This window comes from Phocoena phocoena, chromosome 2 (genome assembly GCF_963924675.1).
Source record: "Phocoena phocoena chromosome 2, mPhoPho1.1, whole genome shotgun sequence".
Lineage (NCBI taxonomy): Eukaryota > Metazoa > Chordata > Mammalia > Artiodactyla > Phocoenidae > Phocoena > Phocoena phocoena.
Genome location: NC_089220.1, coordinates 63764241 through 63836329, shown reverse-complemented (window position 1 = coordinate 63836329; position 72089 = coordinate 63764241). Strand labels below are relative to the sequence as shown.

The following is a 72089-nucleotide window of genomic DNA, read 5'->3' as shown; positions in this document are numbered from 1 at the left end:
TGTAACTCAGTCTTTTTAAGGGTTTGGACCCGCCTTTGGGTCTTTGAGTCTATTGTTCTTTCTCACTGGAGCATCCTTCTTACACTGGTTTGCCTATGGAAATCCTCTGCATTCTTTGAGACTTATTTCCTATCACCAGCCCTGTGATGTTTCATCTGCCTCATCTCCCCGGAACAAATCTTTCTCCCTTTAAGTCACCAGATTGTCCCTTAAGTCGCTGAAGTCTGTAGGCCTTACCTATCATGCTAGTTGACACAACTTGCAACAGTCTGAATTTAGACACCATTGAGGTGTGTGCCAGTTACTAAGCTCTAGTCTCGCAGCTCCAAACCCATCTTTCTATGCTGTGCCTTGTGGTGCTGGAAGTAGGCGTCTGCAAACCACATTTCTGCCTGGCCAGCAGTCTCCCTGTCAGGTTCCACTCTGATCAAGGGAGACTGGGAGGTTGGAGAGAGAGAAGGGACTCCTGTCTGCTCACAAGTACTGTGAGCGTCACACCAGCAATGTCTGCCTCCACCCCCATGGAAGTATTTAAATCCAGTTTGCAGTTTTTCCAACACGTGTAACACTAGCCTCATCCCAGCTGCTGTCTCCTTCCTAGTGGTCCGGTTCTCAAGCCCACAGGGATCCTTCTCCAAGCTCAGAGATGCTGGTCCCAGTAGAGCTGTGGCTGCCCCTGAGACCTGAGCTCCACCCACAGGCCCCTCCTCCCAGTGTCTAAATTTTAGTAATGCTAGTCTTTGCTGCCCAAACCCTGTGAGTGGTAGCTGCTTCCTGCAGTTGCTGTCTCTGTGATGCGTTGGTGCTCTTTTCTTGCCTTTTCGCTTACTTAGTTAACAACTTTATATCTAGTTAACAGTGTATATATGAAATTCTCTTTGTCCAAACAATTGTTATGGTTTATGACTTGACAATGATGGTACAAGGTGCTTTTAATGTAAGCATAGAATTGGCTTGGATCCATATGTTTTATAGGATCAATGAGTCATTTCTGCCTGGAGGGGGGGGTCCCAGCCCCTAAGTATCTGGCCCTTAATGTGATTCTGTAACCCAACCCCTAAATGCCTGTCTACCTTGATATAGTAATTAGGCTGCCTAGGCTACCAGCACAAGTTCTTTCCAGAGTCTGAACCCCAGAGCAGGCCCCATTCAAGGAGAGCCCAGTGGAATAGCCTAAGGCAATGGGACATGCACCTGCCTCTTGCCTTCCTAGACTCTGTGGGGAAGAAAGGGGAGAGCCCCTAGGCAGAAGGCCAAGGGTGCATATAGGGTTAGGTTCCAACCATACCAACAGTAGAGAGGGGAGGGTGGTGACACCCTAGTGGACCATGGATACTAGACAAAGCCCGGTTATTTCTTATCCTGCCCTTCTGCCTAGGGACCCTCCCCACTGAGTCTAGGAAGGCAAGAAGCAGCAGAAAAGTTTACTTGTGTTTTACTTGTACCCTACGTAATTGTGTCTCATTAAATAGGTCCTTTCATTTGGAGGAAAAAAACTCATCTGTTTCCAGTTCCACCTCCAGAGCCAACCAATTAGTCCTGAACCAGCTGAACACAAATGGTGACCAGAATATAGTGCCTATCCCCAAGGAGCTTCAGTCCACTGGGAAAGGCGACAATAGGTTTGGGGGGGGGGGGCTTCTTTTTTTTTTTTGAGAAATCTTTTAGCATTTAAAAAAAAATATTTACTTACTTACTTACTTACTTATTTAGGCTGCGCCGGGTCTTAGTTGCAGCATGCAGACTTCTTAGTTGCAGCATGCAGACTCTTAGTTGCGGCATGCAGGATCTAATTCCCTGACCAGGGATCCAACCCAGGCCCCCAACATTGGGAGCACAGAGTCTTACCCAATGGACCACCAGGGAAGTCCCCAGACAATAGGTTTTTAATTAGAATACAGGTTTGGATGCATGAAGCAGAGACCCAAAATTGCAGTGAGTTAAATAAGATTTATCTCTCTCTCATGAAACAGCCCAGATAAAGGTGTAGGGCTGACAGATCTGCTCTATTCCATGGGGTTGTCCAGGGACCAAGGCTCTTTCTACCTTGTTGCACTACCATCCTTTGAGGGTTGCCATTGTCCACAAGCTCTAAGATGACCTGCTGTCATGTTTACATTCTACTCAGCACAGTAAAAGAAGAGAAAAAGAAAGGGCATGCCCTTCTTTCTGGAAGCTATACACATTACTTTCCCTCACATCCCAAATGACCAGAATAGAGTCATATGGCCACAACTAGCTGCAAAGGGTACAGGGAAATGTAGCCTTTATTCTCAGGGCAACCATGCACCCAGCTAAAAACTAGAAATTCTGTCTGTACTTGAACCGGCTTGCAAGGCAGAAATTGAGACACAGATGTAGAGAACAAACATATGGACGCCAAGGTGTGAAAGCGGAGGGGTGGGATGAATTGGGAGACTCTAATTGACATATATACACTAATATGTATAAAATAGATAACTAATTTTAAAAAAAGAAAAAAAGGAATTCTATCTGTACAGAAGAAAGAGAAAATGGATATTGAGGGGAACTAGTGGTCTGTGTCATAACAGACAATTATAATAATGTGGAAGGTGGGGTATACTGAATAAAGGGCCTGAGAAAGCTTGAAGGAGTCTTCATTTTCCTGTGCCCAAGAAATGCTTAACATACTTTTATTTAATAAATCTGAACAAACACAAAAGCAAATAGGAGTTCAGATGCAAGTTGAACTGAAATCAAATACTACCCAGCAAAAGCCAGTGGAAAAAATATATAAAATGTATCATTGTGGCAGGGCTGAACATCAGGATATAAGATCTTCTCTTCTTGCCCCAGCTACTTTCTTGTTTTACTGATAATAGTAAATCCAGTATTACCCATGATTCAATGTTTTAAAGAACATGCCAAGAGGCTTTCACTTCAGACAAGCCAGAAGCACAAAGAGCTTGACTCTGAGCGTTCCTCAAATTCGTATGTGATGACGTCTTTAAACAAGAGGGATCCAGATTATCACATCCTCATTTTTACTAATGACTAAGGTATCTTTCAATCCTGGGACATACAGAAAAATTAGTTTTGGTTTCTCCTAACACAGGGTTTTGCTACTGCCTAGGGTGTTGGTCAATGATGCCTGAAGGATGAGACAGTTTGAAGTATTCCAGAGGGTCACCAATAACAGATATTTCTTTTTCTCTCAAATTCATTAAAAGGGAAACCAAACGTCTTGGCTAAGGAAAGAGCTGACCTACTACTAAATTTATAGAAGAAAACACCTCTTGGCCAACCCAGAGCTCCTTGAATCAAAAGGGAAGTGCAAGGCCACTGCTTTTGTAGATAACAAATCGGTTCAGTCAAGGAAAGACTGTAGATCTGACAAGGGAAAAATGGCACGCTCAAGAGAAGATGAATTTTTACCATATTTCATTATAAAAAACCACAATGAAAGAAAAATGACTTCATCAGTCCCATTCTAGGAGCCCTGGCAATGCTAAGGATAAAAGGAGAAAGCCTCTGGAACTGGCTTCCTGTCATACAGGTTGCATCCATCAATTCAGGGCAGCTTCAGAGAGGCACATGCAATCACCGCTGACAGTGGATAAATCACAATTATCAAGACCTTATTAGCTATTGCCCTAGAGTTAAAGAGGGTCATTTGCCTCTATCAGGTAGCAATCGATTGCTTTGTATGGGCTACAACTTATAAAGCCAAGGTCAAGGTATGGTGATGGAAAATTAGGTTAGATATCATAAATCCTCCAGCGCCAATCCTTCTTATCTGAACGAGAGTGCTATAAACTATTAACTCTGAAGACAGGTTTGTGGGAAATGTAACAGAATCCAAAATCATAGCAAACTCTCTGATGGATGATACACTACACCAGAAAAACCTAGAAAGACTGACCTTTCTTCACTTGATAAGAAGAAAAGAAAATTGAATTCACCCTGCTTTGATGTGCATGGTTAATTCTTCAGACCAGTAAGTACTTATCAAAAAGAGGAGGGGGAGGGGAGGGAGACACCTTATAGAGAGAATATTCGCTTATTTCCCCTCTTCACCCCTTGCTATGATCCAAGAGAACCCATGCCCTAAATGAATGGCTCACAAGTAGCAGATACCACGAGGTAGGCACTGATGAAAGTGAGGGGATGATTCTATCACAGGGTCTTTTTGTCTCTGTACCTAATCACCAAGAAGCAAACTACCAAAAAAAAAAAACAGAAACAAGATATAATTCTCAACTACCCAAATAAAAGATGTAACTTTTTAGATTGTTAGAAAATATTAACAATATTTAACAATCAGTAAACTGAGGTAAAAGCTATTAATATATGCTGTCACTTACACCATTCTTCCAAGATTTCTGAATTACTGAAAATATTCCAATTTAAAAGTTGAAAAAATCTTGTCATAGTTGGTACTAAAGTAAAAGCAGCTGTGATTTAATTCTAAAAATAATTTTATGTGCTCCTTGTTTTTCTGTTTTTATATAGCTTTTTACTTTTGCCTTTCTTACATCTTTTTACTTTTATACCTAGAATTGTACCAAACAGAAATATTTATAAATAAGCATTTTCATACTGATCATAACAAATATTCAATAAGTGAACCTACCTGTGTCCCATGGCAAGTTTTTTGGGGGGTTATTTTTCGGCTGCATCGGGTCTTAGTTGCGGCATGCAGGGTCTTCGCTGAGGCATGTGGGATCTTTCGTTGCAGCATGCAGGCCCTCTCAGTGAGGTGCAAGAGCTTAGTTGACACACTGCATGCGGGATCTTAGTTCCCTGACCAGGGATTGAACCCACGTCCCCTGCGCTGGAAGGCAGATTCTTTACCACTGGACCACCAGGGAAGCTCCTTGTTTGGCAAGTTTAAAAAACACTGAAGAAGATAAGACACAAAGGCAAAAATTAACATCATCTCCGATGACTGTCTTTAACATAGTTGAATCAAGCAAGAAAAAAATGAATCAATTTTCTAAACTTTTACACAGCTGAAAAAGCATAAAGTTTTATTAAGCCCATGAGAAATGACAGATATAAAAGCATAAAGTAGGGCTTCCCTGGTGGCGCAGTGGTTGAGAGTCCGCCTGCCAATGCAGGGGACACGTGTTCGTGCCCCGGTCCGGGAAGATCCCACATGCCATGGAGCAGCTGGGCCCGTGAGCCATGGCCGCTGAGCCCGTGCGTCCGGAGCCTGTGCTCTGCAACGGGAGAGGCCACAACAGTGAGAGGTCCGTGTACAGCAAAATAAAAGCAAAAAGTTTCATTAAGTCTATGAGAAATGACAGGTATTTTTCAAATGAGTCTTGTTTAGAAATGTCAGAAGTTAGAGATTGTCCTTAAAAACGGTGAGCAGGTCTAGAGGTGGAATCAAGACGGTGGTGTGGGAAGACAACAAGTTAGCCTCTCCCTACAACTAGGGTGCCTGCTGGCCGCTGGTGGGGGACTCTGACCCCCAAGGAGATGGAAGGAACCCCACAATGAACTGGTAGGACGTAGGGGGACTGAGTGGGGAGGAGAAGTGGAGGCCAGACAGGATCTGTGCCCCTGAGGCTGGGGAGATCAGGAGTCTCAGGTGGGAGGGACTCTCTGGGAGGGACTCTCCAGGAAGAGTGGGAGACGAGCAGAGGGCAACTGCCTGGCCCACTCAGGCCAGGGAGCCTGCTGAGCTCCCAAGCTGGTACCCCTCTTCAGAGCCCCATCCAGGCTGCGTGGGTCCTGGGGGCATAGGAGGGTGGCCAGGGAGATCAGGAAAGGCAGGCGGGAGGGGCCCTCCAGGAGGAGCAGCAGAGGAGTGGAGGGCGATTGCCCCACCCACTCAGACACGGGAGCCTGCTGAGCTCCATGATGAGGTCCCCTGCCCTCTGAGACCAGGGGTGAGGGCACGCCTGGGCCCCTTCTGCTCCTTGAGCCTAAGCCTCACCCTCCACAGACCCAGGGCCTTTTCCAGCCCTGTGGGTCCTAAGCATTGGCCCAGCCCACTACCCAAACCTCACCCTTGCTTAGGCCCCGCCCCCCACAGCCAAGGCCCTTCCTCCCCCTTTTTGTTTTTTCTTTTAGCTCCTCCTCTTTTTTACTACCGTGGTACTGATGTACCTTCCGGTCATTGATTCATCTATATTTTTATTTTTATATTCATCCTAACATATCTGTTAGTTTCCTAGTCTAATTTTACTTTTTACTTCGTTATTGTTCTTTTTTTTCTTTTCTTTTCCTTGCCGCCCCACATGGCTTGCAGGATCTTGGTTCACGAGCCTGGGGTCATGCTGAAGCTTTTGTGGTGGGAGCTCCAAGTTGGAACCACTGGACTAACAGAGAACCTCAGACCCCAGGAAATATTCATCGGAGTGAGGTCTCACAGAGTTCCTCATCTCAGCACCAAGACCCAGCTCTACCGAACAGCCTACAAACTCCAGTGTTGGAAGCCTCAGGCCTAACAACCAGTAAGACAGGAACACAATCCCACTAATTAAAAAAATTTTTAAAAAGAGACAGCAAAAAAACATGTCACAGATGAAGGAGCAAGGTAAAAACCTACAAGACCAAATAAATGAACAGGAAATAGGCAATCTACCTGAAAAAGAATTCAAAGTTATGATAGTAAAGATGATCCAGAATCTCGGAAATAGAATGGAGGAACAGATTGAGACAATACAAGAAATGTTTAACAAAGATCTAGAAGAACTAAAGAACAAGCAAACAGATGAACAACACAATAACTGAAATGAAAAATACACTAGAATGAATCAATAACAGAAAAACAGAGGCAGAAGAACAAATAAGTGAGCTGGAAGACAAAATGGTGGAAATAACTGCAAAGAAACAGAATAAAGAAAAAGAATGAAAAGAATTGAAGACAATCTCAGAGACCTCTGGGACAACACTAAACACATCAACATTCGAACTATAGGGGTCCCAGAAGAAGAAGAGAAAAAGAAAGGGTCTGAGAAAATATTTGAAGAGATTATAGTTGAAAACTTCCCTAACATGGGAAAGGAAATAGTCACCCAAGTCCAGGAAGCACAGAGAGTCCCATACAGGATAAACCATAGGAAACACACACCAAGACACATAGTAATCAAATGAACAAAAAATAAATTCAAAGAAAAATACTAAAAGCAGCAAGGGAAAAACAAAAAATAATATACAAAGGAATCCCCATAAGCTTATCAGCTGATTTTTCTGCAGAAACTCTGCAGGCCAGAAGGGAGTGGCAGGATATACTTAAAGTGATGAAAGAGAAAAACCTACAACCGAGATTACTCTACCCAGCAAGGATCTCATTCAGATTTGGGGAGAAATCAAAAGCTTTTCAGATAAGCAAAAGCTAAGAAAATTGAGTGCCACCAAACCAGCTTTACAACAAACGCTAAAAAAACTTCTCTAGGCGGGAAACACAAGAGAAGAAAAAGACCCACAAAAACAAACCCAAAACAATTAAGAAAATGGTAATAGGAACATACATATCAATAATAACCTTAAGGTAAACGTATTAAATGCCCCAATCAAAAGACACAGACTGGCTGAATGGATAAAAACCCCAGACCCATATATATGCTGTCTACAAGAGACCCACTTCAGACCTAGGGACACATAGAGACTGAAAGTGAAGGAATGGAAAAAAGATATTCCATGCAAACGGAAATCAAAAGAAAGCTGGGGTAGCAATACTCGCATCAGATAAAATAGACTTTAAAATAAAGACTGTTACAAGATATAAGGAGGAACACTACATAATGATCAAAGGATCAATCCAAGAAGATATAACAATTATCAATGTTTAAGCACCCAACATAGGAGTACATCAATACATAAGGCAAATGCTAACAACCATGAAAGGAGAAATCGACAGTAACACAATAATAGTAGTGGACTTTAACACCCCACTTACACCAATGGACAGATCATCCAAAGAGAAAATAAATAAATAAACACAAGCTTTAAAGGATACAATAGACCAGATAGATCTAATTGATATTTATAGAGCATTCCACTCTAAAGTGGCAGGATACACTTTCTTCTCAAGTGCACATGGAACATTCTCCAGGATATATCACATCATGGGTCACAAATTAAGCCTTGGAAAATTTAAGAAAACTGAAATCGTATTAAGCATCTTTTCTGACCATAACGCTATGAGATTGGAAAGCAATTACAGGAAAAAAACTGTAAAAAACAAAAATACATGGAGGCTAAACAGTGTGCTACTAAATAATCAAAAGATCACTGAAGAAATCAAAGAATAAATTGTAAAATTACATAGAAAAGGGCTCCCCTGGTGGCGCAGTGGTTGAGAGTCCACCTGCCGTTGCAGGGGACACGGGTTCGTGCCCTGGTCCAGGAAGATCCCACATGCCACGGAGCGGCTAGGCCTGTGAGCCATGGGCACTGAGCCTGTGCATCCAGAGCCTGTGCTCCGCAATGGGGAAGGCCGCCACAGTGAGAGGCCCGCGTACCGCTAAAAAAAAAAAAAGAAAACAATGACAATGAAAACAAGATGACCCAAAACCTATGGGATGCAGCAAAAGCAGTTCTAAGAGGGAAGTCTATAGCAATTCAACCTCACCTCAAGAAACAAGAAAAATCTCAGATAAACAATCTAACCCTACACTTAAAACAACTAGAGAAAGAAGAACAAAGAAAACCCAAAGTCAGTAGAAGGAAAGAAATCATAAAGATCAGAGCAGAAATAAATGAAACAGAAACAAAGAAAACAATAGCAAAGATCAATAAAACTAAAAGCTGGTTCTTTGAGAAGATAAACAAAATTGATAAACCCTTAGCAAAACTGATCAAAAAAAAAAGGGAGAAGACACAAATCAATAAAATTAGAAATGAAAAAGGAAAACTCACAACTGACACTGCAGAAATACAAAGGACTATAAGAGACTAGTACAAACAACTATATGGCAATAAAATGGATAACCATGAAGAAATGAAAAAATTCTTGGAAAGATACAATTTTCCAAGACTGAACCAGGAAAAATTAGAAAATATAAACAAACCTATCATAAGTAATGAAACTGAAACTGTGATTTAAAATCTTCCAACAAACAAAAGTCCAGGACCAGATGGCTTCACAGGCAAATTCTATCAAACATTTACAAAAGAGCTAACACCAATCCTTCTCAAATTCTTCCAAAAAACTGCAGAGGGAGAAACACTCCCAAATGCATTCTACAAAGCCACCATCAACCTGATACCAAAACCAGAAAAAAAGATCACAAAAAAAGAAAATTATAGACCAATATCACTGATGAACATAGATGCAAAAATCCTGAACAAAATACTAGCAAACAGAATCCAACAGCACATTAAAAGGATCATACACCATGATCAAGTGGGATTTACCATGATCAAGTGGGATTTATCCCAGGGACGCAAGGATTCTTCAATATACAAAAATCAATCAATGGGGCTTCCCTGGTGGCGCAGTGGTTGTGAGTCTGCCTGCCAATGCAGAGGACATGGGTTCGAGCCCTGGTCTGGGAAGATCCCACATGCCGTGGAGCAACTAGGCCCGTGAGCCACAACTACTGAGCCTGCGCATCTAGAGCCTGTGCTCCGCAACAAGAGAGGCTGTGATAGTGAGAGGCCTGTGCACCGCGATGAAGAGTGGCCCCCACTTGGCTGCAGCTGGAGAAAGCCCACGCACAGAGGCGAAGACCCAACACAGCCAAAAATAAATAAATAAATAAATATAAAGGAATTCCAAAAAAAAAAAATCAATCAATGTGATACACCACATCAAAAAATTAAGGAATAGAAACCACATGATCATCTCATTAGATGCAGAAAAAGCTTCTGACAAAATTCAACACCCATTTATGATAAAACCTCTCCAGAGAATGGGCATAGAGGGAACCTACCTCAACAAAATAAAGGCCATATATGACAAACCCACAGCAAGCATCATACTCAATGGTGAAAAACTGAAAGCATTTCCACTAAGATCAGGACCAAGACAAGGATGTCCACTCTCACCACTATTATTCAACATAGTTTTGGAAGTCCTAGCCACAGCAATTAGAGAAGAAAATGTAATAAAAGGAATACAAATTGGAAAAGAAGAAGTAAAACTGTCACTGTTTGCTGATGACATGATACTAAACATAGAAAATCCGAAAGATAACACCAGAAAACTGCTAGAACTAAGCAATGAATTTGGTAAGGTTGCAGGATACAAAATTAATGCAGAGAAATCTCTGAAATTCCTATACACCAACAACAAAAAATCAGAAAGAGAAATTAAGGAAACACTCCCACTTACCATTGCAACAAAAAGAATAAAATACCTAGGAATAAGCCTGCCTAAGGAGGCAAAAGACCCGTACTCAGAAAACTATAAAATACTGATGAAAGAAATCAAAGATGACATAAACAGGTGGAGACGTATACCATGTTCTTGGATTGGAAGAATCAATAATGTGAAAATGACTATACTACGCAAAGCAATCTACAGATTCAATGCAATTCTTATCAAACTACCAATGGAATTCTTCACAGAATTAGAACAAAAAGTTTTACAATTCATACGGAAACACAAAAGACCCCGAATAGCCAAAGCAATCTTGAGAAAGCAAAACGGAGTTGGAGGAATCAGGCTTCCCGACTTCAAACTATACCACAAAGCTACAGTAACCAAGACAGTATGGTACTGGCACAAAAACAGAAATATAGATCAATGGTACAGGATAGAAAGCCCAGAGATAAACCCACGCACCTATGGTCAACTAATCTATGACAAAGTAGGCAAGGATATACAATGGAGAAAAGACAGCCTCTTCAATAAGTGTTGCTGGGAAAACTGGACAGCTACATGTAAAAGAATGAAATTAGAACACTACCTAACACCATACACAAAAATAAACTCCAAATGGATTAAAGACCTAAATGTAAGACCAGATACTATAAAACTCTTAGAGGAAAACGTAGGAAAAATATTCTTTGACATAAACCACAGCTAGATCTTTTTTGACCCACCTCCTAGAGTAATGGAAATAAAAACAAAAATAAACAAATGGGACTTAATTAAACTTAAAAGCTTTTGCACAGCAAAGGAAACCATAAACAAGACAAAAAGACAACCCTCAGAATGGGAGGAAATATTTGCAAATGAAACAACTGACAAAGGATTAATCTCCAAAATATACAAACAGCTCATGGAACTCAATATCAAAATAACAAACAATGCAGTTTAAAAATGGGCAGAATACCTAAATAGACATTTCACCAAGGAAGACATACAGATGGCCAAGAGGCACATGAAAAGATGCTCAACACCACTAATTATTAGAGAAATGCAAATCAAAACTACAACGAGGTATCACCTCACACCAGTCAGAATGACCATTATCAAAAAATCTAGAAACAATAAATGCTGGAAAGGGTGTGGTGAAAAGGGAACCCCCCTGCACCGTTGGTGGGAATGTAAATTAATACAACCACTATGGAAAACAGTATGGAGGTTCCTTAAAAAACTACAAATAGAACTACCATACGACCCAGCAATCCCACTACTGGGCATATACCCTGAGAAAACCATAATTCAGAAAGAATCATGTACCACAATGTTCACTGCAGCACTATTTAAAATAGCCAGGACACAGAAGCAACCTAAGTGTCCACTGACAGATGAAGGTATAAAGAAGATGTGGCCCGTATATACAATGGAATATTACTCAGCCATAAAAAGAAATGAAATTGAGTTATTTGTAGTGAGGTGGATGGACTTAGAGTCTGTCATACAGAGTGAAGTAAGTCAGAAAGAGAAAAACAAATACCATATGCTAACATGTATATATGGAATCTTAAAAAAATTAAAAGGCACTGACAAACCTAGCTGCTGGGCAGGAATAAAGAGGTAGACATAGAACATGGACTTTGTGACATGGAGTGGGAGGGAGAAGCTGGGGCGCAGTGAGAGTAGCATTGACATATATACACTACTGGATGTAAAATAGTTGGCTGGTGGGAAACAGGAGCTTAGCACAGGGAGATTGGCTAGGTGCTCTGCGATGACCTAGAGCGGTGGGGATATGGGGACATATGTATGCATATAGCTGATTCTCTTTGTTATGCAACAGAAACTAACACAGTATTGTGAAGCAATTATACTCCAATAAAGATCTATTTTTTAAAAATGAGTAAATAAAGAAATCTTCTAGCCAAACTAAAAAACAATGGGCAATGAGAATGAATCTGATAAATTCTACAGGCCCAGAAATGGAAACATGAAAAATGTACATTATTTCCAAATAATCCATTTGGAAAAATGTAAATGTCTCTGAATTTTCAGCTAGTTGAACAATCCTTGGCACTAAATCAAATTTAGCTTAAATCAAAACTGAATTTTTCTATAGATTTCCATAGAGGTAAAAGCAGGAAGCTTCAGAAACACATCGGTATGACAATTTAAACTTTTTTAAAAAATGTATTTTCTTCACATATAAGGTAGGCACACTAACCCTCTGACCCTTTGAAAATAACATTACTGTAAATAGAAGTAAAGGTACTGGCAAGGATTTGGTCACCATCCATTCAAAACAGTGGTGTTAACACACCACCAAACCCCTAAGTGATCTCTCCTTTTCAATTATGAATGATTCGTTCTTTCAGAGGTGAAGAAGGGTAATGTTGGAAGACATGAGATTTGTCTTGTATAATCAGGAGTGTCCCAATAGTTTTTTGTTTTTCTTTTTTCGATACGCAGGCCTCTCACTGTTGTGGCCTCTCCAGTTGCCGAGCACAGGCTCCGCACGCGCAGGCTCAGCGGCCATGGCTCACGGGCCTAGCCGCTCCGCGGCATGTGGGCCCCTGCATCGGCAGGCGGACTCTCAATCACTACGCCACCAGGGAAGCCCAATGTCCCAATAGTTTTAAATCAGTTTGATGTCTATTTTTAGATAGAAAAATCTTTGCCTTCCAAGGAACATTTCAAAATCACCAAAGAATGTGCATACTGCACTTTATACTTATCAGAAAAGAATACTTTAACCAATAACTTTTTGCAAGTAAAAGCTGCAACATCAAATCATACGTGAAGCAGATCTTAGGTGCAGAACTATCTCCACTGCTGCGAAAAGTGCAAAGAAAAAAAGAAAAATCAAGCTTTGCTAACCGTTCAGGCAAATGCCATGTCCGCAAAACCTCGGAGGCGGGGTCTTGGTCCCTGGTAGAGGGTCTCCAAAGATACCATCATTCAGTTCGATGTATGTACGAAAAGGAAGGTCAAGGCGCCCTTCCGCGACCTTTACGAAAATTTCCCAAGAACTCTGCCTTTGCCCCAGGGTGGAGCAGTCGTTGGGCATTCTCCTTGACATCCCCCAGGGAAGAGGAGGTGCCCACGACCGTCTCTCCTCAGAGCCAGTCCGGCGCTCCCAGGTCGCACCAGCCCAGCGCGAGCAAGTTCCCACGTGGCGTGCGCGGGCGGGCTCCCACGTGGCGCCCGTAGCCCGCCCACAGCCGGCTCTGCACCCCCGGCCGGCGCTCTGATTGGCCAAGGGCGGCGGAGCGTCTCCGGAGCCGGCAGCGACTCGGCCAAAATGGTCGGGCGCTAGACAAAACGTCGCAGCCAGGCGGGCAGCTACCCGAGCAACCGGTCCCGTGCATGGGCCCCATGCCAGCGGTGAAGATACCGCCGGGCGCCTCGGTCGCGCAACCCCACGTGGTCCCTGGTTAGCGGCAGGCACCGTCACCCTCCACCCTATGTCAGGTAGCGCTCACCTCAGCGCTCGAGGCGCCTCCACCTTCAGCTTTTTGGGCTTCGGCTCCTCCTCAGCCGCTGCCATTTTCACACTCCCACCTCACTTAAGCTCCAGCGCTCGCCGGTATGACAACTTTAAAGGGTTAAACATGTATTACTATCATTGGACACTGTTATCTCCTAAAATGATGCACTGGAAATGCTAGATTTATCATCTGCTACTACATCTCAGAGTCTCACTAGCCTAACATAGTTGCAATTACTCAGTGACAATCTGTTTGTTCTAGTAATCTTTCAGTTGTAAGTATAATTTTTGACCAGAATCTTGTATTTCAAAATACTGGGATCCTCCACTACTGTGTCAAATTAAAAGTAAAACAAAACCTTGGTTACACTGCTAATTATAATAAGTTTTAGAAGATATGGGGAAGTATAAAAGCTTTCTAGATTTAATTACATTTTTACATTATTTATGCTGAGGATTTAGCAAAAACAAATTAGTAACTATAAGGGAAAAATTGTCCTGGAAATGTAGATTCTTCTGCTAGCTAAACTTTCACGGTAAATAATAAAGCTTTTTCTTTCCAGGCTCCTAACTAAAGGACTGATGTTTCAGGAAGACTCTTTTTTAAAAAAAAATTAAGTGTGGGAGATGTCAGGAATGGAAGGCAAATTCCCAGCAACCCAAAAGTTGGGCAGCTGGTCTGTAAAGCAAGGAGAGATATCCAATGGTTCCACAAGATGAGAGGTGAGCTGTGAAGTCCCAGAAAATCCCTGCAATCTCACCAGGACTCAGATACATACAGGTCTTGCTAGAGAGAAAGTCCAGATCCCACTCTGAAAACATCTGAGGCCAGTGATGAACTAAAACAAGTTGCAGTAAAACTGCACACTCAGCTCAGTGACAGATCAGATTGACTCGTCCACTCTAGTAGCCTGGTATTTACCCTTCTGAAGGTGAACAATATTTACTTCAGTCTCTTCTATTCTTTTATATTAAATGCCCAGAATGCAATTAAAAATCAAAATACATATGGAAAAAACAAGAAAATGTGGACCCATGGTCATAAAAGAAAATAATCAATAGAAACAGACCCTGGCCTTACCCAAATGTTGAAATTATCAGACTAGGACTTTAAGATAACTATGGTAAAAATGCTGAAGTACCTAATGGGAAAGATGAAAATATGTTTGAAGAGATGAAGACTTTCAACAGAAACATGGAAACTTTTTTTTTTAAGAATCTAATGGAAATGCCAGAAATGAAAAATATGATATCAGAAGTAAGGAATTCATTGGATGGGTGTAACCACAGATTGGACAAAGTAGAGGATAGTATCACAGAGCCAAGTTTAGATCAATATAAGTATCCAAACTGAAACAGAGGAAAAAGAGAGAGAGAAAAAAATAATAATAATAACAGAACAGATCTGTGGGAAAATATCAAATGGTCGAACATTAATGTAATTGGAGTCCCAGAAGCAGAGGAGGGAGAAAGTGAAATAGAAGAAATATTTGAAGATACACTGGCCAAGAACTTCCCAAAATTGATAAAAGACAACAATCCAAAGATTTAAGACTCTCAGTGAATTCCAAGCAGAATAAACACAAAGAACTGATCTAGTCATAGCAAAATCAAATTTCCAAAAATAAAAAGCAGGGCTTCCCTGGTGGCGCAGTGGTTGAGAGTCCGCCTGCCGATGCAGGGGACATGGGTTCGCGCCCCGGTCCGGGAAGATCCCACATGCCGCAGAGCGGCTGGGCCCGTGAGCCATGGCTGCTGAGCCTGTGTGTCCGGAGCCTGTGCTCCGCGACGGGAGAGGCCACAACAGTGAGAGGCCCACGTACCGCAAAAAAAAAATAAATAAAATAAAAATAAAAAGCAGATCTTAAAAAGAGCAGCCAGAGGAGCGAGGGGTGGGAAATACATTATATACAAGCAGGAAAGGACACACATAAAGGCTGATTTCTCCCCAGAAATACTGCAAGTCAGAAGACAATGGAGAAATTTCTGTAAAGTAATATAAGAAACATAAAGGTCAACCTAGAATACCATATTCAGTGAAAATATCTTTCAAAAATGAAGAGGAAATAAAGATATTCTTAGAAGATAAAAGTTGAGAGAATATGTCTCCACAAGTTTTACTATGAGAAATGTGAATGGTAGTTCTTCAGCCTAAAAGGAAATAAAACTGACAGAACTCTAGTACTGCAGAAAAAAATAAAGGGCAAAAGAAAGGATAAATTATCTGAGTAAATGTTTAAAAAAATTTAGTACCTTTATTTTATATATTTTCTTCTCAAATTTCTATAGAAGACCATCCATTTTTAAAGCAAAAATTAAGAAATTGAGAAGCTTATAGCGTATACAGCAATGAGAACATAAAAGGCGGAGTAGGTCAATGGAATTGTGCTGTTGTAATGTCCTTATACTCTTCATGAAATAGTCTGATATTAATTGAAAGTAGATTATGATAAAGTAAACATGCATGTAATACTTATTCCTACAGCAGGTTATTACCTAAAAGTTTTGCCTTAAGTTAAATGTGATTTTCCAATAGAAACAATGGCATTAAAAGAAGATGGGGCTTCCCTGGTGGCGCACTGGTTGGGAGTCTGCCTGCCGATGCAGGGGACATGGGTTCGTGCCCCGGTCTGGGAAGATCCCATGTGCCGCGGAGCGGCTGGGCCCGTGAGCCATGGCCGCTGAGCCTGCGCGTCCGGAGCCTGTGCTCTGCAGCGGGAGAGGCCACAACAGTGAGAGGCCCGCGTACCGCAAAAAAAAAAAAAAAAAAAGATGTTTTCCTAAGGACTCAAATTCAAGGCCTCCCTCTGCTGCTCACTGCTGAGTATACGTCGTTGTGGCAATGCCCCAAATTGGCAATGCGCAGCCTGAGAGGAGGTGGTCTCCCAGAGCCCGCCCATCCTCGATGCTCCCCTCAGCTGATCTAACATGTCTCCCCATCTCCAGGTCAAAACCTCTGAGGACACTCCTCTAACCACTTCACTCTTCACCCTTCTCTCTCCTACAATCCACGGCTCTCCAGCCTATTGTTTTGCTGCAAAAACTTCTTTTGCACTTTTAGACTTTTGCACTTGTGTGCCTAGATGGGATGATTCTATAAATCTATTTTGCAACTTTTTATGTGCTCTTTGTTTTTTTTTTTTTTTTAATTTGCAATGTATTCTGGACACCTTTCCAAGTCATTTCAGAGAGGTAGCTCATTTTTTTCAGTAATTGTGTGGCATTTCACTGCGTAGATGTGCTATAATTTATCAGTTCCTACTGATGAACATTTGTGATGTTTCCCATTTTTTAATATTAAAAACAATGCTGTAATTCTCAAACACTGCTCATAGGGGTACAAATTAGCATAGCAGAATGGATAAACAAATTGTAGCATATATTCATAAACTGGAATATTCACTATATGTGAAAATGAATGAATCACAGTTATAGGTAAGAGCAGGATTAATTACATAAAAAAAGAAGCAGGGCTTCCCTGGTGGCGCAGTGGTTGAGAGTCCGCCTGCAGATGCAGGGTATACGGGTTCGTGCCCCGGTCTGGGAAGATCCCACATGCCGCGGAGCGGCTGGGCCCGTGAGCCATGGCCGCTGAGCCTGCGCGTCCGGAGTCTGTGCTCCGCAACGGGAGAGGCCACAACAGTGAGAGGCCCGCGTACCGCAAAAAAAAAAAAAAAAAAAAAAAAAAAAAAAAAAGAAGCAAGACATGAAAGAATACTTAAAGCATTTTCCATTTATATAAATCTCAAAAATTGGCAAAACTATATTATTTTACAGATGCATACACAGGTGATAAAAATTTAAAGAAAAGGAAAAACATTATTAGCAAAAAGTCAAGATAGTGGTTACTTGTAGAGGCTGTGCTATCCAATATAAATATAATGTGAGCCACGAAAGCAAGCCATAAATGTAATGTTACGTTTTCTAGTAGTCACATTAAACAAAAGGAAAAAAGAGGTGAAATTAGGTACTTCCCTGGTGGTCCAGTGGGTAAGACTCCGTGTTCCAAATGCAGGGGGCCTGGGTTCAATCTCTGGTGGGAGAACTAGGGTCCCACATACCACAGGGCAACCGGGCCCGCGCACAACTAGAGAGAAGCCCACACACCACAAAAGAATCCTGCGAGCCACAACTAAGACCTGATGCAACAAAAAAATAAATAAATATATATTTTTTTTTTTAAAAAGAGTCCACATGCGACAACTAGGAGTCCACATGCTGCAACTAAGACCTGATGCAGCCTAAATAAATATTTTTCAAAAATAGTGGAATTGGGGGCTTCCCTGGTGGTGCAGTGGTTGAGAGTCCGCCTGTCAATGCAGGGGACACGGGTTCGTGCCCCGGTCCGGGAGGATCCCACGTGCCGCGGAGCGGCTGGGCCCGTGAGCCATGGCCGCTGATCCTGCGCGTCCGGAGCCTGTGCTCCGCAACGGGAGAGGCCACAACAGTGAGAGGCCCGCGTACCGCAAAAAAAAAAAAAAAAAAAAGTGAAATTGGACTTCCCTGGTGGCATAGTGGTTAAGAATCCACCTGCCAATGCAGGGGACACAGGTTCAATCCCTGGTCTGGGAAGATCCCACATGCCACAGAGCAACTAAGCCCACATGCCATAACTACTGAGCCTGCGCTCTAGAGCCCACAAACCACAACTACTGAGCCCCTGTGCCACAACTACTGAGCCTGCGCTCTAGAGCCCACAAGCTACAACTACTGTGCCACAACTACTAAAGCCCGTATGCCTAGAGCCTGTGCTCCACAACAAGAGAAGCCACCGCAATGAGAAGCCCATGCACCACAACGAAGAGTAGCCCCTGCTCGATGCAACTAAAGAAAGCCCACGCATGGAAATGACCCAATGCAGCCAAAAATAAATAAAATAAATAATTTATTTTTTTAAAAAACAGTGAAATTAATATATATTTAACCCAATACATTCAAAATATTTTCATTTCAATATGTAATCAATATTAAAAATTATTAATGAAGTGCTTTACATTTTCTTATACTAAATCTTCATAATCCAGTGTGAGCTTTATACTCACAGCACATGTGAATTCCACCTAGCCAGATATCAAGTGCTTATTAGCCATATGTGGCTGGTGGCTACCATACTGGACAACCCAGTTCTAGCAGATATAAAAATCAGGAAAGAAGTTACCCCTATAGGAAAGAAGTAAAATTGTAATTGGGAAGGACCCTGGGGACTTCTGGGGAACTGGCATTATTATCTTTCCTGATATGAGTGTTGGTTACATGAATGTTTGCTTCATAATTATTCATTAAATCATAATATGAACTTTATGAGCTTTTTCAAATGTGCGTTATTTCATCAAAAAAAGTTTTTAAATTACTGAATGTAAGGACTTCCCTGGTGGCGCAGTGGTTAAGAATCCACCTGCCAATGAAGGGGACACAGTTTCGAGCCCTGGTCCAGGAAGATCCCACATGCCACGGAGCAACTAAGCCTGTGCGCCACAACTACTGAGCCTGCACTCTAGAGCCTGGGGGGGCCAACTACTGAGCCCACATGCCACAACTACTGAAGCCCACACGCCTAGAGCCCGTGCTCCACAACAAGAGAAGCCACTGCAATGAGAAGCCCACGCACCGCAACAGAGTAGCCCCTGCTCACTGAAACTAGAGAAAGCTCGCACACAGCAACAAAGACCCAATACAGCCAAAAATAAATAAATAAATAAATAAATTTTTCTTTAAATACTGAATGTAGGGCTTCCTTGGTGGCGCAGTGGTTGAGAGTCTGCCTGCCGACGCAGGGGACACGGGTTCGTGCCCCGGTCCGGGAGGCTCACACATGCTGTGGACCGGCTGGGCCCGTGAGCCATGGCCGCTGAGCCTGCGCGTCTGGAGCCTGTGCTCCACAACGGGAGAGGCCACAACAGTGAGAGGCCCACATACCGCAAAAAAAAAAAAAAAAATATATATATATATATATATATATACTGAATGTATATTCTTGTAATTTATTGTTATAAACTTGAGCAAGTATTTCTGAAGGATAAATTTATAGAAGTGTAAATACTGGATCAAATGATACAAACATTAAAACACTGAATAGTACTAAATTACCTTCCAAATGCTTATACCAATTCTCACTCCTACCAATAACGAGTGAAAATTCCCATTTCTCCACATACTTACTAACACTGGGTTTTATCAATTTTAGGACATTTTTGACAGGTAAGTGTAAGAAGATATCTGAAGAGTTAGGTCATTCAATGACTATTTCAAGAAATTACAAAGTATTCCATTCAGTACACGTTCTCCTTTTGCACATGCAGGCACTAACAATCAGCTTGGTGGTCCTCCTGGTGCCTCTGAAACAGATGGGACACCAGTGTTCTTGGGTAACCATTGCCCTGCACTAGCAGCTTTACCCTGCAGCTAGATAATATTTGAAATAGCCTTGCTTGAAAGTGCCTACACCAGCCTTCATTCTGACTGAACATGTTAGCATTTGATACTTCGCCTCAGGGCTTTCATGCTTTCAAGCTTTGGCTTGAGTGGTGGCCAAAAGCAAAGACCTCAAAGCCAAAGACGACCTTGATTCCACAGACTGAAAAAAAAAAAAAATCTTACATCTTGGCACTATTCCAAACTTTCTCCTCTAGTGGCATTATAGTCCTGTTTCCTTTTATGTGACATTTTAAATGTTTAGAATATATGTTTAGGACTCCTCTAATAAAATTGCCTTCAGAGATGGATTATCAGCCACGTAAGAAAAATGAGTCCTATTACTCTATAATCACAAAATACTCCTTTATTTGTCAGATTCTTCGCGCTCTCCCTCCCCTCTCTTTCCTCCTTCCCTTTCCTCTTCCTTCTCTCTCCCAACATTGCTTAGCTTAGTTCTGATCTCTCTTTCCTTGCTCTGCAACAGCCTGAGAATCCCAGAAGCAAGATGCCCCAGGACCAAAAGGTGGGCAACAGAGAAGTAAGGAACCCTGGAGACAAATTGAGATTTTTAACCACAGAAGCACTTACCCAGAGCATTAGCAAGTACTACTAGGTAGCCGATTGTGTTAGCTGGGTACCTAGGCTAACTTTGTAAGACTTATGAACAAACTGGACTCAACGAACATGCTCTCGGAATGGAACTTGTTCGTATGTAGGGGACTTACTGTAGATCTATAGAGGAGGGCGACTAGTGCTTATTTGCTAGCAGGAGTCAATAACATGGGCACAAATAACTTGGCCCCCAAGTGAAATAATAAGTAATTAATTCAGGCCTGCGTGTACTTCTCTCTGAAGTGAGAAAAAGAGACTGTCTGGTATTGTAGAACTATGATTACAGAACAGGATATCCGACTAAGTAGGGGTTTCCAGGCTCCATTGCCGAACTCCTGAATCAGATTCATCAAGGATGATCCTCCTGGTTAGGAACCACTTAAGAGAAGGAGGCACACAGAGGTTCAGCCTAATAGCCCAAGGCATAAATCTGCAGACACACACACACACACACACACACACACACACACACACACAGGCCCATCACTTATTAGTATGTGACTTTGAAAGTCGTTATGACTCTTGCTTTTCTTATCAGTAAGACAGAGATGATGCCTACCACAAAGCGCTAGTTTAAGGATTCTGTGTGTAAAGCACTTGCACATAATAAGTTCTCAACAATAAGTACTTATGATAATAATCAGATAATGATTTTAACAAGATGATAAGTGCCATCCAATTTTTCTGAATCTTTTTACAATAAGCTCATATTATTTTTATGCTTAGGGGAAAAAATTAAGCTCCTTCTATTTTTAATGGGTCTTGCTTTTTCAACAGCATAGCCTTTAAGTACCATTATAGAACCTGCTATTAAAATTTTAAAGAGGAGGGGGAATGTGGGTCAGTTTCATGGAATAGGAACTAGGGAAAAAAATAATTTCCATCTCTTAAAAACATAACTTTTTTTATCCCAGTTATATTTACAGGTACTGAAATAGAAATGAACAAGACAGACATAAGATCTACTCTTAAAGTCTTTATGGAGTAGTAGGAAAGCAACGACTTATAACAGAAATCACTGGAATTGTGCTAAGTGACACTGTGTCACAAGGCCCCTCACCAGGTCTGGAGGGTCACAGAGGTTTCCTGAAGAAGAGATACCTATGCTGGGTAGAAAAAAGAAAATCTAGAAGAAGAGTAGAGAAGCACTCACCAGGCAGAGGAAGGAGCCTGGGTAAACTCCCTGAGGTGGAAAGAAGAGTGGGAGAGGGAGCAGTAGTTGGTTGAGAATCATTAAGAAAAAGCTTGTGAAGCACAGAGAGGCAGATCGTCCAGGCCTGTGGAAAGGTTAAGGATTTGGGACGTGATCCCAAATACAATGGAAAGCCATGGGTGGGTTTTAGGTGGAAGTGATATCATATGACCTATCCTTTCATAGAGTAGTCTGGGTGCTTTGTGAAGCACTGAGATGTTGTGATATAATAAGAAATACATACTTGGTCTTCATCCCAGGTTCTTGGCACAGAGCTTCAAAAACCCTTACAATTTCCTGAGTGGACAGAGGTGACAGGAGTGTTTTGTGTTATTCATAAGAAGTCATTTTCAACCATACCTGAGTTGAACGAGGAACTCTTGATAGGGCCCTAGATAGTTTCAGGGTGGGGCTGGGGGAACCAACCATGTGATTAAAGTGTGGGAACTTTCAGTCCCACCCATCCAGGGAGAGGAGAGGGGCTGGAGATTGAGTTTAATCACCAAAATCGCAGCAATATCTTTTTGGATCCACCTCCTAGGGTAATGAAAATAAAAACAAAAATAAACAAATGTAACCTAATTAAACTTAAAAGCTTTTGCATAGCAAAGGAAACCAGAAACAAAACGAAAAGACCACCCACAGAATGGGAGAAAATATTTGCAAACGATGTGACCGACAAGGGATTAATTTCCAAAATATACAAACAGCTCATGCAGATCAATATCAAAAAAATAAACAACTCAATCAAAAAATGGGCAGAAGATCTAAATAAACATTTCTCCAAAGAAGACATACAGATGGCCAAAAAGCACATGAAAAGATCCTCACCATCACTAATTATTAGAGAAATGCAAATCAAAACTACACAGTCAGAATGGCCCTCATCAAAAAGTCTACAAACAGTAAGTCTACAAACAGTCTACACTGTTGGTGGGAATGTAAATTGGTACAGCCGCTGCAGAGAACAGTATGGAGGTTCCTCAAAAAACTAAAAGTAGAGCTACCATATGATCCAGCAATCCCACTCCTGGGCATATATTTGGAGAAAACCATAATTTGAAAAGATACATGCACGCCAGTGCAGCACTATTTACAATAGCCAAGACAAGGAAGCAACCTAAAAGTCCACTGACAGAGTTTAATCACCAACGGTCAGTGATTTAGTCAATCATGCCACATAATGGAACCACCATAAAACAATGGGGTTGGGAGAGCTTCTGAGTTAGCGAACACATCAAGGTGCTGGGAGGGTGGTACACCTGAAGAGGACATGGACGCTCCTTGCCCCTTCCCACATACTTTGCCCAATACATCTCTTCCATTTGTCTGCTCCTGAGTATTCTTGGAGTCAGGCATGATAACCATTTCACCATGAGGTCCCTCTAAGTATTCTTTATAATAAACCAGTAATAATAAGTAAAGTGTTCTCCTGAGTTCTAGCAAATTATCAAACCCCAGGAGGGGATCATAGGAACCCCTGATTTATAGCCAGTAGGTCAGAAATACAATGGTCCAGACTTTCCATTGGTGTCTGAAGCAGGGGCAGTCTTGTGGGACTGGGCCCTAAGCCTGTGGGATCTGACACTAACTCCAGGTAGACAGTGTCAGAATTTAATTGAATTGTAGGACACCCAGCTAGTGTGAGAAAATTGGTTTTGGTGTGGGGAAGAAAAACATACATTTGGTTTCAGAAGTGTTGTGAGTACAGAAAAAGAGTTTTACTTTAAGAATGGATTGAGGGGAGGTAGGAATTAATGGAAAAATGGCAGTATAGGTAAAAATGAAAAATAGACAATTCTCATCAATTATTTAGGAGGTGGAATCAACAAAACTTGATGGTGGATTGGAAACGGCAAATGAGGAAAAGTGAAGCAATAAGGGTAAATCCTAGGTTTCTGATTTGGATAACTATGCTTGGGGGTACCATCTACTGAGATGGCAAGCACTGAACCAGGATCAGGTCCTAGGGGCCAAGAAGAGGAAATTAGAGTGTCCAGTATATAGCAGGAAATAGGCACTCAGAAGCAAGGTCTGGACTGCATTATCAATTTGGGAGTGGTCGCCCCAGGAATGTGTCATCAATACGTCCCCAGACCCCATCTCCTCCAACTGTAAAGTGAGGCCACATCTCCATGAACATCTAAATTGCTTCATCCTTTCCCAGGGCTCTCCTCCAGAAATACCCAAAGATTCTCAGGGCTGCTCACACTGGCCCAGCTCTCCCAATCCTAATGTGCGTCTTGCTGCCACCACAGCAAGGGCAGAGGACTCAGACATGCCCCTCAAGTCAGGTCTCCACCACCACTGACCCCTCTGTGGCCAAGCCTACAGGTCACCTCCAGCACTTTCTTCCTGGATGGCAAAATCAAAGACCAGTGTTGCCATCAAGGGAAGAATTGCTCTCACTCCTGATTTCCTTGAGGAAAGGTTTTCCTTCAGTGCATTCCTAGCCCATCTCCATTTGGGGACGTAAAATGACTTACCCGCTTGGAAACTTGGAAAGAACTGGAAACGCAAGATATTCACCTATCTTCTTGGGAATGAGCTACCCCCTGGGAGTCCAATTTGTCTGCTCCTCCAGAGGCTGGCTCTTCCCCCCACACCCTGGTCCAGCACTGCCTGTGACTGATAGGGAAATTCTGCCTAATTCTGGGCTTTGAGATGAGCAAAACCATTTTGAATAACAGACCTAAAGTATATCATGCCCTTTGACAGTAAAAAAGGGGGAGAGGTGGAGATTTTGGCCCATTATGGTATCTAGTACATACCGTTTACTATTTGCTGTCTCTCCATAACATAAACTAAATGTGTACGTCATTTTTAAGTATAAATACACCATAAGTTAACCAGTCCTCAATGAACAGCCATTCACCTTGTTACCACTTTTCTACTGTTTAAGCCTCATCTCAATTAATATCCTTGAACATATAATTTAACTGTCTATAGACTAAGGGTAGAGCTGCTGGGTCAAAAGACATATATATTTTTTTTTGTGGGGGGGAGCTGCATTGGGTCTTCGTTGCTGCGAGCAGGCTTTCTCTAGTTGCGGAGCGGGGGCTACTCTTCGTTGCAGTGCGTGGGCTTCTCATTGCGGTGGCTTCTCTTGTTGCGGAGCACGGGCTCTAGGCACGCAGGCACAGTAGTTGTGGCACAGACTCTAGAGCACAGGCTCAGTAGTTGTGTCGCACGGGCTTAGTTGCTCCACAGCATGTGGGATATTCCTGGACCAGGGCTCGAACCCGTGTCCCCTGCATTGGCACGTGGATTCTTAACCACTGCGCCACCAGGGGAGTCCTATATATATTTCTGTTTGCTTGTTGTGTTTTTTGTTTTTTAAATATTGATACACCTTGAGACAATATACACTTCTACCTGCATGAATGTATTAGTATTATATTGCTACATAATAAACAAACTTAAAAGCATAGAAGTGTCTGTGGTTGGGGAGTGTAGGTACAGCTTCCCTGTGTTCTTCACTGAGAGTTTCACAAGGTTGCAGCCAAGGTGTCAGCTGAGCTGTGTTCTCATCTGGACACTCAACTAAAGGAGAATTTTCTACCTGGTAGCTGTATGAATGAGAATCTGGCTTCTTACCAGCTGTCAGCTAGAGGCTGCCCGCAGTACCTAGAGGCTGCCCACAGTTCCCTGCCACATGGCCTTCTCCATAGTAAGTTGAAAGCATGGCACTTTGCTTCTTCAAGGCCAGTCACAGAATCTCTCCTCTCCAGTGTACCAAGATAGGGTCTTTAAAAATGTAACATATTCATGAAAGTGACATCCCATCACTGCTGTCATTGAAGCAAATCACATGTCCTACCCACTGTCAAGGGGAGGGGGTTCTAGAGGACATAACACCAGAGGGCAGAGGTCATGGGACCATCTTAGAATGCTGCTTCCCACAATGAAGCTTCCCACCCAGCTCCGCATGCCAATCCTAGGTTATCAACCTCTGCCCATCTGACAGGTAATGAAATATCTTATTTTTATTGGCATTCTTTGATCACCAGTGACGCTAAATACCTTTTTATATATTTTCTGGTTATTTCCTATTTCTTCTTTTGTGACATGTTTCTGCTCTTGCCCAATGTTTTACTGAAATGTTGGTACAAATCAACAATCTCTTATTTGCAATCCCCAAAATCAAAAAGACTCTGAAAATCTTAAATTGTTCACAACCCATTTGGTAGCATAATCTGGCTTGATATGAACTCTTTTGTCAGCAAAACGTTCTCTGGACTGATGCAAAACTATTTATAGTTTTATTTACCTCATTTACTGTGAATATTCATATAGTTCAATGCAGAACTAAAAATATATTTGATAAACTGCATATTGCCCTGGGCCTCACTAGGAATATTAAATAATATACACCATTTACCTTTCTAGAGCCCCCAAAAATCGTAATTCTGAAATATTTATAGTCCCAAGTGTTTTTGAATAGGGGTTATGGGACTCTATTTCTTATTGATTTCCAAAATGTTTTTGTAGATTAGGAAAGTAAACATACTTTCATAGATACTGCCAGTTTTTCCCCATTTTGCCATGTTCCAATCTATCGTATAGCATTATAGTTTTTTAAAATTATTAATTAATTCATGTTCATTGCAAAAAGCTTCAAATATATATTATAACAGTGGTTCTTAATCCTAGATCCATTTCCTGATTATTATCTCTCCATATTCATCAGACTACTAAACAGCTCCACTCAAATATTTCATCAACATCAAACTTGACACATCAAAAACAAATCATTTCCTCCTATGCCAAACCCATTCCCCTCTTTATATTAATTTTTAATGAATCAAAACTTCATTAAAAATTCAATAACCACTCAACTGAGTCAGCCAAAAATCTGGTCAGCAACCATGACTTCCAAATCTCCTCTACCCTTGACATCTCTCAATTTTTTCCACTTCTCATCTCCACTGCAACAAGCTTAGTTTGACCACCATGCGCTGCCTGAATTACTCTAACAGCCTTTTTTTTTTTTTTTTTTTGCGGTACGCGGACCTCTCACTGTTGTGGCCTCTTCCGTTGCAGAGCACAGGTTCCGGACGCGCAGGCTCAGCGGCCATGGCTCACGGGCCTAGCCGCTCCGCGGCATGTGGGATCTTCCCGGACCGGGGCACGAACCCGCGTCCCCTGCATCGGCAGGCGGACCCTCAACCACTGCGCCAGCAGGGAAGCCCTCTAACAGCCTTTTAAATAGTTTTCCTACCAGAGTTTTTATCCTCTCCAATCCATGTTTAACGTTGTAACCAGAATGATCTTACTAAAATGCAAATCTGGGGAATTCCCTAGCGGTCCAGTGGTTAGGACTCCGTGCTTTCACTGCAGAGCGCCCGGGTTCAATCCCTGGTCAGGGAACTAAGGTCCCACAGGCACGCGGTGTGGCCAAAAAAAAAAAAAAAAAAGCAAATCTGCTATCACGCCCTCGTTTAAAACTCTCCAATGACTCCCACTGCTCTAGGGCTTACAAAGCCCTTTACCATCTACAACCCACTGACTCCTGCAGGATCACCCCTACACCTGATCGTTTCCCCCAAGTCCCCATGTCAGTGAATGTCACCACTTACCAAGTTGCTCAGGACAGAAACCTGGACTCTCTCCTCCCCCTCACTCTCTATATCTACTTTGTCACCATATCTTGCTTCTACCTCAGTGCCACCACCTTGGTCCAAGTTACCCTCTTTTTCTCACCTAGACTACTAAACTAGCCTTTCCTCATTGAGGAGGGAGCGAAGTAGATGGTTCTCATGAATAGCTTGACCAACCATTAGTAAAGAGTTCAATTCTGTACTGTAAAAATGTTCGTGTAAGGACATTTGACATATGCTTTTAAAAACCCTGGTGAATATTTAAGAATCAGAGAAACTAGGGTTTCCATGTAAACTATAAAATAAAATAAAATAGGGACTGTCCTGGTGGTACAGTGGTTAAGAATCCGCCTGCCAAAGCAGGGGACACAGGTTCAAGCCCTGGTCCAAGAAGATCCCACATGTCGCGGAGCAACTAAGTCTGTGCGCCACAACTACTGAGCCTGTGCTCTAGAGCCCGCGAGCCACAACTACTGAGCCCACGTGCCACAACTACTGAAGCCTGTGCTCCGTGACAAGAGGAGCCACCTCAGTGAGAAGCCCATGCACCGCAATGAAGAGTAGCGCCCGCACGCCGCAACTAGAGAAAGCCTGCATGCAGCAACGAAGACCCAACGCGGCCAAAAATAAATAACTAAATAAATTTTTTTTAAATAAATAAATTAAATTAAATAAAGTAAAATAACAAGATCCAGGCTTTGTATATATTGCAAAGACTGAAAGCTGACAAATCAAGAAAACAAATACCAAGAAAAAATATTATGCTTTAATAAAACCATGGTACTATTTTATTACTCAAGGTAAATGAAGTAAAGAAGTTTAAAGGGACCGAGATTTCATTCTGCTTGAAAGCTCACAAGTTAGCCTATTAACTGTCTGACGGATGCTGACAAAGACAGGAGACTCCAGAGTCAGAGACAAAGGTCTTTATTGCCCTCAGCAACAGAAGTAGCTGGAGGATAGAGTTTCTTGTTAAGGATCCTCAAGCTCTAATTCTCACAGAGAGGCATAAAGAGGGCCTAGGTAACATCTATACATACAATGGGTTTCATTACAGGCGAGAACCCCTGAACTTTGAGAACCCAAATCTTTTTATACTGGACAGTAAGCATGTCTCTGCCTTTTGCTCCAGAGACGAACACTCTGTTATCTTCCAAGGTTCTAAGCAAACCTACCATTCACCCTAAAAGGAGACACTACATATTCCAAAGCTGTTCCTTTAACAAACATCCTTAGAAAGATAGTCGGGAACAAAGGCAATCAGAACCACTGTTATAAGACATGCAGAAAATGTGAGAGGCCCACAGAGAACTATCTCCCAACAATATCCACTCCACGCACACATTAGTTTCTATACATCTCTCTTTTTTTGGCCACGCTGCTTGGCATATGGGATCTTTGCTCCCTGACCAGGGATTGAACTCACAACCCCTGCATTGGAAGCGTGGAGTCTTAACCACTGGACCGCCAGGGAAGTCCCAGTTTCTATACATCATTACGCCGCTCCATCAGCCACTCTAATTAATCTAACCAACAGAGGCTGGAACCAAATCAACTTATCTAGCACAGCATTTAATTAAGGCTACTATCAAATAGGATTCTGACAACAGGATGAGGCCATCCTACCTTGATCTCAACCATGGCCCCCAGCATTCTAGAACCAACCCAGCTTAACAAATCCCCAGAACTATCAGGGTCTAATTTAGAAAGCCATGTTTCTGTATTGACCTTTCCACTTGGCCCAAGGCATTAAACCAGGCACAGCAAGGTGTACTTGAGATTGCACAAAATCCACCTTGGCCCATAAGGAGGAAGTCTAGGTCAATTCTCTTATCCGTAACAACTTTGGCTAATGAGTTGAGGCTGACCTGAAATCCTTCTAGGGCCAAGGCAGTGCCATGGATCACTTCAGCTAAAATCATGAAATTCTGTACCACCTTTTCTAATTGGATGACTCCTGTTATAGGGATCACTGCCCATAAGGTGTACATGAATAACAAATCAGTTACCTTTCTGGAGAGCCTTGTGGGAGAGATCTCTGCAGTCATCTGAGGGCCACGTGATCTGTCAGGGGTATTTCTAAACACTTGCAGGTCTCTCATGATTGCCCCAGAGGGTGTTTTTCAGGAGACAAGTTAACTCCTGACTTCCACACAAGAAATAAAGTCCAGAGGTCACATGTGGTGTCCCTGGAAAGAAAATGTTTTTACAATTGTTGGCCTCAAGTGACACCTCCATTATTCAAAGGGCGTAGGTTGACAGTTCCTCCAAGGGGCCTCCTGGCAAGCTGGTATATCTTAGTTAGGGTTCCCAGTTCAGTGTAAATAGTTGAATCTAGTCACTATTTTTGGAGGGATTGCCTGAGGGCCGACAGTCCAAACTGTCCTGTCTGTCCAGTGCCAGCAGGAAGGTGGCATTTGTTCACCCCCTGGAGACTGAGCGACGGCTATGGAAATGGAACACATCCAGAGGTGTTAACCAGTGTTTTGCATGGGAGATGAAGAAGCTGGGGCTATCCTCTGCTTTATTTGATAGACTTCTTGGTAAGGTCAAAGGGAATGGCAATCAAAATCATGGTCAGAGCCATCTGGAGGTGCAGGAGGGGGATGGCAGATTCGGCAGTCAGTTCCATTTAAGGGCCTTGCACCATTGGGAGAGCCACATCAGGGCATTTTCCTTCCTGAGGAAGGATCCAGGGTGACTCTGAAAGACAAAAGATCATTAGAGTTCCTCCCTCCCTGTCCTGGAGTTTAAAGTGTTCTCACCTCAAGCACTGGAGTTGTTCTTTCTCTCCATCACCATAAAATCAGTCTGTCCCATTCCAGTAGCTATAACTTCACCATTTTTCCAATCGTCTCTACTCACCCAGACCACTCATTTGGAAGAGGCAGGTACAAAAGAGATAAGGCATTTTATAAAACTTATAGAAACTCATTAGGCCACTGACCTTGGCCTGCATGAACCACTGGGTGAATCCCAAGGTGGTGTACTCAACCAAGTACCGATTAGCCTTATGATATGGAGCTATATCAGTCCAACAAGAGAAGCCAGGGGACTGAGCCAGTCTGAAAGCCCTAGGCCCCCTCTTGGCTGGGCGGCCAACCTACCAGCCTGGGGTTACCACGAGTGAACAGGAAAGCATCATGCCCAGGAATGGTCAGGGAGGAATCCCAAATGGTAAAATAATAAAAGATCGTCCGAATCACTAACCAGAAAGTGGATGAGAAGAGATGGTCCCTTTCTGAGCACAGCCACATACAGTGACCAAACTGCCTTATGAAGGTATATGCACCAGGAAGAGATGAGGGATGAAGAGTCAAAAATATATTTAAATTGATTTTTCGGGAGGCCATTCCAATACTCAATGATACCAGATACCTGTGAATGGCAGGGAGCATGAAATGGCCCTCGAATACCTTGACTGTCAGCGCACGGTTGAGTAGCTTTTGTGATTACAAAAAAAAAAAAAAGCATACCACTGTCAAGCTACAAATGGGCCATGAAAACATGACACAGAGCAGTTTCAAGGGCCACAACAGTGTGGCTGGAATCAGCTGATTAGGCTGGAACAGCAATATTATAAGCCCAGAAAATGCCAACAGCCGTGAGGCACAACAGACAGCCCCAAGAGGAAGTCAAAGTTCTGATGTATTCAAGTGGCCAAGAGCAACGACGTCGGGGTGAGGGCCCACGCTACGTCACCCCCCTCACCAAAATGCTTTTGGCAGGAGTCACAAGTCTGGCTTGCAGTGGTAGCCTCTGCATCAGAAACGGAGTCCTTCACCTTGCACAGAGCCTACGAGGGTAGCTGTGTTGCCACGTTCAGTAATGGTGGCGATCCGGGTGGTGCAGTCTTGACGTGAACAGTAGCTTCGTACCAGAGAACTGGCCCATATTATGGGCATCTACATAAGTGACACAGACACTTCGATCAGCAGCTGCGATTTATGACATTTTGCAGCCCCAAAGAAGGATGTCTTTAACCTACCGATCAGTAGTTTTCCAAGTGACAGACCAAACTGCTAGACCACTGGCTACAGCCCAGGGGCCAGTAAAAAGATAAGTTGTATCAAGGGGAGTATTGGCCAGGGCTGTGAGAACTGCCGTGAGTTTTAACAGCAAATGGAACAAGCATGCCCATGTTTGGTTCTGCAGAGCTGACACTGGGGCTGAATAGTAGCAGAAGCTCAGCAGATACCGTCAGGTTTAAGCTTAGCCAAACCACCAGTGAAGTAGACCTTAGCACTCAGGGTCATCTCTGTGAACCGAGGTCCCCACTGAACCAGCAGTTTTGCTTCAAGCAGCAGAACAAGAGGTAAAGTATTCCCAGAGGGAGGGCTGCCCCTTTTTCATGTAAAGCTGAGACGCTACCGAGCCCGGTCAGCTGCACGCTGGGATACAGCATTTCCCTCTGACAGCAAGGCTGGTTTGGCCTCCCCATCCTGTTTGAGTCCAGCTGATTCACCCTGAAATGAAACTATCATGCCGGAGAGTCAAAAGGCTTCCATGAGTCAGTTCCAAGAACAGCCCAGTAGCAAGTTCCTAGCTGTTTACAAAAGGAGAGCCACTACCAGGGGGCAAGGGGGCCCAGGAGTCCAAATATCCAAGGAGCACCTCAGATGGAAGATGCTTCTTTTTGCCAGACTCTAAATGGTTAGACCATTAGTCATAGAGACTTGTAGCTCAAGGGGGTCATTTGGGTTGTGCGGATCCAAAGGTACTAGTATTTCTCTACATACATCTCTTCCCGAACATGAGTGTCACCTCTAGCACTGACAGGCATTGATAGCCCAGACATGTAAACATCAATACCCATTACGCATTCCCCAGTGGAAGCTACAGCAGTACACTGAATAGGCCCAAACGGCTGCACCCAACAGGGTCACATAAATTTCCGTTCTCCACTGCAAAAATTGCCCAGACTCCACTAGTTGAATTCTGGTGCCCCTCCTCCCACAGGAATGGGTAGGATAATGACTTGGGTAACGATATCCAACGGAGCCGTGAAAGTTTGACTCTCTCTCCTCTGCGAAGCTCCCCGGCATACTAAGGCAGGATGCACTGAGTCTCACCTTTGGTCATCTTCCTCCTTAATGAAACTGAAGTCAGGATAGAAGAGAAGGGGGCACAGAGGGAGAGAGCAGCTCTGAGCCCATTAGGAAGGTTTTGCATTCAGTTCACCTGAATAAATGTGAAGTGTTTCAGACCACCCAAAGGTCTCTACTGAATAACATGCCCCTCACTGCTGTCACCATTTATTTCTGTTTTGGGGGTTCCTTGGCTTAGCAGCCACAGCTACATTATCTTTAGAGCCGTCCCATTACCCTAAGATTCCTTCTTCCACCTGCCCGGAGGAGCATGCCCAACCACTAAGGCACTGTGTAGGCAGCTTGTTTCAATCATCTTTCTCACCACTCAGCCTCTAATGATTAATTAACAAGTAGAAGAGCGGAGGACCCTGGTTCCCCTAACCCACCCGATACTTGAGCAAGAGCATTTCCTACTGGACACCAGGGTATGTCCCATCTCTGAATCTGCCCCGTGGGGCCATCATCCTTTCTCTTCTAGGAGACCACGTCTCTTCTTTGTTGCATTCTCACCACCAAAACTGTCAAGAACAGTGAAGGGTCTGCAAGCTAACAAGTTAGTTTGGCACAGTTTTGTGGGTACTGGCAGAAGACATGAGATTCCAGGGTCAGACACAAAGGACTTAATTACTTATAGAAGCAAAGTAGGGGTTTCCCTGGTGGCACAGTGGTTAAGAATCCACCTGCCAATGCAGGGGACACAGGTTTGAGCCCTAGCCCGGGAAGATCCCATATGCCATGGAGCGACTAACCCCATGTGCCACAACTACTGAGCCTGCGCTCTACAGCCCATGAGCCACAACTACTGAAGCCCACGTCCCACAACTACTGAAGCCCGCGCACCTAGAGCCTGTGCTCCGCAGCAAGAGAAGCCACCACAATGAGAAGCCTGCACACCGCAACGAAGAGTAGCCCCTGCTTGCCGCAACTAGAGAAAGCCCATGCACAGCAACGAAGACCCAACCAACACAGCCAAAAATAAATTAATTAATTAATTAAAAAAGAAAAAAAAGAAACAGTCAAAGTACTATTTTCTTGTTTTGGTTTCCAAGCTCCAATTCCCACAGGACAATGTAAAGAGGGCCAGGTGACACCTGTACATGCAGAGGGTCACATTACAGGAGAGGAACCCTGAGCACAGGGAACCCAAATCTTTTATAGTGCCCATTGCTTCAGAAGGAGATGACCTTTATATTCCAAGGCTCTAAGCAAACCTGCCCTTTGTTCTGGAGGGAGACGTTATCTCTTCTCTATCTTCTCTATCATACAAACATCCTAGAAAAATATTCCAGAAAAAAGGCAGTCAGTATCTCTGTTCAGAAGACATACTGAAACATAAGCGACCTATAGAGAATTGTCTAATGCCCACTTGTAAACAGATAAAGTTAAATGATCTCCCCATTTGTTATTTACTGACAAATAGACCAGACCCTTGCATCAGTGGGTGAGGATATGCTTCCCTGATTACCTCTCAGTGGACCTGCTCCTATTTCTCTTTCTGACTCTTCTCAAGATTCTCTGTAAGGCTAAACTTATCTTCTATCTATCTCACAGGCCAGTGTTTCGTAACAACCATTAAATACAACAGTGATTTAACGGATTTCAGCAGAGTGAGGATGAATTAAAGATTTCTGAGTAGAGGGCTAGGATAGATAATCTGGATACCCATCTAAACTAGTGATTCTTGACTTTTCCTGTCTTCAGCTCACCAGAGATCCAGACATTAGAATCTACTTGTCAGAGGTTAAGGGGGGGAGGAGGGATGTCAATGGAGGAAAGCCAGATCTAAGCATTAATTGAACAACTCCAGACTTAAATCCTCATATTCATTACTCTGCTTGAGATAGTGTGAATACTGTAATTATGCCATAACCAGACATAACCATATCCAACTACTTTTAAGCACTTCAAAACTAAATACTTACAAATTATTCTCACCCTCCCTAATAGTAATGATATAAATTGATTCTCTAAAACTACCAGACTTTTATATATTACTTAGTACCTCTGGACTAGAAAACACTTCAAAAGTCTAATTCATACAATTTGGGGCCAAAAGTACTTACACATTTTTTTTAAATAGTAAAACATTCTGGGAGGTATGTTTAAAAAATGTCTAATTTTTTAAATTAGCGATACTTTTATGTTGAGACACATGTTAAGATATACTTACTGCTTATCTGTCCACAGCAATCAATCCAGAAGTATAAATATTAGATCAACATTTAACCAACGAGAAAAAAAAAAAATACTGCTACATCAGCTGATTTTTCTCTCTTTGAATTTAATGAGTTTACATCAAAAAATTAGGTAGTCATTTTACATTTAAGGAATAAAAATCTTTTTAAAAAAAAAAAGCAATACAAAGAGTGAGAGGATTTTAACCAAGTTTACATTTCTTTTTGCTATAGTTTTTAACAATTCATCTCATCATATTACAATGTGCAAATGCATTTGCAGCACCCATTACAATCATGACACTAAATTTAAGGAAGTACATTGTTACTAATGGCCCTCAGAGGAAACTGATTTACCTTCTATTAAAAACTCTACTATATATAAGCATTACATAATAATGCTACTTCACCACCATTTGTCACAAGAACCATCACCAAAGTTTTCTGGAAATGAGTCCACACACAAATTAAATATTTAAAAGGTGAAATGTTCCTTATTTTAACTTCAGCAAGATCTTTCTTTTTCATTGTTAAGAAACACTTTAATAGTTTTAAAGTAAAAGCTGTTAAGAGTTGAGTCCAGATAGCTAAAACTGTACTCCTGAGTTCAAACTTACAGATAAGTCTTTTGTAAATAGTTCTCAATAAAATATCCTCCCTCCCCAGCCCCCTGCCCCAAATCTTGAATTTTTTCTTACAAAACTTTGGTCAAGAGTAGAAATATATCCAGGCAGATATGTATGCCATATGATAGCAAGAACCGTAAAGCCCAACTAATGACTTTGGGTTTTAGAAATAGAAGGCAATTAAAATGTACTCAAAGTTACATTAAGAAAAGCTTTCACTGGGTAATATTGAAACAGTCACAAAGGTTAAGAAAATACTGATATCAAAGTACAAATGACTACAATGTTAAAATAGACAAAAACTACTATATAAGAGCCTCTTCTAAAATTAAAAATAAAGAACACAACACATGAGTCAGGATTGTTTTCCTGTTCTTCTCATAAATTTTAGTCTTTATATTCAGAGGGTCGGTTATGTTGACATCTAGTAGAGTTTCTTATGACATCTGATGAAGTCCCGTTCCAACTTCAGACAGTGGCTCTTCCCTAAAGAACCTCTTGATTTTGGTCACATCTTGGTCACTGTACAATTTCAAAGTAGTGCAGTATCGCCATGATGTGCTGAGGCATGAAGACATATCCTGTGTACAGTGCCATCCCCACGATGGAAACCAGCATGGAATCTGAGTTGTAGTTAAGGACACTTCATTTTACTTTTTCTCAGTTTATCCAAAACTAAATCCCCAAATGTTTTCAACAATTGTTCTATGTGGAAGTACCCATTCATTTAATGCTTTCTCATACCTACCAAGTATTTATAAAAAATAAATAACTAGGGCTTCCCTGGTGGCGCAGTGGTTGAGCGTCCGCCTGCCGATGCGGGGGACGCGGGTTCGTGCCCTGGTCCGGGAGGATCCTGCGTGCCGCGGAGCGGCTGGGCCCGTGAGCCATGGCCGCTGGGCCTGCGCGTCTGGATCCTGTGCTCCGCCACGGGAGAGGCCACAGCAGTGAGAGGCCCGCGTACCGCAAAAAAAAAAAAAAATAAATAAATAAATAAATAAATAACTATAATTATAGCCACTAACCTTAACTATGCCTGACACCATTCTGTTTTTTAAGCTCATTTTGTCTTCACCGTCACCTTACATGGTGCGTACTATTATTCTCCCTATTATATTTCAAAACATCAGGCTGCTTAAAATGAAGCAGAGAAAGTGAATCTATTCAATCTAAGAAACAGAAATGTATAGGAATAAAATTGTACAGTATTTAATGACTGCAAAATGTCTACAAGCTTGAACAATAAGTCTTGTCTGATCCAAGAATTTTAGAATTATTTAAACTAGAATGTGGCTAAGATATTGGCTTTAGAGCCAAAGATAAGATCAATCATATACTAGTGACATAAACTGATAATAGCTGCTACTATCAAACATTTATTATTATTATTATCACTAAACTTTGCAACAACATCAAATAAAAGTCACCTTGATAACCTAAACCATAAACATTCTGCACTGTGGTCCGTTCTCCCCATTCTAAAAGGAATGTAAACTGTATAGGGGGCTTCCCTGGTGGCACAGTGGTTAAGAATCCACCTGCCAATGCAGGGGTCATGGGTTCGAGCCCTGGTCTGGGAAGATCCCACATGCCACGGAGCAACTAAGCCCATGCGCCACAACCACTGAGCCTGCACTCTAGAGCCCGTGAGCCACAACTACTGAAGCCTGCATGCTGCAACTACTGAAGCCCGCGCGCCTAGAGCCTGTGCTTCACAACAAGAGAAGCCATAGCAATGAGAAGCCCTTGCACTGCAAAGAAGAGTAGCCCTGTTCCCCAGAACTAAAGAAAGCCCGCGCAGAGCAACAAAAACCCAATGCAGCCAAAAATAAATAAAAATAAATAAATTTATAAAAAATAAATAAACTGTATATATGCAAGTCAACAAGGAGCCCTCCTCTTGGGCCACACGAAATACTGCTAACAAAAATTATGTAAAGGGCTTCCCTGGTGGTGCAGTGGTTAAGAGTCCGCCTGCCGATGCAGGGGACACGGGTTCATGCCCCGCTCCGGGAAGATCCCACATGCCTCGGAGCGGCTGGGCCCGTGAGCCATGGCCGCTGGGCCTGCGCATCCGGAGCCTGTGCTCCACAATGAGAGAGGCCACAACAGTGAGAGGCCCACGTATCACACACACACAAAAAAATTATGTAAAACCTGAGGGCTTTTTGCTTTGCAGAGTCATGCTAAGGGGAATAACTACTTCTGAACTGGGACTGTGTTTTATGCATTCATTCATTCATTCATTCATATTCTCTCTCTCCCCTCCTCCCCCACCTCCTGTCTTACATACCTTCAGCTCTACATACTAGTAGTTCTATAATACCTTACATACCTTTATGAGAATATAGGGTTTAAATAAACAATGTGCTTACTACCAGCTAATATTTGTATAACAGTTTAGTTGACAAACCTCTTTTATGTATTATCTTGCTTGACCTTTACGGTTTTCCTGTGAAATGTTTATTCACTAGTACTCATCAGAGACTGACAAAACAGAGGGGACTTGTCCAGGGTCACACAAGAAGCTGTCTTTAGAGCCACAGCTCAAACCTGACTCAGACCCTAAGTTCATTCCCCTCATCTGGCAAACATGGGTGAAAAGTCTCCCATAATAATTTTTTTTGAAATGAAATTAAAATCATAATGATTTGGGGACTTCCCTGGAGGTCCAGTAGTTACGACTCCACGCTCCCAATGCAGGGGGCACAGGTTCGATCCCTGGTCAGGGAACTAGATCCCACATGCCACAACTAAAGACCTGGCACAGCCAAAAAAATAAATAATTTTTTAAAAAAAAAAAGATTCCCCCATGCTGCACAGCACGGCCTTAAAAAAAAAAAAATCACATTGATTTCATAGTGGGATTTTACAGTCTTCATGGGAGAGGTCAGCCTGCATTCAGTCTTAGCTTTTAAGCTAAGGTTGGTCAAGTGTGGGTCCCGAGGTGGGGAGGGCAAGTGCTTGCTGATTAACAACCATTATTTGGTGATTTACATTTTTCTGGGGGGTAGGAGGAGCAGCTGGGTAATGGGTAAGGGGGTTAGGAGGAAGGGCCTTGGTGACAGGGAGATGGCCACAGTGGACATTCTTAGTCCTTCAGTGTCCCTCACAGTGCCCAGAATAGTGACCGGGACAATTTGGACCCAGGGATATCCTGAAGCGGGATTTATGAAGAAGATGGACAGGACTTTGGAAATGGGTCACTGCATATGGCGGCAGAGGCCAGTGTCACATCTGCGGCGAAACCAGTGACCCTATTGGGGGTACCTGGGTTGGTGCTGCTCTCCCTGTGAAGAACTTCACAAGAGGGAGGGTGTTTGCAGGAAGGAGATGTGCACTGGTAGAGATGCAGATGTCAGATGTGGGTAGTTCTCCCATTACCATTTTTTTTTTTTTTTAGCCGAGTTGGGTCTTTGTTGCTGGGCGCCGGCTTTCTCTAGTTGCAGCGAGTAGGGGCTACTCTTTGTTATGGTGCGTGGGCTTCTTGTTGCGGAGCACGGGCTCTAGGTGTGCGGGCTTCAGTAGTTGTGCCTCGCAGGCTCCAGGGGCAGGCTCAGTAGTTGTGGCTCACGGGCCTAGCTGCTCCGCGGCATGTGGGACCCTCCCGGACCGGGGCTCGAACCCGTGTCCCCTGCATTGGCAGGGAGACTCTCAACCACTGCGCCACCAGGGATGCCCTGTGACCATTTTTAAATTTACTTTTCAGCCTCCCTTAATCCAGTTCTTTCTTAAACAACCACCTTGCATTCACCACTTAATTTCTTTAAAAAAAAAAAAAAAGTACAAACTTGCTGCTTCCATATCATTACTCATCACCCACACAACCATCTGCCTTCTACCTCTCCAGGCTACAGACACTGCTCTCAGGGCACCAACGACCTCCTATCAAATCCAATGGCTCTCTGAATTGACACTATTTTCATCTTTCCTCTTCAAATCTCCTTCAGCTCTGGGCTGAGGTACTTCTCTGGTGCTCTCCTCCCTTCTCTCGCACCATTTTCCTAGTTCACTGGCTCTTTTTCCCTGTCTGCCACTAACGTGTAAGATGAGTAGAGTTAATTTTGTGCTTTTCTCCCAAACATCCACTCCAGCCCTCCTGCTAGTACAGCAGCCATGCTCTTTGGGTGGGCCTAACCCTATCCCAACTCCAGGGATAAGCCCTGAACTGGTCTGAACCAGTTAAGATCTTCTCTTTTTAACAATGCCCACCCCCCAAATCTGATCAACCAGCTCAAAGTTTAGGAGTTCTGCCAGGAATCCAGGAACACAGATTCTCCTTCTAGAATATGCAGTTTGCTGATAGAATCCTGGAATCACTGGAGTCACTTTGCCTCCATAAGGAAATCAAACAGATGAAGGCGGTGGAACAAAAATAATCGCAGAAAAATGGAGCTAGAACACTGATCAAATGACCTGAGGCCCACCCTACCACTGGATTTTCAGATACATAAGCCAATAAATACGCCCTTTACCCATAAACCACCTTTAGATATTCTTTGCCATACTTGCAGTTGAAAGGATTCTAAATGATAAATGGAGTTCCCAATGATTTGTCTTGGGCCTACACACACTTATAACTTAAACAGCCACCTTAATGTTGTTGACCTGACCCCACCTTCTATACTGCAGACAAGTATTTCCTATGAAACTGGACTTTTCCACCTATGACGGGCTTAAATTCACAGAGCCAAAACTGAACTCACTAACTTTCTCCAAAACTACTTCTTCCTATAAGTCCTATTTTTCCAACGATTTGAAAATAGTTGACACACTATCTGATATAACTATAGATTAACTATTTGCCTAGTCACTCAATCTAGAAATTGCTTTGATTCCTTCTCCCCAAATTCAAATTATTTAAGACTTCTCGGTTCTTTCCAACCACAACAAATGACTTTTATCTCATGTTCCCCTATCCTTATCAATGATAAATGATCGAGGTACTTATCATTCCTTACTTAATCACTTACAAGCTCCCACTTTAGGCCTCTGGCTATTTTCCATGTCTCTCTTTACTAGAGTTATCCTTTTAAAATGCATGCTTCCCAATGCCTCTAGGATAGCACTTGGAATTCTAAGCCAAGCATCTGAGGACCTTTCCAATCTAGCTCAAGCACCTGGTCTTAGGTTGGAGTGCAAGAAGTAGACAAGAATTGAGAGGCTGGAACAGGGATTCTTGTATAAGTTATTCTGAAGGGAGTTTTATCAGAAGGGGAGTGAGCAGAACAGAACAGAGCAGGGGGAAAAGCTGAGGAGGTTCAGGAGCTCAGCTCCCACAGGGCGCTCTGGAGCATGAATTGTACCACATGTTGGTGTTGCTTTGAGGCAACAGGCCTGATCTTTTGTATCCCTTAATCTGTCAATCACTGGCTGTAGATAGGCTGAGAAAAAACCACCTGGGCGAGACAGCTGCCTTGGCCAAGGGCAATAGTCTGGAGAAGGGGGAAGCTAGAAGGCAGTAGCAGACAACAATCCCAGCAGCGAGGGAGAAGTACATCAGCTGGCAAAGGGGATCAAGGTGGGGACCAAAAGCATCTACAGTTGACCCTTGAACAACATGGGTTTGAACTGCACAGGTCCACTTATACGTGGATTCTTTTCAATAAATACCTATTACAGCACTACACAATCCACAGTTGGTTGAACCTGCAGATGTGGAGCCACAGATACAGAGGGCCCGACCGTAAAAAGTTATACTCAGATTTTCAACTATGCAGGGGTCAGCACCCCTAACCCCTGCTTGTTCAAGGGTCAACTGTACCATGCTGCTTTTCCATCATACCTCCCAACACTCCAAATCAACCCCCAACAAACACACATCCTACTCATGCCATATTACACGAGTCTCCGAAAACAATGTTCTCTATTTTCATACTGCTCTGCCCTTGATTACGGCTTAATAATATGACTAAGGATAACAGCAGTGGCAGCTTTCATTTTGTCTAGTGTGCGCACGGCACTGTGTTAAGCCCTACAGTAATATCCCGAAATCAGAGTAAGCAATGGAGCCAATTCCAAACCAAGTCAAACTCCTAAAATGTGTTCTTAACCATTACACTATAATACCTTCCTATGTACGAAAAGTCCTATTCCTCCAAGTAAAACCTAAACATTCTTAGAGCTCAGCTAGTCATCTCCTCTCGTATGAGGCTCTCCCTAGCACTCATACTTTTTCTATACTTACCCCAACGTCCTGGCAGAATTAACTATTCCCTAATGCTCATCAAGTTCTTCACTCATATCACACAGAGCTTATCACCTGACATTACCTATTTGTAGATGTATTGATATTTATCTCATCCAGATTATTAACTCCTTGAACACAGGAACAATGTCTAATCATTTTTATATCTCCAACATCTAACGTAACACACATTTAATAAATATTTGATGAATAAAGGAATTGCTTAAGAAACATTATTTGACTCTAGATTCACTGTGGTGCTTTCTACGTATTCCACATATTACTGTGACCAACAAACTCTAAAGCAACTACAGCAAAGAAAACCAAAATCTGTTTCTAAGCAATACTATATTTTCAAGATGCTTTTTGGGTTTTTTAACAGCTTTTATGTAAGACTTACGAATGTATACACAAAGCAAATGAAATGGTATAGTAATAATCTTCAGGTCATTGGCTCAAATTCAAGTAAGAATTACTAAAAACAGCCATTTGAATGATTATATTACGTACTCTTTATGGCACTATAATTCTTCTATTTAGTATGGAGAATATATCAGTCAACATGCATAAATTAGCTTAACAGAGATTGCTCTACTATAAGACAGGAACCTGAAACTTGGGCTCAATTTTGCGAACACTAAATTGTCAAACCTTTAATCTTTTATATGCATATAAAATCAGGACATCTTTCCAAGTGAAACAAGAACTTATCAAAACTTTTTTTTTTTCTTGGCCACTCCAAAGGAATGTAGGATCCTAGTTCCCCCACCGGGGATCCAATCTGTGCCCCCTGAAATGGAAGCACAGACTCTTAACCACTGGACCACCAGGGAAGTCCCCAGAACTTATCAAAACTTGAAAAGATGTTTTGCCTGGTTAAAATATTAGACATTAGAGTTCATGACTTTCTACAGCATTATGCTGTGATGCATACATGTGGAGTAATAACAAATAAATGGCAATTATATATGCTAAATTCAGGATAGTGGTTACTTAGTGGGGTGAAATGGGAAGAGGAAGAAAGGAGATCAGGTGAGAAGGGGCACAAAGGGTCTTCAAATGCATGTTTTTCTTCAGTAGTTGGTATGGGCACATTTTCATTATATTATTCTTTATGGGTTTTTTATTGTATGCCTGAATAGTTAATAAGTCTTACTTATTTTTTTAATAAGTAAGAACTGTAAAGGAAAATGGAACTGCATATAGTAGTAGACTAAAAACTGTTTTATTTGAAGGATCTTTTTCCCTGGCAAAGTTTGGGTTAGGCATCACTTGAACCTAATTTGCTACTAGGAAATAAACAGAAAATCTTAGCTCTCAGAAACAGAATAAACAACTCTCAATTCTGACCAAGAAAACGGAAAATTACCAAAAGTCACTTGCACCTAGATGCAAATGTCAATTATTAGCTACTCAAAATAATAACAATAATAACATTAAACCTAACCTTTTACCCAAAGCCACTTATTAAATTTAACTTTTAATTCTATTTCCCTCAAAAAAAAGTCTCTGTATTCTAATCCCACTTCTCCTAAGTATTTCCAGAATCACAATAATTAAATAAGCCTCTAAAAGTAAGTTTTCTATATAATTAAATTTCAAAATTATTCCCCCAAATTATCCTAAAGCTCTCAACCATAAGAGAATATTTTTTACAGAAGTATAGTTGATCTACAATGTTTCAGGTGTACAGCAAAGTGATTCAGATATATATATATTCTTTTGTAGATGCTTTTCCATTATAGGTTATTACAAGATATTGATTATAGTTCCCTGTGCTACACAACAGGTCCTTGTTGTTGATCTGTTAATCCCAAACTCCCAATTAATCCCTCCCCCCCCAAATAAGAGACTATTTAAAACTGACTTAACTATACAGTGAAACTCATATTAAATGAACAAGTAAACAATGGGACCATGAGGAATTTCTACTAGCCTTAATAATCACCTTGCAAAACATGCAAAACAGTGCCTTTTAATAAGTAACCTTCTACAAATGCAATTTAAGCAATTTTAGCCATGTAGCTGAAATAGCTCCAATACACTGAGTTGAATACTCCCTGAGATTATGCTTGGCACCATTCCAAAGGGCAGTTTTATTGTGACATTTGCAAGGTTGGGGAACTTGTGACCTTCGTCTTCTTAGAAATGTTCTCACAAACAGACCTAAACATACACCATTTAGAATATAACAGCTATTATTTGCTATCTGGGTACTTGAGTGGATTTCTCAATCCACTGCGTTCTTTAACACACCTCTCAAAGTTTAAAGTATCCTTGACACACTGTGAAGTACAAGAAATGGATACTGGAATCACCATGGCACTGGAAGAGAACCTAGGTTTGAGCTGCAATTCTGCCAATCCCTGGTTGTGTCAAAAACTCTGATCACTAGTCTCCTTATCTGTGGTTTGGGGACACACAACACCTACCTTTCAGGGTTGATATAAAAATTTGGAATCAAATCTATTCTGCAACAAAAGGTAATATAATCTTTATTGAAATTATTGCTTGAGGGCTTGGGCACTTAACATTATGACTCAGACCTCTGTTTGGAAATTGCCCAAGGTCACCCTGCTATTAACTTGTTATTTATAGTATAATCCTAAGGCATCACAACCTCTCTGGACCTGAGTTTCTTCTACATAAAATGAAATCCCTTCCTGGATTAATGTTAGGATCCCACTTGCTTGGAGATTTAAGCACCAGTTCTCAATCATCCTTAATGTAATCTTCTCTTTGAGACACTGAGGCGCGCACACACGCAAACACAGAAAATGTAAATATTCAGTGTTATATAATACACACATATTGGAAGGTAATACACAAAGTGATAGAGTAATCTTTCCATTTACCAAGCCCTTACTGCTGTTTGTATAAGTATCAGCAGCTGTACCAAGATTAATCACGTTTATGTTTTAGAGGGGGAACCATGATTCAAGAAATATAGAATAAAGCTAGTGAAATCCAGACTATAACAAACCAAAAACCTCAAAAATTAAAAAATATGTCTTTTCTGTTTTGTGTGTATGTAACTGTCTCTACCACTGAATTTTAAGTGCTTGAGAGTGAACGCCTCGGCTGCTCTTTGCTTCCGGTCGTAGTGCATTGTTAGACAAAGCAGGCACTTCATCAACCATTCAAGAACTGAGCAGATAATGTGCCAGGATTGTGCAGGCACCGCTGAAAATTGTTTGTTCAAGGACTGAGTGAACAATCAGAGGTTATTTATAACCTGGACATAACATAAATATTTTATGGGTCCAATGGATTAAAAAGCAAATAGATGTGAAACCATATATCTGTGTGCTGTTTGCTGTTTTCTTTAACAGGGATCCCCAGCTAATCATGAGCTGATAAGTTCCCAGTTAGGCAGGAAAAAAATGAAATAAAGATTTTTTTGCCCATACAAGGGATTGGCCATCCCCAGTCCTTTTCCCAGCAACTTTAAAAAAAAAGGAAATGCTTTAAAGTTAAATACAGTACATCAGAAGTAAGACCACGGTAACTAACATCTCCTGCCCTAACCAGTAACCCCGTACTATCACCGCCTACCTTAGCAACCTATTCGCAAGACTTTGCAGAAACCAAAAGTAGCTCCTCATTGGGAAAAGGGCAGGGGCCTTTGTTCCAGTGGGTATGATTTATTCCTCTTCACTAGTCTAATTTCAATGTTTTCAGTCTCTGATGTCCCTTGTCACATTAAAAAACAAAGCTAAAATGTCATCTAAAACAATCCAATCTTCTATTAGTCAAATTCCTTTTGTAAAACTAACTCTAAAAAGCTACTTTTATCCTCAGAAATATTCAAAAGTTTTGATAAATTTAATTTTTTTAAGAAACCATCTTAATGAAAAAAGAAAACAAAGTATCTGACAAAGTATTACCATAGGCTGTTTGGTGAAAAGCCATCAAAGCTCTAAGGGAAAGCAGGGGTCAGCTGCTGAAAGATGCTCCAAAAAGGACTCTTTCTTATTACTGCAGGTTTTGTCCCTTGACCTCGAAAAACTAGAGACCATCACCAATAATAAGGGACTTCCTTACTTCCTGGTGGTACTTCCCTGGTGGTCCAGTGGTTAGGACTCCGTGCTTTCACTGCCGAGGGCACGGGTTCAGTCCCTGGTTGGGGAACTAAGATCCCGCAAGCGGCGTGGCACGGCCAAAAATTAAAAAAAAAAAAAAAGAAAGAAAGCTTATTTTTACCAAATATATCACTTTTGATGCTTTCCAAGTTGCCATAAATGAAAGCAAGTAGAAGATAATAATATGGTTATAGTCCTGTGTAAGTCAGCCAATTTCATATTCTTGCGCCATAGTAAAGGATATCACATCAGTATCAGAGGTTACTGTTGGCAAGCAAAACCCATTCTCTGAGCTTTCTGTAGTGTTGGTCATACTTAAGTATGGAAATTGATTTTAGAACAACTTGATGATGAACTCTTTAAAAACTAAACAAACAAAAAAGCCTGCTGCTGAAACCAGCAATGATCATGTTCAACTCTGAGCTGAAATCCTAGAAATGGTTTGTAGCTCTGAACCCAGAGACACCAAGGCTATGTATCGCTATATGTCTTTATAATTAGAGCTTCTATTAATCACATGAAGATCTGAAGTCCCAGGGTCAAGGGGGAAAAATTACCTGTCTGCTCTAAAATATAATCTGTTCTGATATAACACATTTCTGGAACATCAATTAACCCATATGTGACTAGGATATCACAGGAGCTGCATGGTTTCATATGGGATTTTTTGTAAATTAGGGGAGCCAGATTAGTGACGAAAGAATTATAATCTTCAGCAAGAAACATCCCTCAGCTCAGCAGCTGCAGTCCTTTTAGCTCTATTTTAAGAAAATTAAAAATTAGCATCTGTACCTGGGCTCCCTCTCCAGAAAGGTACACCTCCAGGCTAGCACAGCTCCCAACTAATGGAAGGATTGCACTGCCTCCTGCATCTCCTCGACGGCAGCCCACACCATCTCCATCACTTCAGCAGTTCCAGTCAACTCTGTCCATGCATTTTTAATGCCCCTGGGGCAGCGCCCAGCCTGTCTGCCCAGGTTATCCAAGTTGTCCCCCAAGATGCCAATCATTGTTTTCATTAGCACCTGCTTACGAAGTTGCATAGATTTTGAGGGGCTAATGATATTTTCCCATAAACTCTTTTATTTGAGAATTTTTCAGGAACGCATACAACATATGATGGCCAAAATTCTTGTATTAGTAGTAATTCTACTTTTCATAACTATTGATCATAAATACAATACTGTCTATCATTCCATAACTACTATTTTTTTTATTATTATTGTTTCTGGCTGCATTGGGTCTTTGTTGCTGTGCGCAGGCTTTTCTCTGGTTGCAGCGAACAGGGGCTACTTTTCGTTGCGGTGAGTGTGCTTCTCATTCTGCTGGCTTCTCTTGTTGTGGAGCACGGGCTCTAGGAGTATGGGCTTCAGTAGTTGTGGCACCTGGGCTCAGTAGTTGTGGCTTGCGGGCTCTACAGCGCAGGCTCAGCAGTTGTGGCGCACAGGCTTAGTTGCTCTGCAGCATGTGGGATCTTCCCGAAACAGGGATTGAACCTGCGTCCCCTGCACTGGCAGGTGGACTCTCAACCACTGCACCACGAGAGAAGCCCCCATAACTACTGTTTTTTAAGCATTCCAATTCATGAAAAGTATATATCCTCTCTTAAGTAGATCTTTTAGAACACAGAGTTTTAATTATTAAAATTGAGCACTGGGGTTTTTTTTAATCTAAAGAATTTACCTTCAACTTCCCTGTGGCGCAGTAGTTAAGAATCCGCCTGCCAATGCAGGGGACACGGGTTCAAGCCCTGGTCCGGGTAGATCCCACATGCCCCAGAGCAACTAAGCTCCTGCGCCACAACTACTGAGCCTGTGCTCTAGAGCCCATGAGCCACAACTACTGAGTCCACGCACCACAACTACTGAAGCCCAGGCGCCTAGAGCCCGTGCTCCGCAATGAGAGGCCACCGCGATGAGAAGCCTGTACACAACGAAGTGTAACCCCGCATTCTACAAATAGAGAAAGCCCATGCACATCAACGATGACCCAACCCCAACGTAGCCAAAAAAAAAGAATTTATCTTATCCTTGTTCCTAAGCACCACAAATGTTACAACAATCAAACCCTGAACTGGGGTGTGGGGTGGAGGAGGTCACAAGGTCTTTAAGAATATGAAGCAGTGGAGACAGGATCCACATTCAGCTCTACTGAAAAATCACTGGTATCACATGCAGAAACACTGTAGATCATCTGTATGTGCTTTGTCCCCACTGCCATCAACCTCCCATGACTTTCCCTGACATCCTAGTACAGATCACCTAGTTCTTGTGTAGCATAGTTTTTCTCTTCCACCTTTCCTGAAAGAAAAGAACTTTTTCCTACTAAAGAAAAAGTTATAATATCCTAAGGAGTACAGACAAGGGATAGTCTGACATTCTCACACAGCCAGCCAAATATCCAGGCAGTGTCAAACAGGCTAGAGCAGCTGTTTTCAAACTAAAGCACAGGAGCCCTGGAGGAACAAGACTTTTCAGAGGATTAGAATCCGTTAAGGGGAATCAGTTTACAAATCTTAAGCTTCCAGTGTACTCTCTCCTCAAGCTGATCTGAGAACTGTGATCTGCTAGTTCTCCTTCCCATCCCCCCACCCTTACAACTTCACTTCTCTCACTTTACTTCCAGAATCTTACAATTACGCATTTCCCCAGGGTATAAAAGAAACTCTGGGACAGCAAACAAAGGAATAGTAACTAACTTACATTGTACTTTATTTCCTTCAGGTAACAGACTCCTGGCACAGCTCCAAACCTCACCTATCTATCTAATCATGCGAATTTGGAAATGAGACACCTTTGCAATCTGGGCCCAGCAAAATGCCTCCAGCAAGGAGGATGGTGAGAGGGGCCGTTCTGCCATCACTGAGGTAGTGACCAGAGAATCCACTGTCAACATTCACGAGAGCACCCATGGAGTGGGTTTCAAGAGGCATGCCCCTCAGGCACTGAAAGAGATCCAGAAATCTGCCATGAAGGAGACAGGAACTCCAGATGTGCACAGTGACAACAGTTTCAACAAAGCTGTCTCGGCCAAAGGGTTATGGAATGTCCCCTACTGTATCCACGTGTGGTTGTGCGGTTGTCCAGAAAGCATGAAGCTGAAGATTCACCAAACAAGCTCTATACGTTGGTTACCTAAGTACCTGTCACCACTTTGAAAAACCTATAGTCAATGTGGATGAGAACTAACCACTGACTGTCAAATAAAGTTATAAAACAGCAACAACAAAAAAGTGAGACAGGACTGAAGGTGTTTACATAACAATTATTTGAACAGAAAAATGACACTGAGCTTTTTCTGACAGAAATTAAGACTGATTTTGCCTATTTGGCTTCACAGTGAGGACCAGCTTTGCCAATCAGGTCATGTGATGAATGTGTTCTACGAATTGTATAAGAAAAAAATTATAGTTTTAAGGTTTTAGCAAAAACACAATAATTTTTAAAAAGCAAAAAATTAAATCTTTTGTAATTATCTAAATTCACTATGAAAGATTTCAGATGTCAAATGAGTGAGAGGATACACAGTATGTGCTTTTTGTTCTTTTAGGGAATGCACAAATGAAAAGTCTGAATACCACTGCGCTGGAGGGTTGGAAGTATTAATTTATCAGTTACAGAGACCTCCCTGGCGGTCCAGTGGTTACGACTCCACGCTTCCACTGCACAGGGCTCTGGTTTGATCCCTGGTCGGGGAACTAAGTAAGATTCCGCACGCTGCACAACTCAGCTACAAAAAAAAATTTTTTAATTAAAAATAAAATAATTTATCAGTTACAATTATTCCTAGCTCAGCTTTCCTCATTTAGCCCTCCCTGGTAATGGAAAACTGCATTCATTTCTACAAAAGGAAGATCAAATGAAACGGCATAGGGCGTCCCTGTTGGCGCAGTGGTTAAGAATCTGCCTGCCAATGCAGGGGACACGGGTTCAAGCCCTGCTCCGGGAAGATCCCACATGCCGCGGAGCAACTAAGCCCAAGCGCCACAACTACTGAGCCTGCCCTCTAGAGCCCGCGAGCCACAACTACTGAGCCCGAGTGCCACAACTACTGAAGCCCACACACCTACAGCCCATGCTCCGCAATAAGAGAAGCCACCACAATGAGAAGCCTGCACACCGCAATGAAGAGTAGCCCCTGCTCGCCCCCCACCCCCGCCGTCTATGCGCAAAGACACAATGCAGCCAAAAATAAATAAATAAATAAACTTATAAAAGATAAATAAATAAAATAAACTGTCAAACATGTTAATTACTCTAGTATATTGACAGGTGAAGAAAAATCCTTCTCAATTCTAGCTTTAAGCATTTGAGGATACAGCGAAAATCTGAGAAAATAACTTAGTCGCTACTGAAAAGAACATACAGCTTAAAATGTAGCGCTGGGGAGGGGGAGGGGCAACATAGGGGTAGGGGAGTGGGAGATACAAACTATTGGGTGTAAGACAGGCTCAAGGATGTATTGTACAATGCAGGGAATATAGCCAATATTTTGTAACAACTGTAAATGGAAAGTAATCTTTAAAGTTGTATAAATTTTTTTTAATGTTTAATTTTAAAAAAAGGAATGCTTTTTTTCATTATCATTCAAAGCCTATCTCAATCCAAAATATCTACCTTTGCTTCTACCCTTGCCTCCTCCAGCCACCCTTAATTTATTCCAAATCCTGCAACCAAAGTAAACCTTTTCAAACTTAAAAAGCCAGATTGGATCACTCCTCTATCAAACCTTCCAAGAGTACCTTTTTTTTTTATTATTAATTTGTTTATTTATTTATGGCTGCATTGGGTCTTCGTTGCTGCATGCAGGCTTCCTCTAGTTGCAGCGAGCGGGGGCTACTCTTCATGGCGTTGTTCGGGCTCAGTAGTTGTGGCTTGTGGGTTCTAGATCGCAGGCTCAGTAGTTGTGGCACACAGGCTTAGTTGCTCCACGGCATGTGGGATCTTCCCAGACCAAGGCTCGAACCCGTGTCCCCTGCATTGGCAGGCAGGTTCCCAACCACTGCGCCACCAGGGAAGCCCAAGAGTACCCTTTTTTACCAAAATTAAAGTCCTTACCAGGACCTCCAAAGAGTCTGACCTCATCGCCTAGGACTCTCCCGCACACTCACTCTTCACTAGCCATACCTGCCTCATCCGTGGCCTTCATCCATGCCAGGCAGGCTCTGGACTCAGGGACTTTGCAATGGCTAGTCCCTCTGCCAGCTCTGCTCTTCCCTCAGATTTCTACCCTGCTAACTCCCTCACCTCCTTTATCTTTCTACTCAAATATGCTTTTGCAATGAAGCCTCTCCTGATATCCTCTTTAAAAACAGTAACTCCATCCCATCCACACATTTCTTATCCCCCTGACCTACATTTCTGCTTTCCATAATGCTTACCACCTAACATACTATATATTTCACTTTTTTTTTTTTTTGGTAACACCTCACTGCCTGCAGGATCTTAGTTCCCTGACCAGGGATCAGACCCATGCCCCCTGCAGTGGAAGCACAGAGTCCTAACCCCTGGACTGCCAGGGAATTCCCACTATATATTTCACTCATTATCAAAGTTTCCCAAGGACAGGGATCTCTGTCTCATGTGCTCACTGATACATCACAAGCATCTAGGCCAGCATCTGGCACAAGGTACGCACAGAAGTGTCTGTTCAATTAAAAAACAGTCTCAACTTGCTTTTTCAACTTTACTTCCCACCCACTCTGCCTTAAAGAATCCCTGCTCCAGCCAAGTCAGCCTGGTATACTCACCATCCCAACACATCTCTGCACCCCAGGCCACACCTTCTCCCCACCTAGGAGAAAATAAAGCAAAGAACTCAAATACCTCCCTGAAAGTTCTCTGAGTCCACCATGCTCTTCCTGCCCTGCATCCCAAAGCACTCACTGCCCAGCTCTTTCAGCGGAATAACAAGGGGTGGGGCAGGGATCTACCTGAGAACATGTGCCGATTCTAATTTTTCCTGAACTTGGATCTAATTTCCTTGAAGAAATGAAGTCCATCTTCTTGGAAACTTAGAACAGAACTCAGGATGTTTAAAATTTTTTTAATTAAAATAAATTTTAAAACCCTGTTCCTAGGATTTTTTTTTCCCATTCAAAATGAAAAGAGCTTTGAGTCTCATGGGGAAAGGAAAAATGTATATTCCTGTGGTTTATTTTCCTACTTTATTAAATACGGTTAGTCCCCTTCAGTTCTACCATCTCCCACCTCCTCTCCCTTCTCCAGTGAGTAATTCTTCTTGTCTGTTCACTCAGTGCCAGCCCCTGGATGCCAGCTGTTGTACTATACTACTGTACTTTTCAAGGTACTGTATTGTAAGATTAAAAATGTTGTCTTTATTTTTTGTATTTGTTTTCTATTAACAGTACAGTACTATGTAGCCAATTGTGTTAGTTGGGTACCTAGGCTAACTTTGTTGGACTTAACGAACAAATTGGACTTAACCGAAGGCGCTCTCGGAACTCGTCTGTATGTAGGGGACTTATTGTATTTAAATGTCAGTGAGAAAACTGTTACTGGATTTGAGTGACTCTACTCTAAAGGTATGAGCACCTCCCTTCATCTCAGAACTCTCACTCCATGCCTAGGAGGCCCTACGGGAACAGATATGACCTCCTTTCCTACTACTCACCCCCACTAACTCTACCGCAGACACACCAGCCACTCAGCTATCCCAGAAACAAGCCAGATACACTGGTGCTTCAGGGCATTCCTAGTTACTGTTCCTTCTGCCTGGAATGCTCGATCCTCTGGAATTTTTCCCCTGCTTAAATCTTTCTAAATGTCCCCTCCCTGACCACTCTAACTAAAAATCAAAGAACATGGACTCTTTCTTAGTTCCTATCCTCCTCTCCATTTTATTTTTCCCCATAACAGCTATAACAGTCTAATAATCTAATTTTTTACTTATTTATCTAGTGGGATTAGAATAAATATTTTTATCTGTTTTATTCACAGGTAAATCCCTACTATCTAGAATAGTATCTGGCAATTGGAAAGTATACAATACTTGTGGAATACAGAACTCAGCGAATGTACATGTTTTATAAATGAGTAGACAGAGCAATGCAAATTTTGTTAACATCTCCAAAATAAATCAAAGAAGTTCTTTCAATCTATAGCCTTTTCTACTTCTTTAAGTTTGAATTCTCTAGAAGAACTGAATGTCGTTCATCAGGAACAGTCAAGTTCCAAAGCTACTCTAAAAGTGGCTTAAAATCAGTACTTCTGCAATTTCTTTGAAATGACAAATCAACATATAAACAAATGTTTGTCATAAAAAAAAAATGTTTGTCAAGCATTATTTGTGTGCCCAGCACTGTGGTTGAAAAAAAAAAAACTCTTTCCTTGAAGAGACATGGACTGTCTTTCGGGGGAATCTAATTCTAAACATAAACCCAAAAAACTGCCTGCATTTTGCTTAAAATAAATACAAATATAAAATGTCATGGAAACATAAGAAGCCATTACAGAATAAACCTTTGTTTTCTTAATTAAAAGAACAACGCTAAAATAACTTTTACTTATGCTTCCAATTATTTTAACAAAGATTTTAAATTTTCTAGCTCCCCTCAACAGCATGATTACAATGTTACCCAGTAAGGCACTACAGGGAGTGTCTCACTGGTTACAAAACATGTCTTGGTTACAAAACCTGGTCTCTTCCTTTCCCACTGATGGCTGCCAATAGGGAAAGGGGACTTTCGAAACATGTTAAAACTTTCCCTCCAGAGGTAGATGTCAACAGGTCCCAGCAGGTCTCTTTCAGGTTGGTTGCAAATCTCACTAGTGTGTGTGGTTTTTTTTTAATGAAATCATGCGGTCCCATAAACCAATGAGAAGTCAAATGCTTCAAAGGCAAAAACCCACAGAGGTACTACATATCATTTCATAATTTATTCATCATTTATTTCTCCATCCCCCCCAAGAAAAACACGGAGGTATTTATGACACTATTACTATTGCAATATAATACAGAAAAACCTTAACACCACTGACACCATAGCATTTATCTATGTGCCAACAAAAACCTTTAAGAGTAAAATTAGAGTGTGGACTCTGGGGCACTACATTCAACTTCTGATTTAAAGAGTTTCAGTTTAGCACAACATTGTTTATGTTTAAATTCACTTTTTAATAACTTTAACTGAGTCAAGAGGTGGTATATATTTTAGTATACATTTTACAAGGATGACCTCATGAGCTCCAATCTATAGAACTTAGAGTGAAACTAAACTGCATCTACAAGTAAATGGTGCAGGAAATTAGGGCATACTTTACATTCAGACTTTAAATCCAAACTCTGCATTCTGCTTCTTAAACTCCAGGTTTGGAAAGAAATGCCAACAATAATAAAACTAAATTTCCTTGTAAAGCAGCTAAGATGCCTCAAAGTGTTGAGACAAAAGACTCAGCTTTGAGTACAATCCTATGCTATTTGTTCAATCCTATTTGTTCAAGACAAATAAACACACTTATTAAGGCTTGGAATGAAATTACCTCAGTCACTCTACCACGTATTTGCAAAGTTGTTCTGAAGCTACTCCAAACTAAACCACACTGAAGACGAGAGGCCCTGTATGAAGCAAGCATGCTGTATAAAATATGTTTCATATTGGCCCTCAAGTTTTTTAAAAAAGTTATCTCTCATTAGTATTTATTCTGCAAGAATAATATCAAGGGATGTCAACATAGACAAATGAAGACAGACTTCAGGAAGCCTCTCTTCACAACCTTGAGTTATTGAGCTTATGAAAGTTAGATGAGTTAAGATACAGGCAAAGCGCTTAGCACAGTTGTTTGGCTGGTAGTAAATGCTCTATAGTCGTTAACGAGTAAGTTATTAGCCATCTACGAAAACACAGCTTCAAACACTATCTACAACTAACCACATATTCCTTTTCGGGCTCGACTGTTACGGACTGTGCAAACATCAAATTAATGAGTAGAACAGACTTTTTAAACCATCTTGAAGACCAAAAAGGGATGATTAACGAACTGCTTTCAAAAACTGTATTGGGATGCCATGAGCACACATTCACAACCTGACTTAAAAGCCGATAAACTGGTTAGCATTCTTATTAGGACCAAAGCCAGCTAAATCAGGGACAGCTAAAGGTCAAAAGCGTCCAAGCCGGGAGCGATTTGCTCCACTTACACGGTCCCTGCCTCCCACGGGAACAGGAGATTGAATCAAAGGCTGGCACGGCCGAAGTGCAGGCGAGGGCACAGCAGGTAGACATCGCCCTAGGGGATCTCCTCCAGCAATAAAGGCGCTTCTACCTCGCTCCAGTGACTCACCGGCGACCTCAGATCTCAAAAGAGTTCTCGTCCCCCACCCCCCAACCGCGGGAGCGCCACCCTCGGCCCCGAGACCTCGGTCCCGCATGCCCGCCGCGAAGAGGCGAGTCTGCGCGCGCAGTTCCCGCGGGGCCGCCTCTCCGCCCTCCCGCCGCCCCGCGCCCGCCAGGCCCTGGGCCCGGGAGGATGCCGCCCGGGCCCCCGCGCCCCGACCCGGCCCCGCGCCCGCGGCCCGGGCAGGATACTGAACACAGTCCGCTCCCAGGGCTCCAGCATGTAGAGCGCCGTGACCAGCAGGTACTGGTAGTAGAACCAGGACATCTGTTTCCAGGCCCGCGCCAGCGCCATCCCTGCCACGCGCCTCCCGCGTTGCAGCCAAACGTCAGTCTGTCCGGCCGGCCTCCCGTTCGCGTCCTAGAGCCCCTGGCCGCCAGGCCCGCCTGCCCCGCGCCCATTGGCCGGCCCGGCCCGGAGCGTCACCCGTGAGCACGCCCAGCCCCGCGCGCTCCCGGGCAGCCGGCCGCGAGCCCCGCCCGGCCGGCGTTTATTGGCCAGGCCTCGGCCTCGCGCCGCGCCCGCTCCCTTCCCGCTGTTCCCCCTCACGGGGCTGCGCCCACGCGAGCCCGAGAACTGTCCCCGCGAGAGTGCCCCGCCCGGCCCCGCCTCGCCCGGCAGTTGGTTGGGGGGCGGTAGTGCCCGCTGGGGTCCTGCCGCGGGGGTCGCCCGTGGCTCCCTTACGCGGTGGGTCCCCCGAGTCGGGCCCAGAAACGCCAGTCGAAGAAATATTTGTGGAATACCAGTGACGCCTTAGGCGTCCTCCTGGGCTGGGGGATTACAGGGTGAATAGGAGCATATTAGGATCCTTACCTCTTGCAGTTTACGATCTAGGGGAGGAGACAGGCATTCACAAATGCCAGAAAAGCTGTGATCGGTGCAGAGGGGGAGAGTAAGGTGCTCGGAGAGGGTGGGGAGGCGAGCATCGCCCAGTCAAGCAGCTCAGGAAAGGCATCTGTGAAGAAGTGATGCACACACTGCCCTCTTCCTCCTTCCCCACCCACACGCGGGCTCACACACACAAAAGCACACCCACATAAACCAACATACCCCGTGCACTCCTTAACCTAAAGACAAGAGAGAGATTACCATAAATATGTCCATCTGCCCACCTCTCTTAGTGGCCGAAAGGTGCCGTGTAGGTCAAGACCGGGAGAAGGACGCGGATCTGGTCGGTTCTGCAGATGACAGACTGCTTGAGATCCGTCTGTGGGACAGATACCTCCTGGAGATGCACTCTTAAAAGTCCAGATTTTCCCACTGGCAAATGGGCCAGCAACATTGCACTCACCTTCAGGAATGAAGATGCACGATTAGCGTGTGAAATGACACAATTAATGGCCTGCTATTTAAATGTTAAACGGTTTCTAGGTTAAGTAGCCTAGACCATATCCTGAAGGACCTTGTGTGAGGAGCTAAGGAATTTTTAACTTACTGTCCAAAAGTTAAAAGAGCCAATGGCTTGGACTTCTCTGGTGGCACAGTGGTTAAGAATCTGCCTACCAATGCAGGGGACACAGGTTCGAGCCATGGTCCAGGAAGAGCCCACATGCCGCAGAGCAACTAAGCCCGTGCGCCACAACTACTGAGCCTGCGCTCTAGAGCCCGTGCCCTGCAACAAGAGAAGGCACCGCAGTGAGAAGACCACACACCACAACAGAGTAGCCCCCGCTCACTGCAACTAGAGAAAGCCTGTGCGCAGCAACAAAGACCCAATGCAGCCAAAATAAATAAAGTAATAAATAAATAAATTTATTTTTTTAAAAAAGAGCCAACGTCTTGATAAGATTCACTTTTTGGACAAGACATGGGAGTGAGCAATAGCTTGGAGGAAAAGAGGATCCAGCTGGAGACCTTACAGAGGTAGAAACTATAAATGGGACATATATAAACCACGCTCACTTGGGGCCTCCTCATCCCTGAGAGATCCAAGTACTCTCAGCCCTCCCACTTCTGAATCTTACTGTGTTGGGCTTCTCTCTGTCCCTGATCCTCTTTGAGCTATCTCTCTTCAGATCTGTTTGGGCACAGGCAAGCTCCCTTGTTCCTTTCTCTTCAAGAATTCCAAGTACCTCTGCCCTTGGTGATGCTCGGTGAAGTTTACACAAGGTTGGAAGCATCACCCATAGCTACCCGTCCCACACTGGGCCAGCTCTCTTAAGTGCCATTCCTACCATGTAGTCCCCCCTGCTGTATGTAGCCCCCCAATCCACTGCATCTGCCAAGCCAATCTCCATCCCTCAGCTTCCCCGGGATTCCAGTGAACATAAATCCCTCCATCTCTCTAAAGTTGATGACTGACTAGGAATGGTGAAAAGAGGCCAGGACCTGGATAACGACAATATTCACAAAGAATCCAGGAGAAGTCTGGCTGAAAAGATATGAATTCTGTTAGGAAGAGGCTGAGTCTGAGGTACCTGAGGGACATTTAAGTGGAGGTGTCCAGGGGGCAGTTGGGCATGAGGGTCTGGAACTTCAGAGAAGCCTGAACAGGAGCTAGAGGCATGTGAATTTTCAATCAGCATTGGTAATTGAAGCCAGGGAAAGCAGCCAGCGTGGGGAAAGCAGAGCACAGAATAAACCCAGCAACGCTGCATTTAGGGGACGAGAGTCCAAAGGGAGCCAATAAAGGGCACTCAGAAGGAACTAACGGATTTGACAGCGAGGAGGATTAGACAAATGGGCAAAGCCAAGGGAGGAAGGGACAGCCAGTAAATCAGATGGCTCGGGGAGGACAGGGAAAGGAGGAAGGGAAGTGCCAGTTTGTTTTGTCCACATGGGGTTCAACTGATGATTCATTCACTGTGGAGTGATAAGGGCAGAAACCGGATTAGAGAGGGAATGGGAGGTAAGAAAAGAAGAGAGCTGACCAGCCTTATCTTTGCAGGAAGTGGGGGGAGGGGGATGATAAGAGTTTTTTGTTTGGTTTGATTTTCAGATGGGGAAAGTGTGAGCAAGTTTATGAGCTTAGAGTAAAAATACTGGTGCAAATGGTGGGATGGGGAGGCCAGATCTAAAGCCTTAATAAACAGGAATCGGTAGCTCTTTTCCTAAGAGGGGAAGGATAAGAAGATGGGAGCCAGATGGACACAAACATGGAAGAGTAAGTTAAGGCACTCCCTACTTTACAGCCTCAGTCTCCGTAAGGAAGTAAGGCCTTCTGTTGAGAGTGAGCAAGATGTTGACGTGGACAGTTGGAAAAGGAAAAGGGGGAGTGGGAGAGACTGCCTAAAGCTGGGTAGGGATTATCAGGCAGAAAAAGCTTATCAATTTCACCAGCAATCCACAGGACCCATGTATGGAACTGGAGAGGATGAATTAGGAGGCTTGCTCCAGGGTGGAGTCTTGCTGGCTGAGCACAAGGGAGAGAAAAGGAAGCAAGAAGGTTGGTGGGAAGAGAATCACTGAAATAACAGCTGTGAGAATTGGATCAGAGATGGAAGTAAATGCAGAAAAGTAAAAATGGAAACGTCAAGAGCTATGCAAGGGCTTCCCTGGTGGCGCAGTGGTTAAGAATCCGCCTGCCAACGCAGGGGACACGGGTTCGAGCCCTGGTCCGGGAAGATCCTACATGCCGTGGAGCAACTAAGCCCGTGCACCACAACTACTGAGCCTGTGCTCTAGAGCCCGCGAGCCACAACTACTGAGCCCGCGTGCCACAACTACTGAAGCCTGTGCACCTAGAGCCCATGCTTCACGACAAGAGAAGCCACCGCAGTGAGTAGTCTGCACACCACAATGAAGTGTAGCCCCCGCTTGCCGCAACTAGAGAAAGCCCATGTGCAGCAACAAAGACCCAACGCAGTCAAAAATAAATTAAAAAAAAAAAAAAAAGCTGTGCAAGGTTGGGAACTGCAGGAGTACATGAGTGGGAGAGCTTCTGTCCTGGAGGAGAATAACCACGGATATGCTGCCAAAGCTTGAGATTACAAAGACGGGCCAGTCCAAGGCAAGGACGGGCACAGGTTGTGACCATGGGACAGGCAGCCAGAGTGGGGTGGAGAAGTAAGGGACCGTCGTTGCCAATGGTGTTGGCAGGGCTGGCCACATGAAAGTTGAAGTTATCTAGGATGGTGGCAGGACTAAGGGTTGAGAGGAAAAGTCCGCAGACCAAATGTCAAAGTCTTCAGGTAGCACTGAGAAAGCTCCAGAGAGAAGTGGAATGGAGGGGGCAAAGCCCGGTGGCATGTGGTCTTGCTTAGGATGCAGTAATGAGGACAAGAAGAAGGTCAACCTGCCTTGCCCACAGCACCGTGGTGGGAGGAGATGGGCCCTTCCTCAGGGGACAGGGGGTATGCAGAGCATTCACCATGAGGTCAACAGTAGAGGTGACTTTGTTTATATGGGAAAGGAGAGTCTGGCCCAAGAGAGGGTCGGCAGGGAGGGCTCGGTGCAAGGATGTGTCTAGACGAAGGAAATGCCAGAGCAGAATGGGAAGGTGGGACATTGGTACCTTAGGGAGGCAGTGCTAATGACAACATGGGCTAGGCTGACCTCCAGATCTGGCTTCCAGAAACATCACTGTGGACACGGCAGGCCCCAAGTGGTGTCCAGGGCTAAGGGGCGACCACTGACTGCAGTCCAATCAGCAAGCCAGGGCCTTTGCTCATTCGCAGCCTGTCTTTCAATTTCATGTTAATAAGAAGTCATTTTAGGCCTCAGCAAAGCTCAGTCCTGGGGTAGCAGGTCACGCAGTTGATAAAAGTGACCAATAGCCAGTGCAAACTGCCCACCTCAGGCTCCTGCCCAGACAGGGGAAGGGGAGGGGGAAACATAACAGCTCAGGGCTTCCAGCTTCTGCAAAGAGGAGTCCTAGGTAAAAAGTGAATGGCACAATTAGGTCTAAGTGTGAAAGAAAACAATGTACACTGCAGCATCTTTACAAGAAACACACACATACACGCATCCATGCACAACCACGTAGCTGTATTCATGAGTAAGATCAACACCTGACTGACATATAATGAAAGTAACTTAATTCAACCAGCATTTATTAAAGATCTAGTCCCTTCCTGTCTATTTAGATTTGTATGAAAGTGAATAGTTCTTAGTTGAATATGACAAATGAACATCTGTATTCGCAAATTTTTGTATGTGTTTTGTACCACAAGAAACATTTGCTAACTAGCTAGCTCTCCTTCCCAGCAGAGTTTCAGAGCTTGTCTTCCTAACTGCCCAACTTCTCTGCAATTCTCTCACTCTGTGCTCCTGAGTGGCCCCTACACTGCTCTGCCAATACTCTGAGACCCTCACATTTACCCCCAGCCTCCAAAGGGTTCTCTCTAATCTGTAAAGCCACTCCCTCTGCTTAGACTGAATGTCACCCTTTGTCCAGCTCCTCAAGAATCTCCTCTCTCTCCCCCCATACTTCCCTGCAGCCTCAATACATTCTCAGCCAATCTTTCTGCTCCTACTTTACCCTTCAAATCCTTTTTGAAATGAAAGTATAAAAAAAATTATCAAACTGTCTTCCTTTTGCCACTAAGCACCTATAGTTGTGGTGATACCCACAGCTGCCACCTCCTCTCCTCCAGGACCTTAGCACCTAGTGCCTGACACTTCAAAACACATGAAGTCTGGGTTCTACCTCAACCCCCTCCTGAAACCATTTACTCAAGTTTACCAGACTCAATGGAGTTTAATCATCTCTCTTCTCACTCAACCTCTCTGCAGCATTTGACACTGTTGAACATTTCCAGCTTCTAAAAATTCTCCATAGTCTTGGTTTCTACCACCCCACACTATCCAACCCTCACTTGGAGTTCTCACTACTCCTTTGATTCAACCCTTTTTTCTTCCCCATCCGTAAGGACTGGCTGGCCCCTCTAGCTCTCTCCACTCATGCCTGCTTCCTTCTCCACTCATGCATGCAAACTTCCCTTTGGATTCCAAATTTCACCTCGAGTCTTTTTTCTAACTGCTGGCAGAATATGTCTAAATATAATTAAAATAAGAATAAAGGGGGCTTCCCTGGTGGCGCAGTGGTTGAGAGTCCGCCTGCTGATGCAGGGGACACGGGTTCGTGCCCCGGTCCGGGAAGATCCCACATGCCGCGGAGCGGCTGGGCCCATGAGCCATGGCCGCTGAGCCTGTGCGTCCGGAGCCTGTGCTCCGCAACGGGAGAGGCCACAGCAGTGAGAGGCCCGCGTACCGCAAAAAAAAAAAAAAGAATAAAGGTTATTTTTACATAATTTGTCCTTCCCAGCTTTCAAATTTCAAAGTGCTCTCACATCCATTATCTCATTTCCTCAGAAATGAGAACAAGTACAATCCCTATTTAATAATTATGGACACTGGAGTTCAAAGATATATTCAAGTCCAAACTAATCTTGCACCCAAAACTCACTTTTCTTATCTCTATTAATGGTGAAAAGTACTTTAAACTCCAGGCCAGAAACCATGTACCAGTTTTAATTCTCTTGTCTTCTCCCACTCCTGATTTCCCTCCCTAAGTGATAATGGAGTCATTCTCCCAAGTATCTTAGATTTGCCTCCTTTGGTAAGATCTGCCCATAATCTCACTCTGGTTTTTTTTTAATTTATTTATTTTATTTATTACTTATTTTTGGCTGCGTTGGGTCTTCATTGCTGCACGCGAGTTTTCTCTAGTTGCAGCAAGCGGGGGCTACTCTTCATTGCAGTGCTCAGGCTTCTTATTGCGGTGGCTTCTCTTGTTGCAGAGCATGGGCTCTAGGCGCACGGGCTTCAGTAGTTGTGGCATGTGGGCTCAGCAGTTGTGGCTCGCGGGCTGTAGAGCACAGGCTCAGTGGTTGTGGCGCACGGGCTTAGTTGCTCTGCGGCATGTGGGATCCTCCCAGACCAGGGCTCGAACCCCTGTCTCCTGCATTGGCAGGCGGATTCTTAACCAGTGCGCCACCAGGGAAGTCCCCATCATCTCACTCTTATCAAGATAATGAGCTGGCTGTTGTCATCCAAACTTGGCTTATCAGCTACCACTGCCTATTCCTGCTTGAAAACTTTCATCCTGAAAATAGTTGTAGCCTATGAGAAGAGGATGACAGATTTTCAAGAAACTATCCCATGTTGTTTGCATCCTGAAAGTTTTCACTTGAATCATCTTTTCAGATAAAATGGCCCAGTAGTTCACCAATCCATTCCCCGACCGCCCACAGTATGGCAGCTGTGCCAAGGCTGGGTAACAGAAAGCCCAATGCAACATGGTCGCTGCCCTAAGAGTCTATGGTCTAATGAGAAACATGTCCCCGTGTCCCATGGAAAGAATGTTACAATTAGGTTTAAAACTGCTGTGAGTGCCTCGTTCGCCAGGGGCTGTAGGAGTGGCAGGGCAGGTCACCCAGAGCCACACTTAATGGCAAGGAAAACATGGGATTCATCCTGCCCACTAGGTTCTCAGGATATTCCTGCACCAGCAGCCATAGAGGAGACTGCTCATAGAGAAGTCTGAGGCTGAGGGGGCAAGGAGGCTGGGGAAGCAGAGAAGCCTGCGGGGACAGAGGCACATAGGCTGCTGGGAGAAGAAGACGGCAGCGAGCAGTGTCTGGCTGGAAGTGTGGGGTCCTGCAGGTAGATCCAAGTGCAAGAGCTAAAGGTACCCTTTCAGCTACCCACAGCTGCAAAGCTGCTTGTCTCTTTAGCAAATGAATGTAAACTAGAGGCCCCGCTTAAGTCTCACATTAACAGCTCCTACTTCCTCTAACTCAGTCTGCTTTCCAAGTGCAAATACAAGAGTGATTTCATGTTTAGTTTCCTTTATGTTGCAAATAAATAGCTGGCCTTGTCTGTGGTGTCATTCTTCGTAGCCTTTTTAATAATCTCTATAGAAATATAATTTATCTTAAAACTTTGCTGTGGGGACTCTCTTGGTGGTCCAGTGGTTAAGAATCCGCCTTCCAATGCAGGGAACGCAGGTTCGATCCCTGGTCAGGGAACTAAGATCCCACATGCCGCGGGGCAACTAAACCTGCGTGCCACAACTATTGAGCTCGCGCACCTCAACAAGAGAGCCTGCCTGCGGCAAACTACAGAGCCCACGCACTCCGGAACCCGCGGGCCACAACTACAGATCCCACACACCCTGGAGCCTGTGCACCACAACTAGAGAGAGAAAACCTGCACGCCACAACTAGAGAGAAACCCGAGCAGACTGCACACCGTAATGAAAAAGATCCCGCATGCCTCAACAAAGATCCCGTGTGCCGCCAACTGGGACCCAACGCAGCCAAAAAAACCAATATGGAAAATAAATACATATTTTTTTAAAACCCCAAACTTTGCTGTGAAAAGTGAATCATTCTGATAGGTGATCATCAGTTTTAGGGTGCTGAACTTTTCAAGTCTAAAATTCATACGCAAGAGATTTGGCTACTTTAGGGAGATATTTGAACTGATCGGCAGTTCACCTATGAGGCAGAATTCTACAAACTAATCATTTGGTAAGGTAAAATAACCTCCCTTGTATGACTTTGAAAATGATGTCAAATAAGTTTTGAACTCTGCTATTTATTCTAGACATAATTAAGTCAACTTAAGGTTCTGGAAGAGCTCATCCAAAACTTAAGGTGGAGGTGGTTCCCAACTATGTGCTTAAACTGCACATCTACTCATTAAAACTAGTTAGTGTTTTCTGTCATTAATGCTAGAACTCTATGCTTCCTACTGCTGAACTCCAATCCCATCTGGAACATACATCACACAGGCCAGGGATTCAGGAGCAGCTGCCCTGAATGCCCTTACACGTTATCTCATTATATCTCATTATCTCATGTTATCTCATTATCTCACTATAATTTTATAAATGATTGATTACATGACATTGCCCTAACAAGTTCTAGGAATTGGTGTCTCTGATACTCTCCTAAAACAAATCTTTATGCTGGCCCAGTACTAATACTGAAATTCAACCAGTGTCAACACACTCTGAAGACCTGTCAGAATTCTCTCAAAGTCTTTAGATAAGCAGAGTAAGACAAGAAAAAAAAAAATCAATCAATCAATCTTTCTCCCAAAATTCAAAAATAAGAAAGGCTTCAGAAGCCACTCTGGAGCATAGTATGGAGATTCCTTAAAAAACTAAAAACAGGACCCCCCTGGAGGTCCACTGGTTAAGCCTCTGCACTTCCACTGCAGGGGGCACGGGAAGTTCCACATGCTGCCACAGTGTGGCCAAAAAAACCCACTAAAAATAGAGCACCACATGATCTAGCAATCCCACTCCTGGGCATATATCCAGAGAAAACCATAATTTGAAAGGATTCATGCACCCCAATGTTCATTGCAGCACTATTTACAATAGCCGGGACATGAAAGCAACCTAAATGTGCATTGATAGATGAACGGATCAAGAAGATGTGGTACATATACACAATGGAATGTTACTCAGCCATAAAACGAACAAAATAATGCCATTTGCAGTGACATGGATGGACCTAGAGTCATACTGAGTAAAGTAAGTCAGACAGAGAAAGACAAATATCATATGATATCACTTATATGTGGAATCTAAAAAAATGGTACAAATGAACCTATTAACAAAACAGAAATTGAGTCAAGATGTAGAAAACAAACTTATGGTTACCAAGGGGGGAACTGGGGGGAGGGATAAATTGGGAGATTGTGATTGACATATACACACTACTGTATATAAAATATATAACTAATAAGAACCTACTGAATAACACAGGGAACTCTATTCAGTACTCTGTAATGACCTATACGGTAATAGAATCTAAAACAGAGTGGATATATGTACATGTATAACTGACTCACTTTGCTGTACAGCAGAAACTAACACAACATTGTAAATCAACTATACTCCAATAAAAAATTAACTATATAAAAGAAATAAAAATGGGAGCTTAACAGACCCTCATCTAAAAAGATGCAAGTGAAAGATGTTCAACATCATTACACATTAGGGAAATGCAAATTAAAGCCACAATGAGATACTACTATGCACCGTTTAGAATGACTAAAAGTGAAAAGGTTGACTATACCAAGTGTTGGCAAGGATATAAATGCCATCCCCATACATTGATGATGAAAATGTAAAATTATATAACCACTTTGGAAAACATTTTGGCAGTGTCTTAAAAAGTTAAACAATCACCTACCATATGATTCAGTCATTTTATTCTTAGGTATTTTCCCAAGAGAAATGAAAGCATATGTCCACACAAAGACTCACAGGTGCTTTATTTGTAATAGCCCCAAACTGCAAACAACCCAAATGTCTGTCGATAGGTGAGTGGAAAAACAAACTGTGGTTTATCCATAGTAGATAGAAATGAAAAGGCCGTGAGTCTCCTTAACTCTCCCATCACCACCATGGAGAATATCTCAGCTGGTCCTTTGACCCATTACCACTGAGGTACCCCAAGAGGCAGGGGAGTGAGTCTTCCCCTGAGGCTGGGGGCTGGGTACAGGCTGAAGGGACCAGCCAGAACAGGCACAACATTTATTTGAAACATCATTCTAAATTGGCATTCTACTCCAGAAATATATATCTGCACTTGTTTCCCCCCCACAAATCTCCCCAATGAATCCAATGTTTCAGGAAGATGGGAATTGTACCTATAGTGGCTTCAAGTATCCCCAGCACACACACCAACTGAGATCCAAGTTTGAAAACCTGGCCACAGGCCTCTCCCACCTTACCTTCAACTCAGATTTGATTATCAAAGTCTGGCAATTCCAGAATTCCAGGATCTGCAGGCTTCAATCAACAACTTACACCATCTCCTAAACACATGGCTGGCCTCTTCTTTCTGCTCAGAAAGCATAGGAGGCCCCTATTTCCTTCTGCATTTGATATTGGCTCCTTTGCCTTGCTTTCCAGAATCTCCACAGCTGGACTGCACCCTCCTGGTTACTGTAGTCTCCACACCTGCTGGTGGCCTCACCCTCAAAAACGGCCTCTCCATTCACAAACACTTCATGCTCGCTCCCACCTTTATGCCTGGAATTTCTTTCCCACTGGCCTCTATAAATATCCAAATCATGTTTTTCCAGCCCCAGCTTAAGTTTTCCTTTGCAAATATAATGATTCCCTGCTCTTTCAAAATGCAGTAACAGCTGCAGTCTGTGCCAGCCATTGGGCTCATCACATGACTTTTCTTTTCTTTTATTTAATTTATGGCTGCGTTGGATCTTGTTTGCTGTCGCGGGCTTTCTCCAGTTGCGGCGAGTGGGGGCTACTCTTCATTGCGGTGTGAGGGCTTCTCATTGCAGTGGCTTCTCTTGTTGCAGAGCACGGGCTCTAGGTGCACAGCCTTCAGTAGTTGCGGCATACGGGCTCAGTAGTTGTGGCTCACAGGCTCTACAGCGCAGGCTCAGTAGTTGCGGCGCACGGGCTTAGTTGCTCTGGGGCATGTGGGATCTTCCCAGACCAGGGCTCAAACCCGTGTCCCCTACATTGGCAGGTGGATTCTTAACCACTGTGCCACCAGGGAAGTCCCATCACATGATTTTTTCTCACATTTTGGGTAATGTCTTCACTCTGGTCCTTAAGTGCCCTCCCTAAACCATCCCAGTAGCCCCTTTCCTCCTCCCACTCCCCCAAAATCAATACCAAGTCCTTGCCTCTCCAGGCCTTCTAGAGGCAGTAATCCTGGCCCTGAACCCCACCCCCATCCTGCTTTCATTTCACTTCTCCCTGGTGCCCACCTGTTGCTACTGCCAGGTGCCAAGAGGTTCTGCCCCCAGGCTGGGCACCCTCACATAGCCTCCTCATGGTGGGCTCTGGGTTCCAACCTTCCCAGGCAGATGGAACATTCGTTACCACATTTCTGAATCCTCTACAGCTTAACCAAATAAATTAAACTTACGCTAAATCCAGATGTGTGAATGATGGTGACTCAAATATGGGCATGTGGGGCCTCCATTAAGAGTGCATGGTCAACTGGAGAAGACAGTCTGGAAGAGGCAGTGCTTCTCCTGCCTGGGATGTGAGGCTGTCAGGAAGGCAGAAGAGGTGATATTCAACCTGGGCCTCAAAGTGTGTGTCTGACTCCCCAGTTAGTAACGGGGAGGAGGGTGACATGTGGAGACTTTCCAGACAGGAAACTGCCTGAGCCAAAGGCACTAAGGACATGAAAGGCTGCAGTCTCTTCAGAATGCCAAGTACGCCAATGCTGTTAAAGACGGAGTTTTTACCAAATTTTTCCAATTATGAAATGTTTTCCCAATTTTAGATAAAAGAAGAAAACATTTTACAGGGCTTGTTCTCATGCAGATCCTTACTGAGGGTACACCTTACCCTTTGAAAGTAAATCCTTTCTGTAAACAACCCGAGGTCAGTTTCAATCGGAGGATAACCCAGAAACTCATGTGGATTATTAAACTGGTTCATGCTCTATGGAATACGTAAAAGAAGATGACCAAATGAGTCCTCTTTCATGCTGTGCAGAATGAGTAAAAAAGTAATGAAACTGGAAGATGGTGGTGTGGGAAGACGCTGAGTTAGCGTCTCCCCGTAACTAGGGCTCCTGCCGGCCACTGGTGGGGAACCCTGATGCCCAAGGAGAAAGGAGGAACCCCCAAATGAACCAGTAGGATATGCGGGAACTGAGTGGGGAGGAGAACTGGAGGCCAGAGAGGGTCAGTGCCCCTGAGCCTGGGGGAAGGTCAGGAAAGGCAGGTGGGAGGGGCCCTCCAGAGGAGCTGGAGAGGAGTTGGGGGAGATTGCCCCACCCACTCGGGCCCAGTGAGCCTGCTGAGCTCCCAGGCAGGTGCTCTGCCCTCCAAAGCCCCCTCCAGGCCATGTGGGTCCTGAGGGCATAGGAGGGAAGCCAGGGAGACGGTAGGGGCCCTCTGGGAGGATCGGGTGGGGGTGGGAATTTGCCTCACCCACTCAAGCCCAGGAAGCCTGCTGGGCTCCCAGCTGAGGACCCCACCCTCTGAGACCAGGGATGGGGGGCACGCCTGGGCCCCTTCTGTTCAGTTGAGCCTAAGCACCACCCCCCACACCCCCAGGGCCTTTTCCAGCCCTGTGGGTCCTGAGCATTGGCCCCGCCCACTACCCAAACCTCACCCTTGCTTAGGCCCCGCCCCCCACAGCCAAGGCCCTTCCTTCCCCTTTTTTGTTTTTTCTTTTAGCTCCTCCACTTTTTTACTATTGTGGTACTACTGTATCTTCCAGTTGTTGATTCATCTATATCTTTATTTTTATATTCTTTCCAAATATATGTTAGTTTCCTAGTCTAATTTTATTTTTTACTTTGTTACTGTTCTCGCTCTCTCTCTTTTTTTTTTTTTTTTGCCACCCCACGTGACTTGTGGGATCTTGGCTCACGAACCAGGGGTCAGGCTGAAGCTCCTGTGGTGGGAGTGCCAAGTCCGACCCACTGGGGGGGGTGGGGGACTAACAGAGAACCTCAGACCCCAAGGAATATTCGTCAGAGTGAGTTCTCACGGAGGTCCTCATCTCAGCACCCAGCTCTACCCAACAGCCTACAAACTCCAGTGTTGGAAGGCTCAGGCCAAACAACCAGTAAGACAGGAAAACAATCCCACTCATAAAAATAAATAAATAAATAAGAAGGCAAAAAAATATGTCACAGATGAAGGAGCAAGGTAAAAACCTACAAGACCAAATAAATGAACAGAAAATAGGCAATCTACCTGAAAAAGTTTTCAGAGTAATAAGAGTAAAGATGCTCCAGAATCTCAGAAATAGAATGGAGGCACGGATTGAGAAAATATAAGAAATGTTTAACAAAGATATAGAAGAACTAAAGAACAAACAAACAGAGATGAATGCCACAATAACTGAAATGAAAAATACACTAGAAGGAATCAAAAACAGAATAACAGAGGCAGAAGAACGAATAAGTGAACTGGAAGACAAAATGGTGGAAATAACTTCCAAGGAACAGAATAAAGAAAAAAGAATTGAAGACAATCTCAGAGACCACTGGGACAACATTAAACACATCAACATTTGAATAATATGGGTCCCAGAAGAAAAAGAGAAAAAGAAAGGGTCTGAGAAAATATTTGAAGAGATTATAGTTGAAAACTTCCCTAACATGGGAAAAGAAATAATCAAGTGCAGGAAGCTCAGACAGTCCCATACAGGATAAACCCAAGCAGAAACACACCGAGACACATATTAACAAAAATTAAATTCAAAGAAAAATATTAAAAGCAGCAAGGGAAAAACAAAAAATAACATACAGAGGAATTTCCATAAGGTGATCAGCTGATTTTTCAGCAGAAACTCTTCAGGCCAGAAGGGAGTGGCAGGATATACTTAAAGTGATCAAAGAGAAAAACCTACAACCAAGATTACTCTACCCAGCAAGAATCTAATTCAGATTCGATGGAGAAATCAAAAGCTTTTCAGACAAGCAAAAGCTAAGAGAATTCAGCACCACCAAACCAGCTTTACAACAAATGCTAAAGAAACTTCTCTAGGCAGGAAACACAAGAGAAGAAAAAGACCCACAAAAACAAACCCAAAACAATTAAGAAAATAGTAAGAGGAACATACATGTCGCTAATAACCTTAATGTAAATGGATTAAATGCCCCAACCAAAAGACACAGACTGGCTGAATGGATACAAAAACAAGATCCATATATATGCTGTCCACAAGAGACCCACTTCAAACCTAGGGACACATATAGGCTGAAAGTGAAGGGATGTAAAAAGATATTCCATGCAAATGGAAATCAAAAGAAAGCTGGGGAGGGCTTCCCTGGTGGCACAGTGGTTGAGAGTCCGCCTGCCGATGCAGGGGACACAGGTTCGTGCCCCGGTCCGGGAAGATTCCACATGCCGCAGAGCGGCTGGGCCCGTGAGCCATGGCCGCTGAGCCTGTGTGTCCAGAGCCTGTGCTCTGCAACGGGAGAGGACACAACAGTGAGAGGCCCGTGTACTGCAAAAAAAAAAGAAAGCTGGGGTAGCAATACTCGTATCAGATAAAACAGACTTTAAAATAAAGACTGTTACAAGAGATAAGGAGGAACATTACATAATGATCAAAGGATCAATCCAAGAAGAAGATATAACAACTGTAAATGTTTATGCACCCAACACAGGAGGACCTCAATACATAAGGCAAATGCTAACAACCATGAAAGGAGAAATCAACAGTAACACAATAATAGTAGGGGACTTTAACACCCCACTTACACCAATGGACAGATCATCCAAACAGAAAATAAATAAGAAAACACAAGCTTTAAATGACACAATAGACCAGATAGATCTAATTGATATTTATAGTACACTACACCCCAAAGTGGCAGAGTACACTTTCTTAAGTGCACATGGAACATTCTCCAGGATATATCACATCTTGGGTCACAAATCAAGCCTTGGAAAATTTTTAAAAATTGAAATCGTATTAAGCATCTTTCTGACCACAACATTATGAGATTGGAAATCAATTACAGGAAAAAACCTGTAAAAAACACAAATACATGGAGGCTAAACAGTGTGCTACTAAATAACCAAGAGATCACTGAAGAAATCAAAGAAGAAATTAAAAAAACACATAGAAAAAAATGACAATGAAAACACTACGACCCAAAACCTATGGGATGCAGCAAAAGCAGTTCTAAAAAGGATGTTTATAGCCATTCAATCTCACCTCAAGAAACAATAAAAATCTCAAGTAAACAATCTAACCCTACACTTAAAACAACTAGAGAACGAAGAACAAAGAAAACCCAAAGTCAGTAGAAGGAAAGAAATCATAAAGATCAGAGCTGAAATAAATGAAATAGAAACAAAGAAAACAATAGCAAAGATTAATAAAATTAAAAGCTGGTTCTTTGAGAAGATAAACAAAACTGATAAACCCTTAGCCATACTCATCAAGAAAAAAAAGGGAGAGGATGCAAATCAATAAAATTAGAAATGAAAAAGGAAAACTCACAACTGACAGTGCAGAAATATACAGGATTATATGAGACTACTACAAAAAACTATATGCCAATAAAATGGATAACCACAAAGAAATGGACAAAATCTTGGAAAGGTATAATTTTCCAAGGTTGAACCAGGAAGAATTAGAAAGTATAAACAGACCTATCACAGGTAATGAAATTGAAACCATTTTTTTAAATCTTCCAGCAAACAAAAGTCCAGGACCAGATAGCTTTACAGGGGAATTCTATCAAACATTTAGAGAAGAGCTAACACCGATCCTTCTGAAACTCTTCCAAAAAATTGCAGAGGGAGAAACACTCCCAAATGCATTCTACAAAGCCACCATCAACCTGACATCAAAACCAGAAAAAGATACCACAAAAAAAGAAAATTATAGACCAATATCACTGATGAACATAGATGCAAAAATCCTCAACAAAATACTAGCAAACAGAATCCAACAACACATTAAAAGGATCATGCATTATGATCAAATGGGATTTATTCCAGGGATGCAAGGATTCTTCAGTATATGCAAATCAATCAATGTGATACACCACATTAACAAATTAAGGAATAAAAAGCATATGATCATCTCAATAGATGCAGAAAAAGCTTATGACAAAATTCAACACCCATTTATGATAAAAACTCTCCAGAGAATGGGCATAGAGGGAACCTACCTCAACAAAATAAAGGCCATATATGACAAACCCACAGCAAGCATCATACTCAATGGTGAAAAACTGAAAGCATTTCCACTAAGATCAGGACCAAGAAAAGGATGTCCACTCTCGCCACTATTATTCAACATAGTTTTGGAAGTCCTAGCCACAGCAATCAAAGAAGAAAAAGGAATACAAATTGGAAAAGAAGTAAAACTGTCACTGTTTGCTGATGACATGATACTATACATAGAAAATCCGAAAGATAACACCAGAAAACTGCTAGAACTAAGCAATGAATTTGGTAAGGTTGCAGGATACAAAATTAATGCAGAGAAATCTCTGAAATTCCTATACACCAACAACAAAAAATCAGAAAGTGCAATTAAGGAAACACCCCCACATACCATTGCAACAAAAAGAATAAAATACCTAGGAATGAACCTGCCTAAGGTGGCGAAAGACTTGTACTCAGAAAACTAAAAAACACTGATGAAACAGATCAAAGATGACATAAACAGGTG

The 72089-nt window shown here is 43.0% G+C and overlaps 1 protein-coding gene across 1 annotated transcript; it reads right to left on the bottom strand.

Moving 5' to 3' along the window:
* Window positions 1-35939: 35939 nt before the first annotated feature.
* SPTSSA (serine palmitoyltransferase small subunit A) lies at window positions 35940-55342 on the bottom strand. Its single transcript, XM_065872450.1, has 2 exons — window positions 55237-55342; window positions 35940-36043 (listed from the first exon to the last, which is right to left on the bottom strand). Exons 1-2 carry the CDS (start codon window positions 55337-55339, stop codon window positions 35940-35942), a joined length of 207 nt encoding a protein of 68 aa, XP_065728522.1. The 5' UTR covers window positions 55340-55342.
* Between the last annotated feature and the right edge of the window lie 16747 nt (window positions 55343-72089).

Coding starts and splice junctions, on each gene's coding strand:
- SPTSSA (XM_065872450.1), bottom strand. CDS start 55,339: ATGGCGCTGGCGCGGGCCTGGAAACAGATGTCCTGGTTCTACTACCAG. Junction 36,044..55,236: donor CTGGGAGCGGACTGTGTTCA/GTATCCTGCCCG, acceptor ACTACAACTCAG/ATTCCATGCTGGTTTCCATC.